This window comes from Phyllobates terribilis, unplaced genomic scaffold (genome assembly GCF_046119375.1).
Source record: "Phyllobates terribilis strain yellow unplaced genomic scaffold, ASM4611937v1 Scaffold_9__5_contigs__length_417890890, whole genome shotgun sequence".
Lineage (NCBI taxonomy): Eukaryota > Metazoa > Chordata > Amphibia > Anura > Dendrobatidae > Phyllobates > Phyllobates terribilis.
Window position 1 is genome coordinate 97,229,843 of NW_027362769.1, and position 72,089 is coordinate 97,301,931.

Below are 72,089 nucleotides of genomic sequence, written 5' to 3' on the forward strand. Positions count from 1 at the left end.
CAGCATCCAACGAGAGTATCTAATTACAAATTTTTAACTGCATCTAGCCCAGGAAATACTTTGTGCCTAGTAGCAGTGTCTGCTAGTCAGCAGATTATCCCGGCTGTTAAGCAAGCTACACCACCTGTAGTTTGGACACTTAATTTTTTCAAAGGAAATGCTTCGGGACCACGGGATACTCGGTGAAGAGCATCAGGATGCACCCCAAGGCATAGGGGCTGGGACTGGCAGTAGGATGCCTTGCGGTGGACAGCCGAGCTCGATCCTTATAAAAGCTTTTTAACTGCAGCAGCTTTAGTGGACGCTACTGGAGCTGGAATTACGCGGCTGCTGGCATGAGACTTGCCCTCCAATAGATCCTTGTAAATGGATTTAAAGTGTGTTCATTCAAATTAGAGAGACAATTTAAATTAAAAAGCTTAGAGCTGCCTCCACCACAGGGGGGCTCGCTCGACCCACCAGCGGACAGGCACCAGTATTGGGAGAGGGGGGCTGGCCGTCGGGGTTCACCGCGGCTCTGGCACAAACCCGGCGACACGGAGGTGGCACGGGCAGGAGCGGACTGAACGTGTCGGCTTCTCACTTTTTGGATTTTAGAAGGGCATGCCATGCCTATATCTGTGTCTCCCCCTCCTTTTACTCCTCCACCTCTTTTCTTTTCGCATGACTATATGTACTTGTCACTTTTCCATGTGTTAGTTGTGTCTTCTGAGCAGTTTGTCAGCTTTTGGACACCTTTGAAGGTGTTTTCTATGTGTTTCTATGTATTTTTGTTTGCCTGCCATTGGTTTTAACGGTGTTCGAAGGTGTTCGGCGAACACACGGGTGTTCGACGAACCGAACCGAACTCGAACACTACGGGGGTGGCTCAACACTATCCATAACGACTCGAACTATGAAACTGTCACACTAGTTAAACCCTTGAGTGAACACCGTAGAAAAAAAAAAACATGTTAAAAACTATGCTTTTTCATCATACCACCTAACAAAAAGTGGAATAAAACGCAATCAAAAAGGTACTACAGTGATCACCAGTGACATTATACACAGGAGCTCTGTATGTAGTATATAGTGTACATGACCAGCCCAGGGGATGGGCATGACTCGGTACCCGGGCCTTTGCCTTGGGGATGTCGCGGTGGTCGGCTCTCTGGCCCGTACCCTGGGGTCTCTCTTTAAAAGCGTTTATAGTTGTTATTTTTATTAAAGTTCGTGACGCCACCTGTGGCTTCTGGTCAGAATCACCAGCGAGGCGCAGTCCACTGAGGCCGGTGATAAGGCAGCTTGATGGTATTGCTCCCCACAGGTGGAGCTGGGCCTCAGGGCAGCGTATAAAGGGGGGATGCAGGACAGGCGAGACCCAGCCTGATCAGAGCAAGAACAGGGACAGACACGATGGTCATTTCAGTACCTTTTACTGATGGAAATTCAGGCACGTCCCGGAGCACTGTAGGGTGAAGGGTGTATGTCAGGATCCTCCCCAATGAGCGGGTGTAGGGCCTCCTGTTTCTTGCCTCTGCGTAGTAAGTTTCTGACCTGCCTGGAGCTAGGCCTAACTTTGTCTCTGTCCTGCGCTGGCTGACGTTGTGATTGGGCCTTCTCTTGGAGTGCACGCTCTCGGCCTACGGGGCCTATGTGTTTCCTGGCTCTGTTACGTATCAGCACTTTAGCGATCCTGGGACTTGTAGTTCTCCAGGGATTCCGATCATGCCTTACTGGGTCATAGAGATCCCGGTAAGCTTCGGACCCGCTGTCTGGTAAATGCTTCGGGGTGAGCTAGTTAAGCTCTTCTGCCCCATATGTACTAACTCTCCACTCTCCTTCAGCCTACTCGGGCCCTCACTAGGCTATACACACTAATGGAAGTTTGCCGTGCTTCACCGATCTTATGGTGCTGGCACACCTTAAGCTCACTATTCTGAGCTACAACTGAACTGAGCTCATCTCTGCATTCAGACCTGTACTCGCTGAACTCTCCAGAGGAACTGCTGAATCACTGAGCTCCACTGCAGACTGACCTGTTTCCGTGGCTCACTCTGCAGGAACTGAACTGCCTGGCTTCACCTTCCCTATTTATCTCCCTAACGGGCTCCCTCTGCTGGTCTGAGGTGGAAGGTGGAGATGTGTGAATATTTATGGGGGCCTCATGTGGAGGAATCCATCAATGCACTCTCTTCCAGGATCTGTGATACCAAGCGCAGCTGGGCGTCACATACAGGTAATACAGTGATCACCAGTGACATTATACACAGGAGCCCTGTATATAGTATATAGTGTCAGTGTACAGGTAACACACAGACTCCCCAGTGACTTCTCTAGTTGAAGTCCTTCATCTTCGCTTTTCTTGTTCATTCAGCACAGACAGCCATCACTTCTTCCAGCCAGGACTCGTCTCTGAAAAAAAAATAAGTTATTAGTGATAACCCCTTATCCGAGGACATTTGCTTATCCAAATATCTTCGGCGTGCTCGTATATTATGTTTGAATGTTCGAGTCCCTGTGTCTGCATGATTTGCAGCTTTTAGACAGCCTCAACACATGTGAGGATTCCCTAACAAACAGGCAATCCCTGCATGTGTTGAGACTGTTTAACCCCTTTCCAACCCTTGCCGTATTAGTACGCACATTGGCGAACCCCCGGTTCAGTGAGGGCTGCTGCGCTGAGCCCTCACTGAACCGAGCACATGTCAGCTGATTCTTACAGCTGACATGTGCCTGCAACAGCCGCGGGTGGAATCGCGATCCACCCGCGGCTGTTAACATGTTAAATGCCGCTGTCAATCTCCGACAGCGGCATTTAACGCGCTCTTTCGGGTTGCGCGTCATAAGCCCCGCACACCGGCGACCACGTCACATGATCGCGGGACACCGATGGGCGTGCATGACAACCCAGGGTCTGCAGCAGACGCCTGTGGTTGTCATGATCTCGTCGCTATGAGCGCCACCTAGTGGTCGGCGCTCATAGCACAGGACCATTTCTGCTATATGCAGGGGACCTGCTGATCCCCTGTATGTAGCAGAGACGATCAGACAACTGCTGCTTCTAGTCTCCTATGGAGACTATTGAAGCATGCAGTAAGTGAAAAAAAATAAAAATGTTTTTAAAAATATAAAAAAAGTAAAAAAAATATAAAAGTTTAAATCACCCTCCCTTTCGCCCCATTCAAAATAAAATATAAAAAAAAAAAACCCACATACACATATTTGGTATCGCCGCATTCAGAATCGCCCCATCTATCAATATAAAAAAAGAATTAATCCGAACGGTAAACGTTGTAACGAGAAAAAAATTCTAAACGCCAGAATTACGTTTTTTTGGGTCGTCGCAAAATTGCAATAAAATGCAATAACGGGTGATCAAAACATCGGCTCTACCCCAAAATGTTATCAATAAAAACGTCAGCCCGGCGCGCAAAAAAAAAGCCCTCAACCAGCCCCAGATCCCGAAAAATGGAGACGCTACAGGTCTCGGAAAATGGTGCTGTTTTTTTTTTACCAAATTTTGGAATTTTTTTTCACCACTTAAATATAAAATAACCTATACATGTTTGGTGTCTACGAACTCGTAATGACCTGTAGAATAAGAATAGCAGGTCAGTTTTAGCATTCAGTGAACATGGTAAAAAAAATAAATAAAAAACAACTGTGGTATTGCACTTTTTTTGCAATTTTACCGCACTTGGAATTTTTTTCCCGTACACGATATGGTAAAACTAGTAATGGCGATGAAAAGTACAACTTGTCCCGCAAAAGATAAGCCATCACACGGCCATATTGTCCAAAAAATAAAGACGCTATGGCTCTGGGAACAAGGGGAGCAAAAAACGAAAAAGCAAAAACGACAAAACCCAAGGTTGCGAAGGGGTTAACAGCCACAAATCATGCAGATGCAGGGGCTCGAACACGACATGCAAGCACGCCGAAAATACTCCGTTAGCACTAGTGTTGAGCCACCCCCGTAGTGTTCGAGTTCGGTTCGTCGAACACCCTCGAACACCGTTAAAACCAATGGCAGGCAAACAAAAACACACAGAAACACATAGAAAACACCTTCAAAGCTGACAAACTGCTCAGAAGACACAACTAACACATGGAAAAGTGACAAGTACATATAGTCATGCGAAAATAAAAGAGGTGGAGGAGTAAAAGGAGGGGGAGACACAGATCAAGGCATGTCATGCCCTTCTAAAACCAAAAAAGTGCGAAGCCGACACGGCCAGTCCGTTCCTGCCCGTGCGACCTCCGTGTCGCCGGGTTTGTGCCAGAGCCGCGGTGGACCCTGACGGCCAGCCCCCCTCTCCCAATGCTGGTGCCTGTCCGCCGGTGGGTCGAGCGAGCCCCACTGCGGTGGAGGCAGGACTAAGCTTTTTAATTTAAATTGTCTCTCTAATTTGAATGAATACACTTTAAATCCTTTTACAAGGATCTATTGGAGGGCAAGTCTCATGCCAGCAGCCGCGTAATTCCAGCTCCAGTAGCGTCCACTAAAGCTGCTGCAGTTAAAAAGCTTTTATAAGGATCGAGCTTGACGGTCCACCGCAAGGCGTCCTACCGCCAGTCCCAGCCCCTATGCCTTGGGGTGCCTCCCCGATGCTCTTCACTGAGTGTCCCGGGGGCCTGAACCATTTCCTTTGAAAAAATGAAGTGTCCAAACTATAGTTGGTGTAGCTTGCTTAACAGGTGGGATAATCCGCTGACTAGCAGACACTGCTACTAGGCACAAAGTATTTCCTGGGCTAGATGCAGTTAAAAATTTGTAATTAGATACTCTCGTTGGATGCTGAGAAAGCACTCCATAGAGTCTCCTGGCACGCCATATATTATTCCCTTAAAAAGCTTGGGGTAGGAGTCTAGGGGACCCTTTTATAGCCAAAATCACGGCCCTGTATCGCAATGCGTCACCTAGGCTGAAGATAAATGGAACATTTTCATTACCTTTCATAATCACCAATGGGACAAGGCAGGGATGTCCTCTGTCCCCTCTCTTATACATCCTAGTGACGGAGCACCTGCTCTCATCAATTCGCCATAACCCCAATATTAGGTCGATTGAGGTGGGAGGCACCGAGTACAAGTGCTCTCTATTTGCTGATGATGTCCTAGTATATATCACTCAATCACATATATCCATCTCTGCTGTTATGGCTGAAATAGATCACTTTGTTACATGGTTAAATTTTAAAATCGATGCAGCGAAGTCTGAGGCCCTCGATGTCCCCCTCCCCAAATCCATACAGGATTCCATCCAGTCCAACTTTCCCTTTGCCTGGCCCTCACAGGGTATCAAATACTTAGGAATTCCTATTCATAAAGACCTCTCCCGTCTATGTTATCTTAATTTTGGGCCCTTTATTGAACAACTCCATACAGACCACGGTTGGCAAGTTAGAACTGTAAGATTCACTACGTGAAGCACTGGTGTTTTGTGGAAAAGCACATGTACACTGTGCTCCAAATTATTATGCAGAAAGTGTTTAGGAGTGATAAGGGAAGAATTTGTTTGCTTGTCAGTTAAACTCATTGATGGTGATGTGTGTCAGGGCTCTTTATATCACTGTAAGCAATTGCAGACACCTGTGCTAATTAGTTTGGCAGGTGTGTCCAATGAAAAGCAAGACCACTTAAGAAGGCTGTCCCACATTATTAAGCAGTCTACATTTTCTGCCAAAATGGGAAAGAAAAAGATGTGTCGGCTGCTGAGAAGCAACAAATTGTGGAGTGTTTAGATCAAGGCATGACTACAATCAACATTGCCAAGACACTTCATCCTGATCATCGCACAATCAAGAAGTATGTAGCTGATTCACAGTACACACGTGTGCGTGCTGATAAGGGAAAATTGAGGACTCTTTCTTACAGGCAATTACGTCAGGTTAAAAGAGCAGCGGAAAAAAAGCCTTGTCATAGCAGCAGACAAGTTTTTGAAGCTGCTGGTGCCTCCAGCGTCCCCCGAACAACAAGATGCAGAGTCCTTCAGAGGTTTGCAGAAACGGCTCCAGTGGGCCAAACAATACATGAAGACTGACTTCAAAACTGTTTTGTTCACAGATGAGTGCCGTGCAACGCTCGATGGTCCAGATGGATAGTGTGGAGGATGGCTGGTTGATGGACACCCCATGCAAACACGGCTACGGCGCCAAGAAGGAGGAGGTGGAGTAATGTTTTGGGCTAGAATCATGGGGAGAGAGATTGTTGGCCCCTTTAGGATCCCTGAAGGGGTAAAGATGAAATCCATAATGTATGTGGAGTTTCTCAAACAGCACTTCCTGCCATGGTTCAAGAAGAAGAACTGTGTATTCCGCAGCAAGATAATTTTCATGCATGATAATGCACCGTCTCATGCTGCACATAACACATCTGCATCTCTGGCTGATATGGGCATAAAAGGGGACAAACTTATGGTGTGACCCCCATGCTCCCTTGACCTCAACCCCATTCAGAACCTCTGGAGCATCAGCAAAAGGAGTGTCTATGATGGCGGGAGGCAGTTCACATCTAAGCAACAGCTCTGGGAGGGTGTTCTGTCCTCATGCAAAACAATTGAAGCAGAAACCATCCAAAACCTGACAAATTCAATGGACGAGACTGTTCAGAAGCTCCTTTCGAATAAGGGGTCCTATGTGCAAATGTAACATCACCTAGAATAAAGTTTTGAGTTGAAAACTGTTTGATTTCAGTTTCTAATAACCTGCTAATGCTTATAATTTCAAAAATGACCATTTTTTTTTTCTTTATTAAAATGAAAAGGTTGATCGAAGAGTGTGGGGGATCTAAGAGTGTGGCAACCCAGTAGTCAGGATTACTTTGAATTCTGACAATATAAGGGTCATGTTGCAGGTAGTGCAGCAAGAAGGCACTTATGTGTCTTGCGCATCTAGGAGCCCCAAAATTATTTTCCGGGCTAGATGCAGCTAAAAATTATTACTATTTTGAAAGCTGGTGGAGCTTAGTATAGATGGCCTAATAGAATCAGTACTGCAAACTGCTACAAGCCAAGATACAGATAAACATGATTAGTAATTTTAAAGCTTAAAACGGTTGGTGAGGTAATTTTAACAAATCATCAAGCTTTTACTCTCCCCAGGATGACACAGGGGTAGAAAAGTCATTTCGGATCCATGATTTGTTCATCTTTATGAACGTGAGTCTGTCTACATTTTCAGTGGAGAGCCGCGTGCGCTTATCTGTCAGCACACCACCAGCAGCGCTGAACACACGTTCAGACAGAACGCTGGCTGTGGGGCATGACCAGATCTCCAAGGCGTAAGTGGCTAGCTCCGGCCATTTATCCAGATTGGAAGCCCAAAAAGAGCAAGGGTCCAGTGACACAGTCATGGCTTCAGTGTTTACTTGGAGATACTCCTGTACCATCGTCTCTAGGCGTTGACTATGTGTCAGACTTCTTGTCTCCTGTGGCCTTGCAAAGGATGGGCTGAAAAAGTGGTGAAATGATTCCGCAAAATTGATATTACCAGCAGATACTGTGTTTCTGTTACGTTTTGAGAGCTGAACACTCGACGGTCCCACAGTTGGCAAGTTGGAACTGTGAGATTCACTACGTGCACAACTAGTGTTTTAGGGAAAAGCACATGTAAGATTCTGCAACAGTCTCTGCTGATACTCCTGCATGCGTGCATCTCTTTCTATGGCAGGAATAATTTATGCAAATTTACTTTTGTACCGGGGATCTAACAGTGTGGCAACCCAGTAGTCAGGATTATTTCTAATTCTCACAATTCGAGGGTCATGTTGCAGGTAGTGCAGCAAGAAGGCACTCATGTGTGTTGCGCATCCAGGAGCACCAAGTCCCTGTTGTGTTGGTGGCGAGGTAACAATCATGCTTCCTTCCTCTGTCCTCTCCCCCCAACCTCGCACAACAGAAATGTGATCAAGGTCTCCCTCATCTGATGAGTCTTACATGCCCATCGTCAGTTCTTCATCCACTTCTTCCTGGGCTCCTGCACCTTCCTCACTAGTTTGGCTGCTACCATGCGCCCTGGTAAAACCATCTCCCCCACCCTCACATGCCTGCCGCCTTGGTGCTGCCGACCGTCTGGACCTTGCAGATGTTAGCCCTTCCGCATACAACTCCTCCTCCTCTACTTCCTCCACCTCCTCTTGTGCCACCACCTGACTCCGAATTCTGTTTAACATGTGCTCCAGCATGTAAATCACCGGAATGGTCATGCTGATAATGGCATCGTCAGCACTAAACATCTTCGTCGCCATTTCAAAACTGTGCAGAAGGGTGCATAGGTCCCTGATCTGAGACCACTCCTCCAGCGTGATTTGGCCCAGGCTATACATCAGAACGTATGGCACCAGGGCTTGTCGGTGCTGCCACAGTCGCTGCAACATGTGCAGAGTTGAATTCCACTGGGTAGGCACATCGCATTTTAGCCGGTGAAGTGGCAGGCCCAACGACTTCTGTAGAGATGTAAGTCGCTGAGCTGCGGAATGCGAACGGTGGAAGTGAGCACACAGCGACCATGCCCTCTGCAGAAGGCCATCTAGTCCGGGATAGTGGGCTAAAAATTGCTGGACAACCAGGTTCAACACGTGAGCCATACAAGGCAAGTATGCGAAGGGCCACACCCAGGTTTGCAGCATTGTCGCACACGGCCTTCCCTGGTTTCAGGTCCAGTGGAGACAACCATTCATGAAATTGGTTCTCCAGAGCTGACCACAACTCCTCAGCTGTGTGACTCATATTTCCCAGACATTTCAAAGTAAAATCCGCCTGATGACGTGGAGCCCTGCTGCCAGCATAGTAAGGAGGTGTGCAGGATCCCTTCTGCGCAGTTAGAAAGCTTGTGGCATGACCAGACAGGCTTTGGGTGCAGGTGGAGGACCGAGAGGAGGTTGAGGAGGGAGAAGCAGTGGAGGAACTTTGACATAAAGAGGATTGACGCACAACTCGTGGGGACGGCAAGACTTGGACAGCAGCCCCTTGTCCTGCTGTCACCATAGTTACCCAGTGCCCAGTCAGCGACATGTAATGCCCCTGTCCATACCTACTCGTCCAAGTGTCTGTGGTGAAATGCACCCTGTCACACACAGAATTTCTCAAAGAAGCGGTGATGCTGTGTGCGACATGCTGGTGCAGCGCAGGCACACCTTTCTTTGAGAAGTAGTGCCGACTGGGCATCTGGTACTGGGGCACTGCGACGGACATAAGGTCTCGAAAATCCTCTGTGTCCACCAGGCGGAAAGGGAGCATTTCTGTAGCCAAGAGCTTGCAGATGGTGAAATTCAACCTCTTGGCTTTCTCATGGCTAGGAGGAAATGGTCTTTTACTTGTCCACATCTGAGGGACCGAGGGCTGGCTGTTGTGCTTCGACGGGGTTGAGAAGGGTGTCCCCAGCAAACTGCCGGTCTGTGAGGAAGATGCAGGCGGACATGTTAGCACCACCTTTGGATCAAGGCAACCTATCTATGTCGGACAGCGCTCAACACCAGCTGGTGTTTCCACCTCCAAAGAAAAAGATGACCTGCCAATCACGCTGGCTGTTGCGGGTAAAGAGGTGGCAGGTCTGCGTCCCAAAACAGGTGTGACTGCTGTCCCCGCAGTCACAGAGGATGAAGAGGCCGCGGATGCACAAGATGTGGCAGACGGTGGTTGGCCCGGCCGGCTAGGCCGCATTGTAGCACAGTGAGTTTCCCACTGCAACTTATGCTTCATATCCATGTGCCGGTTCATGCATGAAGTACTCAAACTATGGATTTTTTGGCCTCTATTTAGCTTTTGCTGACAAATGTTACAGATAACACGAGTTGGGTCATCTTTATCGATCTGAAAAAATGCCCAGGCTATGCAAGGCTTAGCACCCATGCGACCTGAAGAGCCACCACGACTTGTGGTCAGAGGCAGAGTTGTGTTTGAGGATGCAGTTGTTGACGTGCTTCCAGTACTACGTCTCTGTCCAGGAAGGCGCAACCTGATCTCGTCATCACTAGCATCCTCCTCCACCTCCTCTGCTGACCTCATCTCTTGGCTGACTGTGGGTTAACAGTAAGTGGGATCTCCAACCTCGTCATCATCACCCTGTGTGTTATCACACCCGTCGTCCTCAGAACCAACCTCTTCCTGCCCTGACAAAAAGCTAAAGGTGTCGCTCCAATCAGGTATTTGAGTCTCATCATCGTCTTCCTCATTGTCTCCACCAACAGGAGTTACAGTTTGGGAACGAGGGTCTACATTATGGTCAGAAACTTCTGCGTCTGGTCCTGGATCCGACTCATAAAGATTCTGGGCATCAGTGCAGATCATTTCCTCGTCTGGATTCACAGAAGCTCTGGAGCCGACCTCTGATTCCCAGGCTATAGTATGAGTAAACAGCTCTGCAGACTCAACCATCTGTTCTACCTCATACTCAGGCGGGCAGCTGGAGACTTGGGAGCTGTGAGGAAGCAAGTGCGATTGGGGTGATGAAGTTGATGTGGAGGAGAGCCCACTTAAAGGAGCACTTGATATCCGTTGAAGCACCTGCTGTTTTTGTGCCTCATCTGGAATTTGTAGCGATTGGCGTGGCCGTAAGAAAGGGATCTTATCACATTGTCCGCTAAAAGAAGTAGACATTTTAGTTTGGCTGGAAGATGGTCTTTCTTCTGCAGATGTTACTGTTGCTTTAACACCTACCCCACGGACACAACCTTTTTTCCCCTTCCCAACACGCCTATTCCCCTTTCCACCAGCAGCAGGCCTTTTTCCACTCATTTTGGTGGTTAACTAATTCACAACTCTGGAGTTGTTTGCACAAAAAACAATGGATGGGAACCGAGCAGAGCTGAGTTGCCAAACTGTGGTATTAGCCCAAAATTATTGGCTGGGTTAGATGCAGATAAAAATTATATTGAATTTGCAACCTGATGGAGGTCAGTATAGATGGACTAATAGAATGCTGCTATGCCCAAAAGGTTTTACTTCACTAGGTGCAGTAAAAAAAATTGTATTCTATACACAGGTGGTGTAGCTTGCTACACAGATAGGCTTCTCCACTGACTATCACACACTGCAAGAGGCCAAAAAGGATTAGCTTTGCTAGATTTAGCAAAATGCTGTGAAAAAAACCTGCACAGCACTGGCACAGACCTGCCTTGCAAAAAGTGATAGGAACTGATGTAACCTAGCCCTGAAAAGGACTGCAATTACAATTGGTCTTTACTCCCAACCTATCTATTTAAGAGCACAGACCTGCCTGATAAAAGTCGTAGGAAATGATGTAACCTAGTCCTTTAAAAGGACTGCAATCGCAACTATTCACCTATTGCACCTCCCCACTGTAAATGTGGGAAAGAGAAAAAAAAATGGAGATCTTCATTATTCCTGCAGAGATCCATCCCCTGCCCCTCCCCCCGCACTGCTGTACACTCAAACTGCGTATTAACATTAATTTTCAGCATTACTGAGAAAAAATCTAGTTATGATTTTGGTGCACGAACAGTTATCGAACATAACCTCGAACAGCCGAATTTTTTTCAAATCGTTCGTGTTCGCCGAACGGCTCGAACACCGCCCAAAACAGCTCGAATTTGAGATTGGCGAACAGTTCGAGTCGAACAACGCTCATCTCTAGTTAGCACCCGAGCAGTTTCGGTTAACCCCTTATCCGAGCACGTTCGCTCATCACTGACAGGTACGTAGAGCACCACTTCCCGAGCATATTCCCCAATTTTTCCCCAACTTCTACTCTACACTAGATGAAGGAATAGAAAGTGACATGGTATCCTCAAAAATACATCACAGCAGTAATAATATCCCTTAAATAGCCCCTACAGTAATAATGTCCCACATCCTGCTCCCATATAGACCCCATATGTTGTCTCCCATATCCTGCCCCCATATTGCAGATTTACAAAAAAAAAAAAGTAGTTTCTGCTTACCTGACAGGCGTACCAGCAGCGACTTTCCTTCATTGAACTGACGCGCGGATGCCAGTCAGTCACAGGCTGGCAATGACATCATACTCAGGTGACGTACACGCTGACATCAGCTGCTGGCCTGTGATTGGCTGGTGGCTGTTAACTCTCGCATGGCAATAGGTTTCAAGTGAACGTGCGTCCGAGGACACAAGTTTAGTTCGCTGGGCCTGGTGAGCAGAGGTAGTGCGCCGTCCGGGCCCCCCTGGTCATCTGGCCTCATACGCCGGTAAGGACAATAATGGCCTGACGGCGGCACTGTCCACACCACTAGATGACAGCGGCACATAGTGTTTTTAATCTTCAATATTTTAAGACCCGCAAATTGTTACCTTCAAGGGTCTATGGGTGACTGGCTTTGCACTTTTGTGCAAAGCCTTTGAGTGTAGAAGTGCCACAATAACACTTTGTTAATATTTGAATGAGGTACTACAGTTGGTGCTTTTGAAGGGTGTATGGATGACCCTGCTTGTAATTTTTGGCAGGCTTTGCACTTAGTGCATAGCCTTCATGAGTCTACAAGTACCACTACATGACAACATGAACAGAACGTGTATGAGGCTAATATTTTAATAATATTGATGCCAACTTATTATGCAGCACTTCACATTTTAGAGGGGACTTGTACAGACAATAAAAGACATTTTACAGAGGAAGAATAATCACACAAAACAGATACAAAGAGGAGTGAGAGCCCTGCTCGTAAGCTTACAATCTGAGGAAATGGGGAGACACGAAAAGTGGGTGGTAACAATTGCTTGTATTGTACGGTCCAGCCATCAATATAATAAATATGGTGTTCAAGTAATGTTGCATGCACTGGCCACCATCCAGGATGTGTACAGTACAGACACAGAGGGCTATTAAGTGCATGTAGGGTGTGTGAACAGATGAGGGTACTGGTTTTGAAGAAATTTTTTTTCTATGGTCAAAACGGGGTTAGTTACATAAGTATGTTGAGATAATAGGCCAGTTTTTGTCTAATGCAGGGTGTATCTGGGTCCCTAATTTTTGGAACTTCTTGCTTCCTTCATAAATTACATTGAAATTTCCAATTTTTTTAATAAAATCAATTTTGGTTTACATTTATTTTTTTTAAATCCTTGTTAAATTTTGCTTTATATTAAAGTCATTATTACCAGAAAGTATGTAAAAAACAAAACAAAACAAAAAAAAGAACATTTTTTTTTTTCCTGTAAACTCCAATTTCTTGTTCATTTTGAATGTTTTATTGACAGTCCTTAAAGTGGAGTAAAAGTGACACCATTGTTCTCAACAGTGATCTTTAAGTCACAGATGCTGCCAGGGGTCTTCCCCATGCTACTTGTAGGGTCTGCTGGAAAAATGCTCAGATTTCCCATTGACTACCATTGCCATTACTCGAAATGAGCATCTGAGCACTAGGAATTACTTGGTTCGAGTAACAAGCATCCGAGCATTTTCATGCTTGCTCATCCCTAAAAACTACCAAAGTTATGTGCCCAAAAAATGTTATTAATAAAAACGTCAACTTGTCCCACAAAAAACAAGCCCTCACATGACTGTCAGCAGAAATATAGAACAAAATATTGCTCTTAAGTTTTGGCATCATCCATATTTATTTTTTTACCAAAAAAAGTGCGTGATAGCAGCCCAACCTATAAAAACCTATATAAATCTGGTATTGCTGTAATCGCACTGACCAGGAGAATAAATCTGTCTAATCACTTATACCGCATGGTGAATGGCAAAAAACTCCCCCAAAATTTAATTTTTGACCTGCTGTTGACTTCTTAATTCTGCCCCAAAAGATCACAGTAAATTTCGACGTATATTTAATCTGTGCTCTACGCCGAACAACTACATCGGAGTTTCCGTGTAAATCTCCGAAATATTTAATTCAGACGTGACCCCCAGTGGAAGATTACCAATGAGGCAGATGGAGACATTGTGGACTCTGTCTGGCCTATGATCTGGCGGTGTTTAGTCTTTTTAGGCTGTAAGGTGGCTAATGGTCGCGTAGTCGATGGGAGGCATGTGTCACAGAGATAGCTGATCTTTGTGATGTAACATGGAGTGTTTTCTCTAGTGCACATAGGCACGAAGAGGATCATTTGGTGCACCTGGGAGCCAGGTTACCGGTAATTTAGAGAGTTGGGCCGGTCTAGCTGCCCACATACCTCACCTCTGGGTGTGGTTAACAGCCTATATAATGGAGGCTGTTGTTTTGGCATGTTTGTCTAGAGGGAGAAGGGCCTCCTGTCTGCGGTTGTCTCCAGACTCTGCCGTGTACTGGATGCCTACCAGCCTGTGTGACCACAGCGCTGGCTAACCAGAGACTTTGCTAAAACGACTTTTATCTTTGTTTTTGAGTTCACGTAAGGCTGTTTGTTTGCATTTTGCTTTTGACCGGTTAATGAAGAAAATAAACCGTTCTTGACATTTAAAGGAACATGCCTCCTGTTTTGCCTCCCACCGCACCAAAGGGAGTACAATCCAAACAAGACGTACACAAAACTGTGGTCGACCGCACTTTTATGTATGTCTGGAAAGTAGAACTCAACTAAACAGAGGCCATACTGAGTCCAGAGAAACTCTGCTGTTTCATTATAGTGAATGGATCCCTCGGTGGTTTCATCTGAATCATGTTATGAAGAGATTTGGATGGAAACCTTGATGCAAGTGCTCAGTGTAGAGCACAGAATAACTTGATCAAAAATCTTATGTAAAATGTGCTCAATGAAAGTGTGTCACCCTGGCCTGGATGCCACAAATATAATAAAGCTGTGTCTGAGAGCAAGGGGGAGGTTCTCTAGTCAGGGGAACATTAGCATGCAATACCTCCTGTCACAGGCCAGTAGGGGGAGCAGGCTGCCCCTATAAAAGCTGGAACTGGGGGCAGGGTTAGTGAGAACTGGATGACCTGTCTCAGGACTGTGACTTGTCCCAGAGCAGAGCAGGGACAGAAAGTTGTATTGCACCTAAGAGGAAGTGTGGCAGGAGGAGAGCCACAAGCCAGAGACAAGAGGCGAAGTGAGCCTGTCTTGGCAGATAAAGGACTTAATTTACCAGACTTTGGTGTCTGAGGCTGGGAGGATTCCACATCCTACAGCAGATAACCAGTCCGCAGGGGACTCTATATTCCTTGGCCTAAGAAGCCTAGAGGCTCTGCCACAACAGAAGGGACAAGCAAAGCCATACCAGGCTGGGAGCAGAATGGCCTGCGACGTGGGTTCCTTACAGGCGAGAGTACATGGAAAGCTCGGAACCATGGGCTGTTAGCCAGAAGGAGCGCAGAAAGCATGGTAGGCCTACACCCTCACCCTGAACAAGGCCAATTTCCCCATTGCTCTCAGACATCCAGGTCCCCTCCTAGCCGGGACTGTTTGTGGGTCAGTTTACCTGTTCTAGTGAAGACCCTGGACTGCAACCTGTCGTCTGTGTGCTCCTTGCTCCTCCAGCACTATCAGCACTGGGACTCTCACCACCATCACTCCCACCATCCACTACACTGCCCTGGGGCCGCACTCTTCCCGTGGGGAGTCACACCATCCCAGCTGCATACATCATCAGCCCCAGCAGTCTGCCTTGCAGCGGCGGTTCCTAATGACCGCAAATCCACGGGTGGCATAGTCGGACATCACTTAAAACTTATAAAGGGACAACCACTGGTCTGACCACCCTGAGCCACGGACCCGGTCGCCACTACTACCCCCATCGTTCCCCTATTGCCCGGATCCGAGTGCCCCATGGCCCAGGGGGCGAGTCAAAAGCTTCAACTCAATACACAAAAAAAGCAAGTCCACTCTCGGGTCCATCATCTGTCAATGGAAATATAAGGGGCTTCCACGTTAATGGTAGCACAAAGGCTCTGGAAAAGTGAAATGGCTCCTCACCCCCAAAAATAAATCCAGCGAATTTCTGCACTCCCAAATCCAAATTCCCCCTCCCTTCTGAGTATCACAGTGTGCTTAAACTGCAGTTAGTATCCACATGTTTGGCGTTTTTGTAGCGATGAGATCTTGCTTAATTTATGGGGTCCATTTCTCAAGATGCACGAGCTGGGCACTACAACAGCAGATATACCATTTTCACTCAGTGACATCCTTTGCTGCTTGTTTCTGGAAAACACCCATGGAGTCAAAATAGTCAACACGCCTGTTTATAAATTCCCATAGGGGTATAATTTCCAAAATTGGGTCACTTAAGGAGGGGGATTCTTCTCTTCTGGTACTTGGAGGCTCTGTATATGGAGTCTGCACACTACTCTATGAAAATTTGCTCTCAAAGAGTCAAATAGCAATCCTTCCTTTCCAAGTCTCACCACGTGGCTAAGCAGTACTGAACAGCCACATGTGGGGTATTGCCATGTTCCGCAGAAATTGTAGCCAAGTTTGCTGCCTTTTTTTACCCATTTTCCAATGTTAAAATGTGGGGCTAAAACTAAATTTTTGTGGTTAAAATTTTTTTTTCTTCATTGCCCAATGATCTAAAATTCTGTGATACACCCATGGTGTCAATATGATCACTGAACCCTTAGATGAATTAATTGAGATGTGTAGTTTTTAAAATCTGGTCACTTAGAGTTCTGCTTCTCTGGCAGACCTCATGTGGCTGGAGTGTGTCAGCAGTTCCTGCAGGATGAAGGCATTGAAGCTATGGACTGGCCCGCCCGTTCCCCAGACCTGAATCCGATTGAGTACATCTGGGACATCCTGTCTCTCTCTATCCACCAACGTCACGTTGCACCACAGACTGTCCAGGAGTTGGCGGATGCTTTAGTCAAGGTCTGGGAGGACATCCCACAGGAGACCATCCGCAACCTCATCAGGAGCATGCCCAGGCATTGTAGGGAGGTCATACAGACACGTTGAGGCCACACACAATACTGAGCCTCATTTTGACTTGTTTTAAGGACATTACATCAAAGTTGGATCATCCTGTAGTGTTTTTCCACTTTAATTTTGGGGGTGACTCCAAATCCAGGCCTCCATTGGTTAATACATTTGATTTCCATTGATTTTTGTGTGATTGTTCTGTTCAAAGTTGAATGTGCTGACAACAAAAAGTATTCAATGAGAATATTTCATTCAGATCTAGGGTGTTATTTGATTATTTGAGTGTTCCCTTTTATTTTTTTGAGCTGTATGTATGTATGTATGTATGTATGTCACTTAACAAAGATGGTTTTGTAGAAATTGCTAATCAACTTCTAACCCTTCTTATTGTCCTAAATTTATCGCTAACAATCTCAGAATCAGTGGGATTTGTCGAAGTGTTCCAGAGTGATTACCTCATAAACTGATACTGATCAGAATTGTAAAATTTGGCCTGGTCAAGAAGGTGAAAACAGGTTGGTTGGTGAAGGGGTTAAAGTTCAGGAATTTTTTTTTTTTTTACTTTTATATCTTAGCATTTAAGAATTATATTCTTCGTGACACATTTTTCCCATGCCACAAAGTTTGGGTGATATTCCTCATCCTGATTTAATCTATAAAGACCTAATGCATAATCTGCATTTATGACGTGCACATATGTATCCCAACTAAAGATGTCCATACATCTGAGGTAAAGATAAGCCCAAACTGCCAATTTTCACATGATTAAATATCTCTTGAGCGTTCCTTTTAGGAAAATAAGGGATTGAATGTGATTGATTTCGTGTATCTGAACCTCTGTGTGCAAGTGATGGGCAGTGGCACTTTTTCTTTTTTTTTTAATACTCTCTATTCAAATATAATTTATGCTCAACCAAGCAGAAAGTGCATGTTGATCAAATGTGTTCAACCACCTGCTCTCTGAAGAGTATGTCCCACTTAATTTAATCAGACCATGCAAAATCGCCTTTTTTTTTTTTAAAAAAATTTTTTTTTTTTTTTTATACTTGGGTCATGATGATGTATATCATATCTGATATATCAAAATGAATATGAATATAGTAGATAATGAGCCTTTGTCAAATCTTTTATGGAACTTAACTGAAAAATGGCTGAATATTGTTCACTAACAGGAAGTTTGATGCCTGTCTGACTGCTATGCTAGCATTGTTTAGTGTATTATATGTGAAATAAATTCTAGAGATAAAGCCACAGTATCATGTACATAGCAATCTAGACTTTCATCAAGCCCATGCTGATGTCTGATAATGAGAATGGGTGATCGATAGCACTGCCCAGGAACCGATGCCACAAAGGAGTAATCTTGTGGCATTGGTTCCTGGGCAGTGCTAGCAATCACCCATTCCCATTATCCATCATCCAAAATTCTGCACTCCTGTTGGAACCCAGTGGGTGAAGCAGCAGCCCTCAGGGAGCATCTATTTCCTACTTGTGCAGAGTTGTGCCTGCGAGCACAACCTCACAGGGTGGGTGAGTAATTATCACCTTAAAATGTTCCATCTACCTTGTATGATTTGCACTAGGGCCGCTTCCCCTTTTTTCTTTTTAAGCCTATGCTGCAGTAATTAAGGATTGGGCAGCTCGGTGGTTAGTGTGATCATTTTGCAGCACTGGGGTCATGGGTTCAAATCTCACCAATCATGATAACATCTGCAAGGAGTTTTTATGTTCTCCCCGTGTTTGCATGGATTTCCTCCAGGCTCTCTGGTTTCCTCCCACACTCTAAAGACCTACTGATAGGGAATTTAGATTGTGATGACTTATGTAAAGAAATGCTGGAATATGTTGGCACTATATAGGTAAGGCTCCCTTCACACGTGCGCTTTAAAAAAAAAAACAAAAAACAAACCTGCATGTCAGAGGGTCCATTTTAACTATCCATGTGTTTTCTTTTTTATCGGCCGTCCGTGTGCCACGTACCAGAATAGAAATGATAGGTTTTCTAGGTCTTAAAGATGTGCAAAGATACAGATATGGGGTAAATAGATGATTAAACAGATATCTGTGAGATATATAATTAGTGCCATGCGTGTAGTTTACTGTACATTTATTAATTTTTGTCTTCATTTATTAGGTTATGTGAGGTCCCTCTTATTTTTAGTGACCAGCAAAGGTAAAGCAGACAGCTGTGAGCTGATATTATCAGGATGGGAAAGTCTATGGTAATTGGACCCTTCCCAGCCTAAAAATACCAGCCATCAGCTTCCCCGGAAGTCGAGCATCACATGAGATGCTCCATTTCTGGCACTTTGCCTTCACTCTTCCCGATTGCCCTGGTGCGTTGATAATTGTGGTAATGGGGTTTAGGGTTGATGTCAGCTGTGAATTGTCCAAAAACAAAGCTGGCATCAAGCCATGGTGTTGGTAATGGAGATGTCTATTACACCCCTATTACTAACTCTGTAATAAAAAAAAATAAACACTCTCGGACACTTTTCCTGATTCACCACTTTAATTAAAAAGAAAAAAAAATCGCACAGTTCCGCTGTAGTCCAGCAATGGAAGCCTAAAAAGAACATGCAACAAAAACACAGAGAAATAAAAGAGACACTTTCCCTCGTTCAACACTTTACTAAAAAAATTAAAAAGTTCCCACGCAGGGCTAGCATAGTCCAAGGGAATCCAGTGAGTCCATAGAATCCCCACATATAAAGCCTATGGAGCCTCGTTCTGAGGCTCCATAGTTTTTGCAAACCACCACTGCTGAGTCACACCGCGCAAGACTTGGTGGCTCTGAACAGCAGTGGCGTCATTAACGTTACTGCTCATTAGAGTCACCGGGTCATGCAGATGTGTCTGATAAACACCTCTCCATTACGAACGTCCTTTTTTCATTTATTTGGTTAATACACGCACAGTAAACTAAATAATAATGAAAAAAGGAACATTATAAAAAAGAGAAGAAAACTGCAGGAGAATAGGCCACATAAAAAAAACTGCAGGCGGCATGTCTTACATTCCTATAAGGAAACAAAGGCTACACGGAGATGATAGGATAACTGGTGATAAGGTGATGACAGTGAGTGAACAGTAATTACATATATTCAGTGTTTCTGTAGCAAAGGGAGAGGGAGAGAAAAAGGAAAATCTGCCATGCTATCAATTCTCCTGCAGTACATCTCGACAGCTACAATCAGTGAGATTATCTTCTCCGACATTAGGGCTGGAAAATGAAACGGAAGACGAATGTATCTTAGATGATAAGAATAAAGTGCTTCATAATATAAAGGTGGCAACAAGCAGAATGCAGTAATTGAGTTGGTACAATAATGGTTACATGCACCGAAATAACAGACAACGTAGAGGTGTCAATAAACATCCCGAGAAATGTCACCTAGAAAAATAGTATGTTGGTGTCTGAACATAGGGAGAAAATAATATATGTGAAATAAATGCTGCAATTGTTTGGTCCAGGTCAAAACAGGCTTGTAGTATAATCCACATAGAATGAGCTGGCTGAAATATTGGATTGTAACCAGCATAGGACCATCCAAAGTTAATTTATGTGTGTGTTACAAAACACGTTCTCGAGAAAGTTATTCCAACCACACAGTACATGTCTGCAATGTATCAGCTGTTTTGTGCAGTAAATGGGTAAATGAGGACATCCTCTCAATGTGAACTGTATTCACTGCTGTTCTGGAGCAAGAACAGTAATTTATGGGACTGAATAGAATAACAGATGGTTCCTGAAGGGATCGTAGCAAAAATAACTGGATCATAACATGAATAATTTTTTGACACTTGTTCAAAATAGACTGAAGAAAAATGATATCATTCTAGACACATTTAAGGCTGGATGTACTGGCTTGGTAATATATGAAGAGATTTTTATGTCATGCATTAAATATGGGAAGGGAAATTTATGTTGCTGAGATTGTGGAATAAGAGGGATTGTTGACACATTTACAGTAGCAATTATGCACTAGAGGTTGGGAAGTGATACATTTTACACTAAACTATACTTTTCATATATTTGTCAGTGTGTGCACAGCATATATTTATAGAGCTGTTCACATTAATTTTATTACGTTTTTAATCGGTAATACAGGAATACATTTGACACGCACTGTGAAAAGTAAGTAAAATTGAGAGAAAAAAATAAGTGGGATTATTTAATAGATGCAATCTATTAAGTTCCTGTTTTGGTGGACCCAAAAAGCCCATGTATTCCATGGTCACCATTAACCCCCTTCACGCTGATACCATTTTTTACCTTCTTAACCAGGCAAAATTTTTCAATTCTAACCAGAGTCATTTTCTGAGAACTCCAGAAGGCTTCAACATTGCCTGGTGATTCTGGGCCTTTTTTTTTTTTTTTTTTTTTTCCATGATGCATTGTACTGAGATTTTTACAATTTTTGAACTTTTTCTTTTGCCAAAAAAAAAAAAAAAAATCATACCTTACAAAATAATTAATAAATTACATTTGCCACATATCTTCTTTGTCAGCATAATGTTTTTAAACTTATTTTGCCGGGAAGTTAGAAGGGTCAAAAAATTTGTAGAAAAAAAACAAACCACACTGCTACAAAATTTGCAAATCCTATTTTTTTAGGTACCTCTTCATTTTTAAAGTGACCGAGGGTTCAATATGTCAGAAAAACCCACAAACAAGACCCCATTGTAAAAACTGCATCCTCTACTGTATTCAAAGCTGCGTTCAGGAAGTATAACCCTTCAGGTGCTTCACAAGAATAATGGCCAAGTGGAAGAAAATAATGAAAAATTACATATTTTTCACTATAATGCTTTAGTCTCAAATTTTTCATTTTTTACAAGAGTATTGGGAGAACATGGATCACCCATTTGTTGGGCATTTGCTCCGGAGTATGCTGATGCCCCATATGTGGGGGAAACTATGGTTTGGGCACACAGGAGGGCTTGGTAGTGAAAAAACACTGTTTGAGTTTTTGAGCATAGATTTAACCAGAATAAAATGCAGACGTCAGGTCACATTTGAAGAGCCCCCAAGGTGCCAAAAAGCAAAAAAAAAAAAAAAATTTTTGAGATTACAACCCTCAAGGAATTTATATAGGGGTGTGTTGAGTATCTTGAATCAACAGATGCTTTACAGAACTTTAAAATATTGGACCATGAAAATAGAAAATTACGCTTCCTCCCCCACCCCCCAAAATTGTTGCTTTAGCCAACATTTTTCTTTTTTACAAGGGAGAAAATGCACCACCCAATTTGTTGTGCAATTTCTTCAGAGTACACTGATGCCCCATATCTGGGGAGGGGGGGGGGGACTGTTTGGTCACGTGGCCGTGCTCTGAAGGGAAGTGTTGCTTTTTGACTTTTCAAGCGCAGATTTGGCAGGAATAGACTGCTGGTGCCATCTCGCATTGAAAGAGCCACTGCGGTGCCAAAACAGGAATCCCCCACACGTCACCACATTCTGGAAACTGGAATTCGTCTAGGGGTGTAGTGAACATTTTAAACCAACAGATGATTCACAGACTTGTGTATCATATGGCTGTGGATATTTTCATATTTTTTTCCCATTAAAATACTGTTTTAGCCCCAAATTTAATTTTCCAAAAGGTTATTAGGAGAAAATGGACCACATAATTTGTTATGCAATTTCTCCTGAGTACACAAACATCCTATATGTGGTCAGCAACTACTTATCAGGCACAATGCAAAGCTGAAAAAGGAAGGTGTGCTATATTAGAGTGCACATTTTGCTGGAATGATTTGCGGGTGCCATGTAACATTGACAGAGCACCTTGGGTGCCAGAAAAGCAGAAACCCCCATAAGTGACTCCATTTTACAAACTACATCCTTTAATTAATTCATCCAGGTGTGCAGTAAGCATATTGACGCTGTGTTTGTCACAGAATTTTATACTATTGGGTGGTGAAGAAAAAAATTACATTTATACCACTAAAATGTTGCTTATAGCCCCAAGTTTTTCATTTTCCAAAGGGGGAAATAAGAGAAAATGGACCACATAGTGTAACAAATTATCTCCTGACTATGCCAATGACCTATACATTGTTGTAAACTACTTTTCAGGCACCTTGCAAAGCTGAGAAGGGAAGAAGCCCCATACTGAAATGTAGATTTTGCTGGAATGGTTTGCAGGTGCCATGTCAAATTGGCAGAACAGCCGAACCCTCCACAAGTGACCCCATTTCACGAACTGCACACCTCAGTGAATACATCTAGTAATGCAGTGAGGATATTGACACCGCAGGTTTTTAACAGAATTTTATACCATTGGGTGGTGAAGAAATAAGTTATTTTTATCACTAAAATAGTGTTTTAGTCCCAGATTTTTCATTTTCACAAGTGAAAATGAGTAAAGGTCCCATAATATATTCCACAATATCTCCTGAAAGTGAAGTGGCAATACCCCATATATCGCTGTACAGTACTGTTTTTCCACATGTCAGGGCTCAGAAGGAAAGGTGGTATTTGACTTTTGCAGAGCAAATCTTTCTAAAATAGTTTGTGTATTCCTAAACAGAGCCTCTAAGTTCCAGAACAGCAGAAACCGCCCTCGAGTGACCCATTATTAGAATTTTCACCTGTCTAGAAATTCATCTATGGTTGTAGAGATGATTTTAAGTCTATGGGTGTTTTCTAGAAACAAACACGCAGTGAAAATTGCAAATATACAGTTGTAGTGCCAGTACATTGGATACAACTTGTGCTTCTAAAGCCACATACCTGTAAATTAAGTGGGCTCTCATCACTACATTAATATCATACATGTAGGCACATTGTGAGTAGTGTTGAGCCACCCCCGTAATGTTCGAGTTCGGTTCGGTTCGTCGAACACCCGTGTGTTCGCCGAACTGTTCGCCGAACTGTTCGTCGAACTGTTCGTCGAACACCTTCGAACACCGTTAAAACCAATGGCAGGCAAACAAAAACACATAGAAACACATAGGAAACACCTTCAAAGGTGTCCAAAAGCTGACAAACTGCTCAGAAGACATAACTAACACATGGAAAAGTGACAAGTACATATAGTCATGCGAAAAGAAAAGAGGTGGAGGAGTAAAAGGAGGGGGAGACACAGATATAGGCATGTCATGCCCTTCTAAAATCCAAAAAGTGAGAAGCCGACACGGCCAGTCCGCTCCTGCCCGTGCCACCTCCGTGTCGCCGGGTTTGTGCCAGAGCCGCGGTGAACCCTGATGGCCAGCCCCCCTCTCCCAATACTGGTGCCTGTCCGCTGGTGGGTCGAGCGAGCCCCCCTGTGGTGGAGGCAGCTCTAAGCTTTTTAATTTAAATTGTCTCTCTAATTTGAATGAATACACTTTAAATCCATTTACAAGGATCTATTGGAGGGCAAGTCTCATGCCAGCAGCCGTGTAATTCCAGCTCCAGTAGCGTCCACTAAAGCTGCTGCAGTTAAAAAGCTTTTATAAGGATCGAGCTCGGCTGTCCACCGCAAGGCATCCTACTGCCAGTCCCAGCCCCTATGCCTTGGGGTGCCTCCTGATGCTCTTCACTGAGTATCCCGTGGTCCCGAAGCATTTCCTTTGAAAATATGAAGTGTCCAAACTACAGGTGGTGTAGCTTGCTTAACAGGTGGGATAATCCGCTGACTAGCAGACCCTGCTACTAGGCACAAAGTATTTCCTGGGCTAGATGCAGTTAAAAATTTGTAATTAGGTACTCTCGTTGGATGCTGAGAAAGCATTCCATAGAGTCTCCTGGCACGCCATATATGATTCTCTTAAAAAGCTTGGGGTAGGGGTCTAGGGGACCCTTTTATAGCCAAAATCACGGCCCTGTATCGCAATACGTCACCTAGGCTGAAGATAAATGGAACTGTAGCACCCTGAGGGCTCGGTTGCTACAGAGGTATTGCACCTCACCCAGAGGTGTGATATCTCACTCTCAGGTAAGGATGTAGTGTGGATCAGGACCCGACACCTGCATGCATTACACCACATTGCCGTGGGGCAGGGCGACCAATATGCCCCTGAGATGGGCACGACAGTCCCTGTCCCTGGCTGGAGTGGGGGGAGGGAACACTGAGGAAGGGGAACCCTGTAGTGCAGGAGCAGGGAGGAAGCAGTTCCTGGGTGCATTGAGAAGGGAGTATAAAAGGTGGGCACCATCTTAGTTCAGTGCAGAGAAGTCTGAGCAGAAGTGGCAGGGAGCAGGGGCTCTGCATGAGCTCTGCTCCGGAGGCGGGCCTATTAACAGAGGCCCAGGCCTGGAAGAGGGAGAAGGAAGGAAGAGGAGCAGAGAAGGCTCCAGGACCGAAGGGATCTCAGGGGTGCGGACGGGCGAGTCGCCACCGCACGCCAGAATCCACCTGCGTGGAGGGGTCAGGCCAAAGGGGGAGACCGGTCCCCGAAACTAGTGGAGGCAGGAAACGACCCTCAGCTAGAAACAGGAGGCTGTGACATTTTATGTGGCGCAGCCCCTCGCTACACCCGCTAGGAAGGCACCACATAGGGTCAGGGAAACTGGCGCCAACTTTACCAAGAGGAGGCCCGAGGCAGCCGGACAGAAGGGTTGGTAAGAAAGGCCAGACAAAGGACACACAAAGGGGGTCCTGTGAAGCGCTCCAAAGTTATCTGGGAGTTGTCTGAGCCCCTCACCTGGTGAGCACAGTACGACGTGGGCAGCCGTTACCTGCAGACGTGGTCTGGATAATAAGAACTGTGAGTAAAGGCCCTGGACTGCATCACTGACTCCGTGTCATTACTGCTGCTGCCCTGCACCATCACCCCCATCCTCCGCATACACTGCCCTGAGGCTATACTCCTCCCGTGGGGAGTTATGCTACGCTCTGCTGCACCCACAACACCAGCCTCCGCGGTCTGCCCTGGAGCGGCGGTTCACTCTGACCGCAATCCACGGGTGGCGTAGTCGGACATTTAAACATCAAAACCACATAAATAGTTCCGCCACTGGTTTGACCGCCCTGAGCCACGGAACCTACAACCACCAGCATCCACCAAAAAGGGTCCGGCTCCGGGTGTCCCAAGGCCCAGGGGGCGCGTCAGAACATTTTCATCACCTTTCACAATCACCAATGGGACAAGGCAGGGATGTTCTCTGTCCCCTCTCTTATACATCCTAGTGACGGAGCACCTGCTCTCATCAATTCGCCATAACCCCAATATTAGGTGGATTGAGGTGGGAGGCACCGAGTACAAGTGCTCTCTATTTGCTGATGATGTCCTAGTATATATCACTCAATCACATATATCCATCCATGCTGTTATGGCTGAAATAGATCACTTTGTTACATGGTCAAATTTTAAAATCAATGCAGCGAAGTCTGAGGCCCTCAATGTCTCCCTCCCTAAATCCATATAGGATTCCATCCAGTCCAACTTTCCCTTTGCCTGGCCCTCACAGGGTATCAAATACTTAGGAATTCCTATTCATAGAGACCTCTCCCATCTATGTTATCTTAATTTTGGGCCCTTTATTGAACAACTCCATACAGACCACGGTTGGCAAGTTAGAACTGTAAGATTCACTACGTGAACCACTGGTGTTTTGTGGAAAAGCACATGTACACTGTGTTCCAAATTATTATGCAAAAAGTGTTTAGGAGTGATAAGGGAAGAATTTGTTTGTTTGTCAGTTAAACTCATTGATGGTGATGTGTGTCAGGGCTCTTTATATCACTGTAAGCAATTGCAGACAAAAGTGCTAATTAGTTTGGCAGGTGTGTCCAATGAAAGGCAAGACTACTTAAGAAGGCTCTCTCACATTATTCAGAAGCCTACATTTTCTGCCAAAATGGGAAAGAAAAAGGATGTGTCGGCTGCTGAGAAGCAACAAATTGTGGAGTGTTTAGGTCAAGGCATGACTACAATCAACATTGTGCGATGATCAGGATGAAGTGTCTTGGCAATCAAGAAGTATGTAGCTGATTCACAGTACACACGTGTGCGTGCTGATAAGGGCAAATTGAGGACTCTTTCCTACAGGCAATTACGTCAGGTTGAAAGAGCAGCGGCAAAAAAGCCTGGTCATAGCAGCAGACAAGTTTTTGAAGCTGCTTGTGCCTCCAACGTCCCCCGAACAACAAGATGCAGGGTCCTTCAGAGGTTTGCAGCTGTGCATACGCCATCCTGTCGACCTCCTCTATCCACTTCACACAAGCAGAAACGGCTCCAGTGGGCCAAACATTACATGAAGACTGATTTCAAAACTGTTTTGTTCACGGATGAGTGCCGTGCAGCGCTCGATGGTCCAGATGGATGGAGTGGAGGATGGCTGGTTGATGGACACCCCACGCAAACACGGCTACAGCGCCAACAAGGAGGAGGTGGAGTAATGTTTTGGGCTGGAATCATGGGGAGAGAGATTGTCGGCCCCTTTAGGATCCCTGAAGGCGCTAAAGATGAACTCCATAATGTATGTGGATTTTCTCAAACAGCACTTCCTGCCATGGTTCAAGAAGAAGAACCGTGTATTTCACAGCAAGATCATTTTTCTGCATGATAATGCACCATCTCATGCTGCACATAAAACATCTGCATCTCTGGCTGATATGGGCATAAAAGGGGACAAACTTATGGTGTGACTCCCATGCTCCCCTGACCTCTACCCCATTCAGAACCTTTGGAGCATCATTAAAAGGAGTGTCTATGATGGCGGGAGGCAGTTCACATCTAAGCAACAGCTCTGGGATGGTATTCTGTCCTCATGCAAAACAATTGAAGCAGAAACCATCCAAAACCTGACAAATTCAATGGACGAGAGCGTTCAGAAGCTCCTTTCGAACAAGGGGTCCTATGTGAAAATGTAACATTACCTAGAATAAAGTTTTGAGTTGAAAACTGTTTGATTTCAGTTTCTAACAACCTGCTAATGCTTATAATTTCAAAAATGACCATTTTTTTGGTCTTTATTAAAATGAAAAGGTTGATCGAAAAGTTTGGGGGATCTAAGAGTGTGGCAACCCAGTAGTCATGATTACTTCGAATTCTGACAATATGAGGGTCATGCTGCAGGTAGTGCAGCAAGAAGGCACTTATGTGTCTTGCGCATCTCGGAGCCCCAAAATTATTTTCCGGGCTAGATGCAGCTAAAAATTATTTTTAATTTTAAATCTGGTGGAGCTTATTATAGATGGCCTAATAGGATCAGTGCTGCACACTGCTACAAAGCCCAAATTATTTTCCAGTCAAGATACAGATAAACATGATTAGTAATTTGAAAGCTTAAAATGGTTGGTAGCGTGATTTTAAACAATCATCAAGCTTTTACTCTCCCCAGGATGACACAGGGGTAGACAAGTCGTTTCGGATCCATGATTTGTTCATCTTTATGAACGTGAGTCTGTCTACATTATCAGTGGAGAGCCGCGTGCACTTATCTGTCAGCACACCACCAGCAGCGCTGAACACACGTTCAGACAGAACGCTGGCTGCGGGGCATGACAAGATCTCCAAGGCGTAAGTGGCTAGCTCCGGCCATTTATCCAGATTGGAAGCCCAAAAAGAGCAAGGGTCCAGTGACACAGTCATGGCTTCAATGTTTACTTGGAGATACTCCTGTACCATCGTCTTTAGGCGTTGACTATGTGTCAGACTTCTTGTCTCCTGTGGCCTTGCAAAGGATGGGCTAAAAAAGTGGTGAAATGATTCCGCAAAATTGATGTTACCACCAGATACTGTGGTTCTGTTACGGTTTGAGTGCTGAACACTTGACGGTCCCACGGTTGGCAAGTTGGAACTGTGAGATTCACTACGTGCACCACTGGTGTTTTGTGGAAAAGCACATGTAAGATTCTGCAACAGTCTCTGCTGATACTCCTGCATGCGTGCATCCCTTTCTATGGCAGGAATAATTTCTGCAAATTTACTTTTGTACCGGGGATCTAACAGTGTGGCAACCCAGTAGTCAGGATTATTTCTAATTCTCCCAATTCGAGGGTCATGTTGCAGGTAGTGCAGCAAGAAGGCACTCATGTGTGTTGCGCATCCAGGAGCACCAAGTCCCTGTTGTGTTGGTGGCGAGGTAACAATCATGCTTCCTTCCTCTGTCCTCTCCCCCCAACCTCGCACAACAGAAATGTGATCAAGGTCTCCCTCATCTGATGTGTCTTCCATCAGTTCGTCCTCCACTTCTTCCTGGGCTCCTGCACCTTCCTCACTAGTTTGGCTGCTACCATGCGCCCTGGTAAAACCATCTCCCCCACCCTCACATGCCTGCCGCCTTGGTGCTGCCGACCGTCTGGACCTTGCAGATGTTAGCCCTTCCGCATACAACTCCTCCTCCTCTACTTCCTCCCCCTCCTCTTGTGCCACCACCTGACTCCGAATTCTGTTTAACATGTGCTCCAGCATGTAAATCACCGGAATAGTCATGCTGATAATGGCATCGTCAGCACTAAACATCTTCGTCGCCATTTCAAAACTGTGCAGAAGGGTGCATAGGTCCCTGATCTGAGACCACTCCTCCAGCGTGATTTGCCCCACCTCTGAATCTCGTTGGCCCAGGCTATACGTCAGAACGTATTGCACCAGGGCTTGTCGGTGCTGCCACAGTCGCTGCAACATGTGCAGAGTTGAATTCCACCGGGTAGGCACATCGCATTTTAGCCGGTGAAGTGGCAGGCCCAACGACTTCTGTAGAGATGTAAGTCGCTGAGCTGCGGGATGCGAATGGCGGAAGTGAGCACACAGCGACCGTGCCCTCTGCAGAAGGCCATCTAGTCTGGGATAGTGGGCTAAAAATTGCTGGACAACCAGGTTCAACACGTGAGCCATACAAGGCATGTGTGTGACATTGCCCCGGCGAAGGGCCGCACCCAGGTTTGCAGCATTGTCGCACACGGCCTTCCCTGGTTTCAGGTCCAGTGGAGACAACCATTCATGAAATTGGTTCTCCAGAGCTGACCACAACTCCTCAGCTGTGTGACTCACATTTCCCAGACATTTCAATGTAAAAACCGCCTGATGACGTTGAGCCCTACTGCCAGCATAGTAAGGAGGTGTGCAGGATCCCTTCTGCGCAGTTAGAAAGCTTGTGGCATGACCAGACAGGCTTTGGGTGCAGGTGGAAGACCGAGAGGAGGTTGAGGAGGCAGAAGCAGTGGAGGAACTTTGACATAAAGAGGATTGACGCACAACTCGTGGGGACGGCAAGACTTGGACAGCAGCCCCTTGTCCTGCTGTCACCATAGTTACCCAGTGCCCAGTCAGCGACATGTAACACCCCTGTCCATGCCTACTCGTCCAAGTGTCTGTGGTGAAAAAATGCACCCTGTCACACACAGAGTTTCTCAAAGAAGCGGTGATGTTGTGTGCGACATGCTGGTGGAGCGCAGGCACACCTTTCTTTGAGAAGTAGTGCCGACTGGGCATCTGGTACTGGGGCACTGCGACGGACATAAGGTCTCGAAAATCCTCTGTGTCCACCAGGCGGAAAGGCAGCATTTCTGTAGCCAAGAGCTTGTAGATGGTGAAATTCAACCTCTTAGCTTTCTCATGGCTAGGAGGAAATGGTCTTTTACTTGTCCACATCTGAGGGACCGAGGGCTGGCTATTGTGCTTAGACGGGGTTGATAAGGGTGTCCCTGGCAAACTGCCGGTCTGTGAGGAAGATGCAGGCGGACATGTTAGGTTGCCTTGATCCAAAGGTGGTGCTATCGATGTCGGACAGCGCTCAACACCAGCTGGTGTTACCACCTCCAAAGAAAATGATGACCTGCCAATCACGCTGGCTGTTGCGGGTAAAGAGGTGGCAGGTCTGCGCCCCAAAACAGGTGTGTCTGCTGTCCCCTCAGTCACAGAGGATGAAGAGGCCGCGGATGCACAAGATATGGCAGACGGTGGTTGGCCCGGCCGGCTAGGCCGCATTGTAGCACACTGAGCTTCCCACTGCAACTTATGCTTCATGTCCATGTGCCGGTTCATGCATGAAGTACTCAAACTATGTATTTTTTGGCCTCTACTTAGCTTTTGCTGACAAATGTTACAGATAACACGAGTTGGGTCATCTTTATCGATCTGAAAAAATGCCCAGGCTATGCAAGGCTTAGCACCCATGCGCCCTGAAGCGCCACCACGACTTGTGGTGAGAGGCAGAGTTGTGTTTGAGGGTGCAGTTGTTGACGTGCTTCCAGTACTACGTCTCTGTCCAGGAAGGCGCAACCTGACCTCGTCGTCACTAGCATCTTCCTCCACCTCTGCTGACCTCATCTCTTGGCTGACTGTGGGTTGACAGTAAGTGGGATCTCCAACCTCATCATCATCACCCTGTGCGTTATCACACCCGTCGTCCTCAGAGCCAACCTGTTCCTGCCCTGACAAAAAACTAAAGTTGTCGCTCCAATCAGGTATTTGAGTCTTATCATCGTCTTCCTCATTGTCTCCACCAACAGGAGTTACAGTTTGGGAATGAGGGTCTACATTGTGGTCAGAACCTTCTGCGTCTGGTCCTGGATCCGACTCATAAAGATTCTGGGCATCAGTGCAGATCATTTCCTCGTCTGGATTCACAGAAGCGCTGGAGTCGACCTCTGATTCCCAGGCTATAGTATGAGTAAACAGCTCTGCAGACTCAACCATCTGTTCTACCTCATACTCAGACGGACAGCTGGAGATTTGGGAGCTGTGAGGAAGCAAGTGCGATTTGGGTGACACCTTTGAGGACTGGAGTATTTGTGATGTTGAAGTTGATGTGGAGGAGAGCCCACTTAAAGGAGCACTTGATATCCGTTGAAGCACCTGCTGTTTTTGTGCCTCATCTGGAATTTGTAGCGATTGGCGTGGCCGTAAGAAAGGGATCTTATCACATTGTCCGCTAAAAGAAGTAGACATTTTAGTTTGGCTGGAAGATGGTCTTTCTTCTGCACCTACCCCACGGACACAACCTTTTTTCCCCTTCCCAACACGCCTATTCCCCTTTCCACCAGCAGCAGGCCTTTTTCCACTCATTTTGGTGGTTAACTAATTCACAACTCTGGAGTTGTTTGCACAAAAAAACAATGGATGGTAACCGAGCAGAGCTGAGTGGCCAAACTGTGGTATTAGGCCAAAACTATTGGCTGGGTTAGATGCAGAAAAAAATATATTCAGTTTGCAACCTGATGGAGGTCAGTATAGATGGACTAATACAACAAGTCCCACACACAGCTAGAAGCCCAAATATTTTTTCAGAGGTACTGTAGATGCAGATAAAAATTATATTCAATTTGCAACCTGATGGAGGTCAGTATAGATGGACTAATAGAATGATGCTATGCCCAAAAGATTTTACTTCACTAGGTGCAGTAAAAAAATTGGTATTCTATACACAGGTGGTATATCTTGCAACACAGATAGGCTACTCCACTGACTAACACACTCTGCAATAGGCCAAAAAGGATTAGCTTTGCTAGATTCAGCCAAAGGCTGTGAAAAAAACTTGCACAGCACTGGCACAGACCTGCCTGGCAAAAACTGATAGGAACTGATGTAACCTAGTCCTGAAAAGGACTGCAATTACAATTAGTCTTTACTCCCACAACCTATCTATTTAAGAGCACAGACCTGCTTGATAAAAGTCGTAGGAAATGCTGTAACCTAGTCCTTAAAGGGACTGCAATCACAACTATTCCCTACTCCCAAGCTATCTGTATATTTGTGCGAAAATTGGCTTGAAATTAACAAGGTATAGCGCACACAGCAACAGCGGTGCCGTCTAACACGCAGCTGCAGCAGTGAGAAAATGGTGGCGACGGGGAAAATGGCTTGGTCTTCTAGGGCAAGGACATGTGACATACACTGCCAATGACACATGCCCTTGCTTGTGTGAAAAAAAGCACTTCGCTCCGTGTGTGCGCTGCTGATAGGCTGACAGATTGCACCTCCCCACTGCAAATGCGGGAAAGAGAAAAAAAAATGGAGATCTTCATTGTTCCTGCAGAGATCCATCCCCTGCCCCTCCCCCCACCCCGCTGTACATTCAAACTGCGTATTAACATTAATTTTCATCATTACTGAGAAAAAATCCAGTTATGATTTTGGTGCACGAACAGTTATCGAACATAACCTCGAACAGCCGAATTTTTCTCAAATTGTTCGTGTTCGCCGAACGGCTCGAACACCGCCCAAAACAGCTCGAATTTGAGATTGGCGAACAGTTCGAGTAGAACAACGCTCATCTCTAATTGTGAGGCTCAGAAGGGAGGGGGTCATTTGGATTTGGGAGTGAAGATTTCACTGGATATCTTTTGGTGCCATGTCAACTTACCAGAGCCTTTGTGCTACTAGTAGCGTGAACACTCCCTTATGCTTCTGTTAACAGGTAACTGACCTGAGTGAGAAGTTTTTTTTGTGGATTGAGCTGAAGCTTTTATTGGTGGCATTTTGGGGTACAGAACATTTTGCATCAGTTCACATTTATCCTTTGCTCTACGCTGAGCACTTAAATCAGGGTTTCCATCTAAATCTCCGAAATACATGATTTTGTTGAAATCATTCACCAATGAGACAGGCAATGTTACTCAGGACTGTTATGCAGTGTTCTGGTTTACAGAGTTGCACAAAACTGTGACTGACCGTGCTCTTAGGTACACCTAAAAAGGCGGACACCGCCACATCATAGAGAGTCCAAAGTGACTCCATCTACCTCATTATAGGCAATGTTGTGTTGGGGACTTTGTGTGAATCCTGTGTTTCAGAGACTTACATGGAAAACCCAGTGTAAGCACCAGTAATTCTTTGCATCAGTATGATTATATTGATAACACATTAATATTTTATATACTGCGCCTGTGCAATCATGAAAAAAAAAAAAAGTGGGTTCCCTTCTATTTTTGATAACCAGCGAAGGTAAAGCTGACTGCTGCAAGCTGCAACCCCCAGCTGTCAGATTTTTCTTGGCTGGTTATCAAAAAATAGAGGGGTCTCCACACAGAATTTTTTAATTTTAAATAACAAACAAAAAAAGGTGCGGCGTCCACCCCTATTTTTGACAACCAGCCAAGCTAAAGCAGACAGCTGGGGGCTGTTATTCTCAGACTGGGAAGGGGCCATGGATATTGACCCTCCCCAGACTAAAAATGGCAACCCGCAACTGCACCAATTATATGTCTATTAGATGTGCTAATTCTGGCACTTTGCTTGGCTCTTCCCACTTGCCCTGGTGCAATGGTAAGTGGGCTAATAGGTTTGTGGTTGATGTCCGCTGTTTTATGTCCTCTGACATCAAGCACAAGGTTTAGTAATGGAGAGGCGTCTAAGACACCTCCAGTCCTAACCACATAGTAATTTTGTAATAAATACACAGCTAGAATAAAGTCCTTTTTAATTGAGAAAGAGACACACCTTTATTTTAAAAAGAACTCCCTGACCCTCTTTCACTCATTTTATTCACAATAAATAAAGCTATATTCCCATTTCGACTGATAATCCATTAATGGCCATGTCCCACTGTAATAGAAAAAAAATAATAAAATCCCATGTTCCTCACCTGTCCGACGATGGTCCATTAATGGCCATGTCACATGATGATCCAGATGATTTGGAGAGTGGGCACAGCAGTGATGCGACTGCTCTCTATGCCAACCAGAATACACTGAGATTAAAGCGTGGGAACGCTCCTGCAGTCTGTAGCGCTGACTTGAAAAAAAGGTCCTCGGAGTTCATAGCTGATGAACCCTGGTCACCTCACTTCTACGTGGGGAGAGAAGAGTAGTACTTTCATCAGCCTACACCTATGATCAGTGGTAACCTTTTCACTGGCCTCAGCTGCTGGCTCACATGTTGTCATTTTGACAGCATGGGAACCGCAGCTCTCTGACTGGTGGTAACTATCTTACCACCTATCAGAGCCCGTGTTTGCCATGCTGGCACGCAGATGACAGCGTGGGGAAACAACGGATGTTCGGGCCCCCAGTCCGAGTTCGAGTACCGTTCTGGTACCCTAACTGAACTTTTTTTCAATGTTTGACCGGACCCGAAAAGCCATGGGTTCGCCCATCACTAGTCATGTTGTGAAGGGGTTAATTTTTATAACTGGCATGTAATACTACATTTCCACTTTCGGGAGCCCGACCCACATCTGTTAGAGCAGTCTGCCTTTAGAAATGAAATTCTTTTCTTTAGATGACCCTTGTAATGAAGGTGTATTTTCAAAATTTTGTCTTTTATAATGTTATCCAAAGGGAAGCCCCATTAAAGGAGTGTTCCCATCATAGGAAGTTTTACGAAGATATGCTGCCATTTTAGATTGCTAGGGTTCTGACACAAAGGACACCCATCGTTCCTAAAAAATGTAGGGACTGTACAGCTGCAGGACACTAGTCCAGAGGTCGTCTCTGTAGTCCATTGCTGTCGGATCAGAGTCCAGTGAACCTGTTCCCTCCTGCTGGCATCTCTGATTAATATGCTCAGTATGACATAATTATTGCAGTGTGACACATTAATGATTTATTTGTTCCCCCATGACAGCACCACGAGAGAGGGAATCCGCCCACCAAGGACAGGAAACCTACAGGCTTAAAAGGGGGCGGTCCTCTCTCTCGCTTCAGTTTGGTTTCCTGTCCTTGATGTGATCCTTCAGGCTCACCTTCAGATGCCTTGCCTGACTGGCCGGGTTTTTTAGTGGGGATGCCTTCTCTACTCCGGCTGGTTCACCGTGTGCGCGTACCTGGAAGCAGCTCTCCCTGCCTGGGAGGTGAAACTCCAGCGCAGCCCAGCATCCCCTGCTGCCCCGGAGCTTGCTGATGCTCTCCGGACTTTCCCCCCACGTGGTGCGGCGTGGGGGGCATGGTTATGGGCCATATCACGGGTCGCCGTTCCGGGGGCGTGGCCTCGGCTGACGCACTTCCGGCTCTGCGTTCTCCTGAGCCCTCTCATGTGTCGCGGCGGCAGAATGCTGGCGAGGCGGAGCATGTCAGCAGGGGCAGAGGGGCGGGGCTTGGGTCGTGGTCACGTGACCCGGATCTCTATAGTGACCGGTATATAATAAACCGAGTTCACTGAAAGAGCGCTTCCTGTGGGTCTGCATAATGGAAGTGCAGGCAGAGCATGTGCAGCAGGAGCACGAGCCACAAGAGCAGCTTCGGCATCAGCTGCTTTCTGGGAAGCACCATGAGGGTTCGGTAAGATCCATGGCTAAGAACCGTCGCCCTCGCTCTGGCAGTCGGAGTGACCAGTCTGGAGTCATTCCTGGGGGCAGCCAGCGGAGCTCCGGAAGACGTGATGATTCGGCAGCCTCTAGGGAGGAACCCTCGGCTGCGAAAGAGCCTTCGTCCATCCCGGTACTAACCTATTGGTGGGGTAAGTGATCTTCGTGAAAGTTTACTAGGGTAATAGTGTCCCCTTCTTTTTCCTGTCTTTCAGGGGAAGAAGTGTGCCTCTAAAGTGAAACACACACACAAAGAATGCGTTTTATGTAGAGCCCCATTATAAGACGCCTACCCTAAGAGGCTCTGTCAGTCATGTATTAGAGAAATGGTGACTGAAGAGACCCCCAACCTCTCAGCGGAGTTGAAATCCCTGGTTAAATCAGATATCTCCAAGGCCCTGGTGAGCAGGAAAAGTCCGGTGGACTCCCCTTCAGGCAGTTACCCGGTTTTGGAGGGTGAAGTTAGCTCAGGGGCCTCATCTGAGTCCGAATCCTCTTCAGACAAAGGCTCAAGTCGCCATTGCTTTCCCCTGAATGAGGTGGACGTCTTAGTAAAAGCAGTCCGCTCTACAAAGGGAATTGTGGATACAAGGGTGGAGAGGTCGGTGCAGGACCTGATGTTCAGGGGTCTGGATGAAAAAAAGAGGAGATGCTTTCCATTGGTGGATAAAGTCCAGGGGTTAGTGCAGAAGGAATGGAAAAGGCCAGAAAAGAAGGGTTCCCTTCCTCCTTCGCTTAAAAGGAAGTATCCCTTCGACGAGTCATCTTCCTCTTCATGGGATAAAGCCCCAAAACAGGACGCTGCCATTGCCAAAGCCTCTAAGTCATCCTCTTTACCATTTGATGATATAGGGGCTCTAAAGGACCCACTTGATAGAAAGGCAGATGCCTTCCTCAAGGGGGCTTGGGAGACAGCAGCATGAACCCTAAGGCAGGCAGTAGCATCAACATGTACCTCCAGATCTCTTATGGTCTGGCTGCAGCAATTGAAGTCCCAGCTAAAGTCTAAGGTTTCTAGGAAGGACATTCTGTCAAATCTCCCATTAATCCAGGGCGCAGCGGCCTTCTTGGCAGATGCCTCTGCAGATGCAGTGAGGTTAGCGGCCATGTCAGCGGCCTTGTCCAACGCAGCTCGCAGGGCCTTATGACTAAAATGTTGGCCGGGGGATCTCCAAGCTAAAGCGAGACTTTTCTCCATTCCTTGTGAGGGAGGTTACCTTTTTGGTTCGTCAATGGACGAGATACTGGAGAAGGCAGGGGACACAAAGGCTTTCCGTCAGTTTCCCTACCATCGTATAAGCGTTCTTTCCGGAAGAAAAAGTTCGTCCAGAGAAAATCAACTAAAGAACAGGATGGATACGAGCCCCGCAGGGGGAAAGGTAGAGGGCTATTATTTGGTTCCTCTTCCCAAGGACCCTGGAAGAAAGGACAATGACTCATTCCCCAGGTGGGGGGGAAGGCTGTCATCCTTTCTTCCGGCCTGGGAACGTATTTCCAACAGTTGGATCCTAGGTCTAGTTAGTTCGGGGTTAAGATTGGATTTCCAATATGCACCCCCACAGAGGTTTATGGTAACCCCCTCTCGTTCCCCCCCCCCCCCCATGCAGCAATTAGCTCTGGAATCGGAAGTCCAGAAACTCATGCAGAAGTCTGTCTTGAGAGAGGATTCTTTTCCCCTCTCTTTCTGATCCCAAAGCCCTATGGTTCCTTCAGAACAATTATAAACTTGAAAGCCCTAAATAAGTATTTGAGAGTGCCTTCGTTTAAAATGGAGTCTTTAAGTTCCACAATAAAACTTCTGTTTCCTGACTGTTACATGTCGGTCCTGGACCTTAAGGATGCGTATTATCACATACCCATTCATGAGGGATATCAGAAATGCTTCAGGTGGCAGTTAAATTATAGGGGGTGGTAAGACACTTTCAGTACGCAGCCCTTCCTTTTGGTCTGGCGGTGGCTCCTAGAATTTTTACCAAGGTCATGGCTCATCTTCGAGAGAAAGATGTGCTTATCATTCCCTACCTGGACGATCTCCTGGTGGTGGGAAATTCCTTCCTGCATTGTAGTACACTTCTGGAGCAAGTAATGGTCGCTCTGAAAGACCTGGGTTGGTTACTAAACTCAGAAAAATCTAGACTTAAGCCCATGAAGACCCAGCAGTATTTGGGTGTCATGCTGGATTCAGAACTGCAGGAGTCCCGTCTTCCAGACTCAAAGATTAGTAAGATACAGCACCTGGTGGAGGCGACTATTTAGAACCCCTCCATGTCTCTCAGAAGAGCAATGTCCCTGTTGGGAACCTTAACCTCATATTTCCCAGCAGTTTTATGGGTACAGTACCATTCCAGGATTCTGCAGTGGGAAGTACTGCACAATGAGTTTGTCCTCAAGGAGCATCTGGAGGGTTTTTTGACCTTGTCCCCCTATCAGTTTTATCTCTTCTGTGATGGATGGATGTTCGGAACCTGTCCAGAGGTGTCCCTTGGGTGATATATTCATCTTGTGTAGTCACCACGGATGCAAGTCCCACAGGTTGGGGAGCCCATCTAGAGGAAGAGATAATCCAGGGTGTCAGGTCTAGGGAGGAAAAAAATCTTTTCTCTAATGTTAAAGTTGTTAGCTGTGGAATGGGCTGTAAACGGCTTCCTTGTGTCCCTGCAGGGCCAGGATGTCAAGATTTTTGTTGGACAACCGGGTTTAAGTATGCCACAGCAACCATCAAGGGGGCGCCAAATCAAAAACTTTGAAGGTTTCAGACCGGTTGCTACAGTTGGCAAAGAATCATCTCCTCTCCATTACCGCCTTGCATATAAAGGAGAAAGAGAATGCCAAGGTAGACTTTGAGTTGAAACACGCTAAAAGGAGGAGAATGGGTTCTCAATCAAAGGGTATTTTTTCAGATTACTCAGAGTTGGGGACTCCCTGTCGTGGATCTGTTCGCCACAAAGCAGAATCGGAAACTGGAAGTTTTCTGTTCCTTGAACCCGAGGGAAGATCCTCTAGTAGTAGACTCTCTCCTAATCCCCTGTGACTTCAGCATGGGTTATGCCTTCCCTTCGTTATCTCTTCTTCCAGCTGTCATCAGGAAAATCAGGGCCAACAAGGCCAGAGTGATACTGATAGCCCCCTTCTGGCCCAAGAAGACTTGGTTCTCCTGCCTGAGGGATATGTCCGTTTCAGATCTGTGGGTCCTTCCGGAGATTCCGGATCTCCTCTCTCAGGGGACGGTTTTCCATCCTCCGAATTTACACCTGACGGCATGGAATTTGAGAGGGCGTTATTGAGGAGGAGAGGTTTCTCATCAAAGTTAGTGGACACCCTCTTACATAGCAGGAAAGTTATCACCACGCGCATTTATGCGAGAACCTGGAAAAAATTCTTAACTTTCTCGGGGGCTAAGGTGGAGGATGGAGCCCCTGTGGGACAGATTCTGGAATTTCTTCAGAAAGGGCTAGAGCTGAGGTTGTCAACAAGTACCCTAAAGGTACAGGTATCAGCATTGGGAGCCTTATTTAGCTGTGATCTAGCGAAAAATTTGTGGGTTTCTCGGTTTATTAGAGCATCTTTTAGGCCCATCTCAAGTTCCAGCGTAATGCCCTGGGACTTGAATTTGGTCTTAACAGCTTTACCTGGCCCTCCCTTCGAGTGCTTAGATTCGGCCTCCCTAAGAGACATTTCATTTAAAACAGCTCTTCTGGTAGCACTGACCTTGGCTAGGAGAGTAAGTGATATCCAGAGTCTCTCCTCGGTTCCACCATACATTCAGATCCTGGAGGATAGGGTAGTCCTCAAACCAGATCTGGCGTACTTCCCTAAGGTAGCTACCTGCTTCCACAGAACCCAGGAGATTATTCTACCTTCCATTTGTTTCAATCCCCAAAATCCGGTTGAGGACAAGCTACACACCTTAGATGTTAGGAGGTGCATAATCAGATACCTGTCTGTCACTGAATGGTTTAGGAAGGAGAGATCACTCTTTGTTTGTCATCAGGGGATTAAAAAAGGTTGTAGGGCCTCGAAACTCGCCATTGCTCATTGGATCAGGGGCGCTATTGCTCTGGCCTATTCATTAAGTGGGAGGGAAGTACCAGTGGGTCTGAGGGCTCATTCTACTTGGGCCATGGTGACCTCCTGGGCGTAGAAAATGGGCGTATCCATAGAGGAAATATGTAAGGCTGCTTCCTGGCCCTCTCTAGTGTTGAGCGAGCATGCTCGACACTGCTCAGAACTCGCCCGAGCATCTCATTACTCGGGATGTTCGGCGAGCACCGAGCATTTCCGGGTTACTCGGGCGAGAGCTCGGGTCTCCGCCTTGCATGTTTGGCGCTCTTTACAGAGCCAATGAACATGCAGAGATTGCCAGCCAGTCACTGTAATGCCGCAGCCATGTTGGTTGTGGGCATTACAGTGATTGGCTGGCCGCACAGCATCACCTCGAGTATTTAAAACCGGGCGCCGCCATCTTGGACACAGTCGCTCTGGATCAGACAGTGTAGGGAGAGTGCTGCTGAGCTAGGGAAAGATGTATACTGCAAAATAGGTAGTGTAGGGTCTCTAAAGCCTGCAAAATCAAACAAACAGTCCTTCTCAGGACTAATATCCATCCCAGATATCAGGCAGGCAGGCTGTATAGGAGACGCAGTGGTTATACCAACAAAAACACTGCATTACAGTCCTGTGTGCTGCTGCTACTCAAATTGCTAGACTTAGCCCCAAAAAAAAAATATAATAATCTAGTGTGTCTGTGAGTGTTCAGACACAAATATATCTGTTTAAAAGAGTCTGGTTTCGGCCAGAGAAACAGAACTGTGGTTTTCCTCTTCCACTGTTCTAATCTCCTTTTTATTACTCTTTTGCCATTTATAGTGCGAGTTTAAGCTATTTTACTTCATTTACAATGAGCGAGGTGCGTGGAACTGGACGTTCTGGTGATGGGGCGTGCAGAGGACGGGGCCGTGGCCATGGTGAAAATGTGCCACAAGCAACAGCCACATCTTCTCGCTCCCAGTTCATGACCGAATTACTAGGGAAGCACACAACAAAACCACTATTGCAAACTGATCAGTGTGAACAGGTTATTAATTGTATAGCAGATACTTCCAGTCACCTGGGCACCACCACCTCTGGTCTGTCTTCCACACGGTCAAGTCTTAGTAGCCGTGAGTCTCGACCGCATACTCCTCCTCACCCTGATGCTCCTTCCTCCCACCATGTCGAGTGTCGTCAGACAGCAACTGATCCCACAGTTGGACACTCTGAATAGCTGTTCAATGGTCCATTTCCATATTTGGGCCCCTCGCCTGCTCCACTTGAAGTTGTGGAAGAGGAGATCCCATGTAGTGATGGCCAAATATTTGAACAGCCACGGCCACAGGAAGGCGACACTGGCAATTTGTCACAAGAGGTGGACGATGGCGAGACACAATTGCCACGAAGTGAGGAGGAGGACCGTGGTCCTGAAGTGGAAGAGGAGGAGGTGGTGGATGATCTAGTAACTGACCAAATGTGGCTGGAGGACACGCAGAGCGAGGCCAGCAGCACACAGGGGGGAGGGAGCCAGAGTACCCCAACAGGCAGGAAGAAGCAGTGTGGTGGCCGCAGACAGAAGGCGGGCAACGGTTCCCCGTAACACCAACACGAGGGACGTTGCCGGTACAACCGGTAGGTCTTCCAGAGTCTGGAATTTTTTTAAAGACTCTGTTGATAACCCCAAAAAAGGCCATTTGTACCACCGGCCAGGCCAGCATCAGCAGGGGTGACAAAACTACCAGCCTGACCACCACCAACATGATCAGGCACATGTCAGCAAAGCACCTGACTTTGTGGGGCGAACCCCAGGGTCCATGACCAGTGTCATCGGGTGTCACCACTGCTTCTTCCGCTGTTGTGCGTGCAAGGCAATCCCCTGTCCTTACTGCATGCAAAGATGCCCCCTCCTCTCAGTCTTCACTTGTTGTGGCAGTTTCTCAAGAAACTGCATCAACGTCCACGTCCCACCACAGCGTTCAATTGTCCATATCCCAGACCTTTGAACGAAAGCGCAAATTCGCAGCCAATGCCCCACAGGCCACAGTCCTAAATTCGCACATTTCACGACTGCTTGCATTGGAAATGCTGCCTTTTAGGCTGGTGGAGACGGAATCCTTCCGCAACCTTACGGCGGTGGCCGTCCCTCGATACTCGATCCCCAGCCGACACTATTTTGCCCCGTGTGCCATTCCCGCACTACACAAGCACGTGTCCCAAAACATCTGCCGTGCCCTCAACAACGCAGTTACTGGGAGAGTCCACCTGACAACGGACACGTGGACAAGTGCTTGTGGCCAGGGACGATACATTTCCCTGACGTCACACTGGGTAAACATAGTGGAAGCCGGGACCCAGTCGGACCTTGGGACGGAACACATCCTCCCCACACCGAGGATTGAGGGCCCTATGTCAGTCAGAGTTGCCCCCACAGTGTACAGCTCCTCCTCTTCCTCTTCCTCTTCCATCTCGGATATCACCACATCAGTTACAAGCTGGAAACACTGCAGTACTGCCTCCGCCAAGCGGCAACAGGCTGTGCTGAAACTCATAAGCTTAGGTGAGAAACCTCACACTGCTTGTGAGTTGTGGACAGCTGTGAAAGAGCAGGCAGATCTGTGGCTGAGACCGCTGAACCTACATCCAGGCATGGTCGTGTGTGACAATGACCGTAACCTGGTGGCGACTCTGAGGCGAGGCGAGATCACACACGTACCATGCCTGGCTCATGTGCTTAACCTCGTGGTTCAGCAGTTTCCTAAATCATACCCCAAGTTGCCAGATCTGCTTGTCAAAGTACGCCGCCTGTCAGCTTATTTTCAGCAGTCGGCTACAGCTTCCGCCGCCCTTGCTGTGTTGCAGCAGCGTTTGCAGCTTCCGGCACACCGACTGGTGTGTGATGTCCCCACACATTGGAACTCTACCCCCCACATGTTGCAAAGGATTTGTGAGCAGAAGAGAGCAGTTGTGAAGTACCAGCATGAACAAGGCCATCGATATTCAGGTCAGACTCCACACATAAGACCTCCAGGAGTGGGCCTGGATGTCTGACGTGTACCATCCTGACAAACTTTGAGGAGTCCACCAAGATGGTGAGTGGCGATGACGACATCATTAGCGTCAGCATCCCACTTGTCTGTCTTTTGCAATGCTCTCTGCAGAGAACTAAAGAGGAGGCATTGCAGCCAGAGTATGATGAGATGGATCAATAAGCCGTCGCTGGTGATTACCCACAGCCCAGCCTCCTCTCATCCCAATGTGCATTGGAGGACAATGAGGGAGAGGAGGAGGAGGAGGAGGAGGAGGAAGAACAGGAGCTGGTATCATGTGCTGTAGACTGTAGTACCTGTACAACTGTCATACAGTCGGTTCAGCGTGGGTGGCCTGAGGACAGGGGGGAGGAGGAGGAGGAGAGCATGGTCAGTTGTCATCTTGGTGAGGACTCTGTAGTCTTGCCCATTACCAGTCTGGCACGCATGGCTGACTTTGTTACGCTGCCTTAACCGTGACCCTCGCATTGTCAAAATGTTGGGTCACAGTCATTACTGGTTGGTGACACTTTCAGAACCCCGCTACAAGGAGAACTTTCACTCTTATTCCTGAGGTGGAGAGGTCTACAAAAATGGGGCAGTATCAGAAGGCCCTTGCTGCAGAACTGTTAAAAAAAAAATTCCCATCTGAACACGCTAGCGGCAGAGGTCACAGTTCATTGACCAACCAAGGCGTACAAGCGAGAGAGAGGCAACTCCAATCCAGCAGAGGCAGGGGAACACTGTCAATGTTCTGGGACAGTTTTCTGAGACCCGCCCAGCTTACAGGCCTTGAGGCGCGGGGTACTCTCACGAGGAGTGGAAAGTTTCAAAAGATGGTGAGGGAGTACCTTGCCGACCGTACCAGCGTCCTCTGTGATTCCTCTGTGCCTTTTAATTATTGGGTATCCAAGCTGGACACTTGGAATGAACTCGCTCTGTGTGCCTTGGAGGTTCTGGCCTGCCCTGCCTCTAGCGTGTTATCGGAGCGTGTTTTTAGTGCTGCTGGGGGAATTATAACTGATAAGCGCACTCGCCTGTCAACTGACAATACTGAAAAGCTGACCCTTATCAAAATGAACAAGGGCTGGATTGGGCCAGACTTCTCATCACCCCCAAATGACAGCAGAGTAACATAAAGTCAAATGCTCTGTGTTATTTCGGGAGGTGTATTCCCATGCACCGTTTCACACCCACACATGGGTATATGCTTCCTCATTTCGGCTGTTTTTTGCTCTTCTCCTTATCCTCAGCCTCCACCACCAGGGTGACCGTGGTCTGAGTTGCCAGCATTGCTAGTTCCTCCGTCCTAATTTTTGGCAGCTTTTGCTTGGAAGGCATAGGCAAAGACTATGGGAGACCCACTCCCCAATAATGGGAATAATGTTTGTAATATGCTGTACTGCATGGCTCTTGTAAGGGGCATTAAAATCATCTTAAGCTACTGTGACCTCCATGATTCTTCCAAGGGTCATTGATAGTCTTTTTAAACCACTCTGAACTCCACCCTCTTCCAAGGAGCATTGAAATATTTTTAATTACCTCTAACCTCCACGACTATTCCAGCAGGCATTGCATTTCCTCCTAATTTTAGTCAACTTTTGCATTTCAATGCATAGGCGAACACTAAGGGAGACTCACTCCCCAATAATGGGTTGAAGGTTTTTAGTACACTATAATCCACGTCTGTTTCAAGGGGCATTGCAGTTCCTCATAATTTTTGCAAAGCCTTCCATTCACTGCTTAGGCCAACAGTGTACAGGAGACCCAGTTGCTATAAATGGAAAAAACGGTTTAGTTAAGGCCCTCTGACCTCCATGTCACTTTCAAGGGGCATTGGAGTGCCTCGAAATTTTTGGTAGGCATTGCACTCACTCTATGCCCTATAACTGTGTAGCCGAACCGCTCCTTTTGGTACAGAAACATATCCTACAAGACATGTGTCTTTGACTGGCCTGATATTGATGTGAAAGGTCCCTGTTCCTCCTGCTCTTTCTCCTTTTGCCACCACCTCATCCATCATTCATCACCTGAAGCTTTGTTTTAACGGGAGTCATAGAACTGGGATAGTAGCAGGAAAACATCCAGCAATCCTCGGAGGAGGTAGGATATGCGCCAAAACGCTGACCACTTCAGGCCTAGCGGCTACTACATACATGCGCTTGCATTCCAAGCAACAGAAAGCTAAGGAGATGGATGGCCTCATGATCATGAATAATTTACTCGTTGTGTAGGAAGCCGACCACTGCTGCGCTCTACCTTTTGAACTTTGTGTTGAAGCCTGATTGATCCAGGACCCGCAATCCTCTGTCTGGAGGACGTGTTGCTTCCCAGTGTCCAACTGTGTCCCGGCTTCCACAATATTAACCCAGTGTGAAGGCGTCAGTGAGATGGACCATTTCTGGCCACATTCACTTGTCCACGTGTTTGTGGTTAGGCTGTCCTTCCCACTAAATGCCCTGGGGAGGGCACAGGTAATGTTTTGGTATGCGCGCTTGTGTATAAGGCACACCGGGACTTATAGGGGAGGCTGGGGACAGAGTGTGGACACGCGGCCACCGACGCAGCCATGACATGGTGGCCGGCGTCTGCCTCTACAAGCCTAAAAGGCCTCATTTCAAGTACAAGCAAGCTAGCAGTATGGTATTGCAGCCTGGGGGTAGGTGGGTGACAGGCTGCACACTTACGCTTGCATTCCAAGAAAACAAAGCAGATGCTAACTTTCATAATCATCATGCTTCTCACCTTGGCACTCTCAACTCCCCTGATGGAGAAGCCAGAGCCCTCCTGAGCAGTCTCTGGTTGTCTGGTGGGCTCGTCCAATGCTGCCCTAAAGCAGGCCAGGCTAAGAAAAGTGTGGGGAAGGTTCCCGGGACAAATAGTGGCGGCTTCGGACTGAGTATGGAGACCTCGCCGTCGACGCAGCCATGAGGTAGTGGCCAGCTTCTGCCTCCTCCAAGCTAAAAGGCCCCATTTCAAGTGCAAGCTAGCAGTATAGTATTGCACCCTGCGGGTGGGTGGGTGGTTGGCTGCATATTTGCACTTGCATTGCAAGGAATGGTGGAGGTACAATTGAACACTGCCCTGGGACAAAGACTTGCACGGGGATAGTTGCAAGTCTGCATCTTCTGATGCGGCAAGGATCTCTTCTGATGGGCACACTTTTAGGCAGTGACCTGGGTGTCAGATGCTTCCAGGGGTCTTCCCCATGCTGTTCCCATGTCTTTTCAGCACTGTGTCACACAGCACATGGCCAGATAAGGTTGTAAAAAGTTAAAATGACATTTCCTGGTGAATGCATTTGTTACGGTTGAAAGCAATACAAAAGTGAAAAAACGCATAAAAAATGCTACTTGTGAACATAGCCCAAGGTGTGGAGGAGTATTTTTGGTTTTGGTTATTTATTTTACCTTATGCACAAGTTTTTACCCTGGAAAGGATGTTCCTTCACATATTTCACCGGAAAACAGTTTGTTTAGTTTTTGAACGTTTTATTGTGAGCCCATAAAAGTGGCTTTATACCTCTGACCACATTGTTGACAGCAGTGACCTGGGGGTCAGAAATGCTTCCTGGGGCGATTCCCCATGCTGTCCCCATGTCATTTGAGCACTGTCACTATAGTTTTGGGCACTTTTTAGGCTTTTTACAGACTACCGGGGTTGCCACCGCAAAACTGCTAGTGTCTCCCATAGACTAACATTGGGCTCATTGCTCGGGTCGAGCACCCGAGTATCACGGTGGGCTCGGCCCGAGCTTCGAGCACCCGAGGATTTTAGTGCTCGCTCAACACCAGTCCTCTCCAAATACCTTTTTCAAACACTATAGGTTGCACATGGGTGACTCTTCCGATCTCACCTTTGGGAGAAGGGTGCTCCATGCTGTGGTCCCCCCCCCCCCCCCCCCCTAGTTTCTCCATTCTCTGTTATTCTCTCATGGTGCTGTCTTGTGGGAACGAATTAAGTCTGTTACTTACCTGTAACGTGATTTTTCGGAGCCCATAACACCCTTATATTCCCTCCCTTCACGTTTGTGGGAGCACTCCCTTTTAGTTGGAAATTCACTCACTTTTATAAGGTGTTTTGGAGTGGGTGTTTGTACGGATATATAGGTATTTGGTTGTTGCCTCTTCTTTTTTTTTTTTTTTTTTTTTGGCAATAATTTTTTTTTTTTTTTTAAGACTAGTAAGTGTCATTTTGTCCTGAATATCTTATGATGTTTTCTTAATAACTTTGGCGGTTCTCTCATGCTCTGTTAACCAAACTTAGGCGAGAGGGAGGACCGCCCCCTTTAAGCCTGTAGGTTTCCTGTCCTTGGTGGGCGGATTCCCTCTCTCATGATGCTGTCATGGGCTCCAAAAAATCACATTACCAGTAAGTAACTAAGACTTTCACAATGGCCTATTGATCGGAAGAAGCACCATAGTTAAAAGTAGGAGGAGAATTGTAAGGCTCTGATCTGAACCACCATGATAACTGAAACGGGGTCCTCAAAAACTCTTTGCTCAACTCTTGTAGCTGGAGTATGAAATTGGAAGGGATGCACTACATACTCGCCATAGAAGGGTTGGAATCAAAAGGGGCAAATTATGTTCAAAATTAGCATGGTGGTAATTCTGGATGTTTTGAGGGCAGTTTGTTTTTGGGATTTAAGTCACAAATATTTTAACTGTTAGCATGTATAGCATTAGCACAACAATTGGTGGTGTTTACCTCCAAACTCTAAACTGAAAATGTAAACATACTGTGACATACTAATATTTTTATAAATTATGTATTGGAGAATTTTAATTTGAAGGCTAAAACGATTTTCTAATTTAGTTACCTCATTTTAAAATACCCATGAAATGATTGGCTTATATAGGAGTCCTAAATCCAAAGTGGCAAGTGTTTGCGAACAATGTCTCAATCCAGCACATTTGCGCATTACATGGATAGACACCATTTAATGCTTCATTTTTTCTTGAGGTAGCACTGCATTGTAATTAAACACTTACTATAAGGTTCTTCCAGATAGACTGGAACTCAGTGGCAATCTGATATGAATTAGATATCTGTAGAGTTGCGTGAAACAGACTGAGCAAGAGGTCACATCAATACTCCACGTCAGCTGGACTAAAGCACTGACAACTTCCTACTATTTACTGGTATCCTGGGTGCCTCTTACTGGCAAGTCCTCAAGACATCATGCCGCGGTGCATGTCATGGTGTAGTTATAAGATCGTGGGTGCCAACTAGTCAGAAGATGTGCCCAGGATGTTGGTAGTTAATAAGTTCTCAGTGCCCTGGTCTAGCGGCCACAGAGTTATGATGTGGCCATTGGACTACAGTTCTGTGAATTGTTACGCCATTCTAGTAATACCTCATAAGATCAGAAGGCAATAGCAAACTTTCAAATGGTTTATCTGGTTCACATCATTGCCTTACTACAGTTAGGTTTGCCAGGATAAAGCTGATTATGACGGCTCTCACTGCTAATACCCTCAATGATCAGCATGTATTGAACTTAAAGGATTAGTAAAATCGCCTCCACATTTTTTCCCATTGAGAATTTGGAAGTTTGGCACCCCCTACATCACCAAGGTATGGCTAGTCCTTGTTCTTAGTCAGCATTTTTTTTCTCCCTATAGTATGAAAAAGCTGTGTTATACAGTGGTTGTTTTTTCCATTGTATTCAGTGTGTGTTGTGTTTGTGTTTGTGTTTGTGGTTGTGGTTGTGGTTGTGGTTGTGGTTGTGGTTGTGGTTGTGGTTGTGGTTGTGTTTGTGTTGTGTGTTTTTTTTCTTTTGTAAAGTGTCTTTTTTTTCTCTAATTCCCTCCACGACAGCACTAACAGGAGGTTGCCTCCACATCCTAATTAGGGACTGGAAACACAAGAGGTTAAATAGCCCTCCCCTTCCCTCTATCCTCAGTGTTTAACTGTCCCTAATGGAATGAAGAGGTTCCCTTCTTGGGGCTGTGGCCAGTGAGCATTTCCCCCAGCTCACATACCTTAGCCGTCCTCTACACTGCTGCTTCCGCTTCCCGACGGGACCACACCATCCTCCAGCGCTTTGGCAACGCTGGATGGTGAGGTGAAATGGCTGGGGGCCTCCCGTAGCTCCCCAGCCAGTTACAAATGTCCCCCCCCCCCTCCCTGCTACCGCTCTCCACCGCGGAGCCTCATTGGCAGAATAGAGTGCACGCAGGAAGTGACGCGTGCTGGTATTGCAATGGCCGCGTTGTCACTTCCGGTTGCATTCCACGGTAGAACCCACCGCCATTTTGGCAGGAAATTTGAAAATTAAAAAAAAAAGCGAGACTGGTTGGACCTAATGTCAGGAGACGGGGAGCCTCATCCTACTGTATGGGAAAAGGCACTGGATCTCTGTTTCCTGTACAAATAGGACCCAGATGGAAGACTCCATAAGGTAGGACTGAGGTTAAAATGATGGATGTGTCTGCCCCTAAAGCTTCTGCAGAGCCCAGCACAAACCCTGGCCCAGTGAGTATGTCTGGTAAAGGGTAGGGTCTGTCTTGGTGCAGGATCCATCCTTATGTCTTCCCCTTGTCTTTTTAGGGTGACCAAGATCCTGCACCAAAACCAAAAGAAAAACCTGCAAGTCGCAAATTTGAAGCTCCCATCTGCCCACAAAAAGGCTCTGTCAGTTTTGTACTGAAAAAATCATCCGTGAAGAGCAACCCTCCTTAATGGATTAAGTCAGAGGAATGGTATGCCTGGAGATCCAATAGTCCTTGGCCACCTTTTCACAATCCTTTTCTGGGGGTCCCTCAGTATCCAGGAAGAGGAAGTATGCCCCAGAGGAATGGTTAGAGGAAGGTGAAGTCACTCCAGGCCAGAATACTGATCAGGATGATAGGAAGTTTTTCTTCTCCTCAGAAGACCTTGAAGAACTTCTACTTGCTGTCAGAAATGCAATGAGAGTAGAAGAGGAGAAAACGCCTCGTACGGTCGAGGACGAGATGTTTGGGGAATTGAGATCAAGGACGAAAATGGTATTCCCTAGTCATGACAATGTCCAGAATTTAATTCTGGATGAATGGGAATTTTCAGAAAGGAAGCTGAATATTCCATCTGACCTAAAGGAACGCTTTCCCTTAGATGAGGATGTCTCTAAATGCTGGACAGAGATGCCTAAAGTCGACATCCAGGTGACGAGAGTGGGGAAGAAAACTACCTTATCCTTTTGAAGACTCTTCTCAGCTTAAGGATCCACTTGATCGCAAGATGGATAGTTTACTTAGGAAGTCATGGGAGACTTCAGCTGCCGCCCTGAAGACTAACGTCGCTTCCACCTGCGTCACAAGAACCCTGTTCTGCTGGTTACTTCAGATAGAGGATCATATCCAGGGTGGTACCTCAAGAGAAGATCTTCTGGCCTCCCTGCCCCTCTTACAAAAGAGATAATCAAAAGAGTTGAAATATAGGGGTAAAAATAAGCAACAAAAGTAAACCCCATAGTAGGACTTAAAAATCATGGGGACTACCGAAGTACATCATTTAAAGAACAAAGGGGGAAAAGAAAAACTTCGAAAAGCGTCCAATGGATGAAAAAGATTGTGTAAACTTTATTAGAAAAGGACATGAAACAAATGGATCACAAATACAAATATAAAAACAGAGATGGAGGGAAATACATGTAAGTACAAGGAAAAACGGCTACTAGAAATAAAAGACAATCTCATAGATATACTTATGCAAAAAATTGTATGGATAAATACACATAGTGGGGTCAATAACAACAGGTCCCAAAGCTATGGATAAAGATCTCATGTATTCTGGACAAGTACATAGCCAAAGGGACTACCCCAACCAGAGGAAACAAAAATAATAAAGATAAGTATAATTAGAGATCTATAACAGGCATAAGTAGTGTAAACACTGAAAAAATATATCATACACTAGTCATATGGTAGTCATTATAGAATGAAAAAGCTGCAAGTATGCCCACCCTAGTCAACAACCAATAACTCCCAAAAGGGGAAGGAGAAGGGGGAAAGAGTAGACAGCTATATATCAATAATGCCATAAGGTCCAGTTGCAAATGTCATAGAAAGATTACCACAGATCTATAAACATAAAACAGCTATCATGTAGCATTACATACTTGCAAAAAGAGTGTAGCCGGAGCCTAGCACGAACACGCCACCCTCAACCCAACGCGCGTTTCGGCTGGGAATGCCTTCGTCAGGGGGTGGTGAACAACGGAGGTGCAGGAGATTAAAAAGCAATGATGACCAATCACAGGTGAGGGGGTGTGTGTGAAGTACCAATCACAGCGGGTAGGCATGGTACGATGCGTGTGAGGGGCCGCCCCACCGCCGTACCCACAACAACCAATCAAAAATGGGGGTGTGTGTATGAAGCACCAATCACAGCGGGTGGGCGTGGTGTGACGCGTGTGAAGCGCCGCCCCACCGCCGCAACCACGGCAACCGCGTCATGCAGCCGGCCGGCAATGCGGTCACGTGGAAAGGCACATGGCCGCATGCCGGAAGGGCACATTAAGATACGGTCAGCGAGGAAGCGACGGCGGGCGGCGCTGAACAAGCGTACCGCCGCACACACAGGATAAGGAAGCATCCTAGGGGAAGGAGCAATATGAATACCGTATGTAATGTGTGAGAAATAACATCCATAATATACAATGTACCGCATGGAATATACAAAGACATAATAGAAGAAATCATAATAACATAAAATAGACCTGTCAACATAACAATCATCAGACAAGTATATATAAGACCATGCATAAGGTATGATAGATTTTAACCAAGGGTACATTATACAATCTCACAAAAGACAAGAAATAGTAATTCTACAAATGTAAATACATAATTAGGTATAAAAAATATACAAAAATGGGGTGAAACAATCCCTTCCCATGGAGGTCCATACAATCATAGTAGAAGCCACAGCAGATACAAGTCATGGAGATATAAATGGAGAAGAGATCTTCATCCATGGTCCAGGAAGAAAGAAAAGCAGGTTACTTCACACAAACTAAAGTAAACAAAAAAGAAGAACAATGAATAAAAAGAAACAAAACACCACATGAATCAATTTAAGAGAATAAAAACATATGTGAGGGGGTGATCAGAGAAATGGCACAAAGCTAATATTTTCATTGAGACCTAATGGATGTAAGGTCTTAAGGGTCCAAATCCATCGGCTTTCCTTTTGGGCTAATTTTTGACTAATATTCCCACCTCTAATGTTATTGGTAATTATATCAATGCCCCGGACTTTAAATTGGGTGGAATCACAGCCATGATGTAACTTAAAGTGTTTGGGAATTGTTTTTAATGTAGAGACGTCTGTTTCTATAGCCGCAGCTTGGATACCCAATGTGTGTTCACGTACTCTAACCTTAAGCTGTCGTGTTGTTAGCCCAATATAGATCTTAGGACAGGGGCAGGTGGCATAATATATTACCGCTTTAGAGGTACAGGTAATTTGTTTCCTAATCGAATAGATAATAGATCCATCCGAATTACAAAAAGAATTGGACCGTTCTATATTGTTACAGGCCAAACATCTACCACAAGGCGAGCAGCCATTACTTGGTCTCGAACTACTAAGAAAATGTGAAGGGATAATACCCTGATAGTGGCTTTTGGTTAGATGGTTGCTCAGATTCTTGGCTTTTCTAAAGGAGATTTGTGGCTTGGTAGACAAATAAGTAGAGAGGATAGGGTCTGCCAACAATATTGGCCAAGATTTAGTGAGGGCCTTCCGAACATTGTCGGCCCCTGAATTGAATGTAGTGATGAAACGTAAAACATCCCTAGTATCATTAGGTTTGGTAGCATACAGGGAATCATGGCGTTTAGTGTACTTGGCCCGGTGAAAGGCCCTCTTTAGGGTCCGATGACTATACCCTCTTTCTCTAAACCTGGTCATAAGGATATCAGATTGAGACTTGAATTCAGTCTCTGAAGAGCACAACCTTCTTAGCCTCAAAAATTGCCCAGTAGGGACAGCTTTAAGCACATGGCGAGGATGAGCAGATGAAGCATGTAATAACGAATTCACCGATGAAGGTTTACGATAGATTGTACTCTGGAGGACATCATGCTCGTCACGTGTAACCTTTACATCAAGGAACTCAATGGAAGAAGAACTGGATATAGAGGTAAGATGAATATTAAAGTTATTCTCATTGAGTTCCCCGATGAAGGATTGTAAGGACTCATGAGAGCCCTGCCAGACAAGAAAGATGTTGTCTATGTACCGCGTCCAGAAAAGGACGCGGTCCATAGCCAACAATCGATCAGACTGGAAGAGGTCCCTTTCCCACAGCCCCAGGAACAGGTTAGCGTACGATGGGGCAAAAGGAGCCCCCATAGCTGTTCCCTGGAGCTGTAGAAAAAAGGACCCCTTAAAGACAAAGAAGTTATGAGAGAGACTGAATTCAAGTAACTCAAGGATGAAAGAAATCATCTCTTGTGAATGGTTAGCCGTCTGAAGAAAAAACCGACAGGCTCGAATTCCGTCAGAATGACGTATATTCGTATAGAGCGACTCAACGTCGCAAGTGACCAGTAGTGTATCCGATCCTATATAGAGTCCGTCGATTTTCCTAAGAAAATCTCCGGTATCTCTAATAAAGGACGGAAGACATTCCACAAGTGGCTGTAGTTTGACATCTATGAATTTCCCCGCATTTTCTAAAAAATTACCACATCCTGAGACAATGGGTCTTCCAGGCGGGCTATTTCTATTTTTGTGTATTTTTGGTAATAGATACAATGTTGGAACGGTAGGTTCCAATATTTTAAGGGAAAGACCCAATTTGGGTGAAATTACCCCTGAATCTTGAGAACGTTGGAGGAGTTTGTCATATTTAATACTGAAGCTAGATAGTGGATTATAAGTAAGTTTTTTATAATTACATGCAACATTTAGCTGACGGAAGGCCTCCTTCTCATAATCTACTTTAGGCCATATTACCACATTACCTCCCTTGTCTGCCTGCTTGATCTCAATGTCATTAAGAGATTTTAATTTACTCAATGCAATTCTTTCTTGTCTGGTAAGGTTATCATATGTAAATTTTTTGGGGAGTTTTTCAAGATCTTTAGAGACTAACTGCACAAAGAGATCAATATTAGCGCAGGCAGACAGAGGAGGGAATTTTTTGGATTTAGGCAAGATACAAGAAGGAATAATATTACCTTCCCCTAATTCATTTTCTTTTCCAAGATCCTCCAAATCTCTCAATGCTTTACGTTCGATATCTGTAGGAAACATTGAATGTAATGATTCATTATGAAAATACTTTTTAAATTGTAATTTGCGTGCGAAGATATTAAGATCCTTGATAGCAGTGAAGGTATCAAAGGTAGCACAAGGTGCAAATGTTAGACCTTTCTCAAGGACACTGAGGTCTGTATTAGAAAGAGAATGAGTACTAAGATTAATTACCTTAAAATTTCTTTTAACCGATTCCGGGGAAAATTCAAAATGTCGTTTATGTGAATGTTGACGTGTTGGATAATTATGTCTGTGACGTCCACCACGTCTCGATACAGACGGAATAGATGAAATTGAATCCTCACTGTGGGAGGTAGCAGATGACACAGAAAAAGATCTACTGGATCTAGGATGTATGTTGGATTTCTTCCATCTGTAGACTGTCTTGGTGTTAATATCCTTAAGGTCTCTATTAAATTTGACCAGGTGATTATCTTGGATGGTTTTGGCCAATGATTCCACCTGTTTCTCCATACCCTTAATTAAGGATTGAAAACCCTCGAGGGAAAGAGTGGTTTTCGCCTTTTCATATAATTCGTCAAGCTCTTACAAAAGGCAGCAGGATTCCTGGTGGACGCCTCCGCTGAATCCATCCGGATTGCAGAAAGAACTTCGGTTCTCTCCAATACCGCAAGAATGGCACTGTGGTTAAAGATGTGGAGCGGTGACATCCTATCTAAAACCAAATTATGCTCCATACCCTTCAATGGGGAATACGTCTTTGGTCCGACACTGGATGATTTATTGGACAAAGTATCCAATAAAAAGTCTCTCCCAGAACCAAAAATGGCCAAAAAGAGGCCATTTTGTCCTCCTCAGACACAAAATCCCTCATACAGAGGAAAGGGTAAATCGACTCGCTGGAGCTACCCCAAAGGAGGAAGAGGTAGAAGCATTTTTCAATCCCAATGTTTTGATAGGCAATGACGACAGACAGGCGGGAGGCAGAATCTTGGGATCCTTCAGGCAATGGCGGAGAATAACATCAAACCGCAAGATCCTAGACTGTTACGTCAGGAATAAAAATAGAATTTTCCTCCTTCCTCCCTCAGAGACTGGAAGTAACCTCTCTCCCATAAGCAAAACTCCAGAAGGTTCTAACATCAGAACTTCAGCAGATGCTATCTTCAGCAGTAATTGTTCCCGTGCCAGAAGCAGAACAGGGCAAGGGCCATTACTCAAGATTATTCCTGGTAAAAAAAACAAATGGATCCCATCAGGTTATCATCAACCTGAAGCTGCTAAATCAATACATTCTTTACCAAATATTCAAAATGGAGTCAGTAAAAACCACGGTCCCACTGATCGGAAAAAACTTTGTCATGGCTACCGTAGACCTAAAAGACTCATATTACCATGTGCCCATTCACCCAGATTACCAGCGATATCTGAGGTTTGCAGTCTCACTAAATCAGACGGTATGCCATTTCCAGTTCAGAGTCCTTTCCTTTTGGCATCTCCTCAGCGCCCTGGACCTTTACAAAAATTATTGCGGAAGTAGTCGCATACATCAGGGGGAAAAAAAAAAAATCTGCAACGTACCTTACCTAGACAACTTCCTCGTCACGGCTCCTTCTACTCCTGTCCTCAAAGAGCAACTTCAATTAGTCTTACAGACCCTGGAATCCTTGGGCTGGACCATAGATCGGGAATAATCAGACCTTACCCCATCAACACAAAAGGTCTTCTTAGGAATCCTCTTAGATTCTCAAGATCAGAGGTCCTTGCTACCAACATCTCAACAATTAAATGTGAGATCAAGGGTCCAGATACTAAAGAACCAAAAGATTGTATCCATAAGGTTCACCATGTCTGTTCTAGGATCAATGACAGCATGCATCCAGGCGGTCCCCTGGGCTGGGCCCAGGCTCACACAATTCTTCAGAACTTTGTCCTCTCTCGCTGGGACAAATCTCCAGAGATGCTCAACTCCAAAAATATCTCTTCCCTAGCATGTGAAAGTATCTCTCAACTGGTGGCTCAACCCGGAAAATTTGACCAAGGGTATTTCGTGGATTCGGCACCCAATCTCTTTAACAGACACCAGCAAAAGAGGTTGGGAGCAGTCATATCCTGGAAGATCTTCCAGGGCATATGGTCCAAAGAGATGGACGACCAATCCTCAAATTTCAGAGAACTGAGAGTGGTAGAGGAGGCACTGAAGGCAGAAGTTCCGACAACATGACAACGGTGGCCCATCTTCGTCACCAGGGCAGTGGAAGGTTCAGAAGCCTACGAGAAGTCTCGGCAAGAATTTTCTTCTGGGCAGAACATCCTCTCCTGTCTCTCAGCCCTTCATCTGATAGGAGCCGACAATATTCAGGCAGACTTCCTAAGCAGGACGCAAATAAATCCTGGAGAATGGAGCCTTAGTTCAAAGATGTTTCGGCTAATAACCAGATAATGGGGTCACGCAGATGTAGACCTGTTTTCAAGTCGACAGAATACAAAGGTGAATCAATATTTCTCCATAGACCCCAGAAAGACCCATTCAAGGATAGATGCGTTCTCTCACCCATGGAACTTCGGGTTGGCCTATGCATTCCCTCCATTTCCATTGCTACCCAGGACCTTACAAAAAAATCAGAATTGACAGGGTCAGGACCATTCTGATTGCCCCTCTATGGCCAAAGAGAAGTTGTTTTGGGGCCCTGAACCTCCTAAACCCAAAGGGCCCTCTTATCCTGCCTCCGGACCGCGATCTACTCCGTCAAGGTCCAATATTTCATCCAGCTCCCCACAGCTTATGCTTGGCAGCCTGGCTTCTGAGGCCTTAATCCTGAAGGCCAAAGGTCTCTTGGATGTTGTAATAGACACCCTACAAAAAAGCAGGAAGCAGGTCACTAATTCCATTTATTTAAAAATATGGAAGACCTTCTCCACATGGTATGGATCTACTCCCATTGATCCCTTTCATCCTGATATTGCCAGGATATTGGACTTTTTACAGGATGGTCTATCTAAAGGATTAAAACCCAGCACCCTGAAAGTCCAGGTCTCTGCTCTAAGCTCATTCTTTGACCAAAACCTGGCTGACCACCGATGGATAAAGAGGTTCATGACAGGAGCCTCTAGAATATATCCAAGAAAGCCCATCATGGTTCCAACCTAGGACCCGAATAAAGTCCTACAGGGTCTAACTATCCCGCCCTTCGAACCTATGCCTCAAACTCAGATGGACAAATTATCTTGGAAGGCAGCTCTATTAGTAGCCATCACAACAGCAAGAAGAGTCGTCAAGATCCAGGCCCTTTCCCTCAGGGATCCTTAGCTGAGAATCATGGATGACAGAATAATCCTCCGCCTAGACCCTTCTTTTCTGCCAAAGGTATCTTCTCATTCTCAGGACATAATTCTACCATAGTTTTGTCAGAATCCAAAAGACAACAGAGAATCTGAATTCCATTCTCTTAATGTCCGAAGAATCATCCTTTACTACCTACAACAGACGGAGCCTTGGAGAAATGATCAGAACATTTTTGTCCAAACAAAGGGAAGAAAGCCTCCAAGAGCTCTATAGCTAACTGGATCAAAAAAGCAATCACAGAGGCATATAAATATCAAGACTTTCCACCTCTGGTGTCTCTAAAAGCTCATTCCACCAAAGCCATGTCAGCCTCATGGGCCGAAAGGGCCAGCGCTTCCATTGAGCAGATCTGCAAAGCTGCCACCTGGTCCTCGGGCCATACCTTTACCAAGCATTACAGATTAGATTTGATGTCTGTAAAAGATTTAGCCTTTGGCAGAAAAGTTCTGCAGGCTATAGTCCCTCCCTAACGATATTCTTTGGCATTACTCCTGTTGGTGCTGTCGTGGAGGGGATTAGAGAAAATAGAATCAGACTTACTGGTAATTTGGTTTCTAAGACCCTCCACAACAGCACGGGTAATCCCCCCCCCCCCCCGAATCTTTATGTTCATTTAAAATTCCATGGTGCTACTAAATATTTCAAGCATTTGACTCGCCCCCTGGGCCGTGGGGCACCCGGAACCGGGCTTCTATACAATGCTGGGGATAGTAGTGGCAACCCGATCCCGTGGCTCAGGGTGGTCAGACCAAATTGTGGCAGTCTATTTATCAGTGTTTTGAATGTCCCACTATGCCACCCGTGGATTGCGGTCAGGGATGACCGCCGCTGTGAGGCAGACCACTGAGGCTGATGTTGGTGTGCAGCACAGGGGTAGGACAACTCTCCACGGGAAGAGTGTAGCCTCAGGGTAGTGTAGGTGAATGCTGGGGGTGATAGTGCAGGCCGCAATAGTAAGAGTTCAGAGTCCGCTTCAAACAGTCCAGGGTCTTTATTGCAGATGTTATTACTGACCCAACAGGAGTACCGGTTAGGAGTGGGCCTGGGTATCTGAGAGCATTCGGGCGAGCCCCACTGGTCAGGGTGAGTGTGCAGGCCTACCGTTCACTATATGCTCTTTCTGACTATCCCCCTCTTCGTGGTGTAATAGCCCACGTCCCTGAGCTGGCCGTGTACTTTGCCTGTATGGCTTGCGACTCAGGCCTTAGGTACCTTTTGCTTTCTCCTGTTGTACTGGTCCCTCTGTGTGGCAGAGCCTCCAGGCTTCTTAGGCCAAGGGACCAGAAATCCCTCGCGGGTTGGTTCTCTGCTGCTGGGCTTGCAACCCTAACAGCCTCGGACCCCAATGTCCGGTGGTGATTCTCTCAGCCAGGACCGGTTCTCGTCGCCTCTGTCCCTGGCTCGCAGTCTCTCCTCTGCCTCACGGACTCCTCAGCTGCTGCTGACCTGTCCCTTCCTCTAAGGACCCCTTCTGGTCACTTCAGAAATGGGTTCTGGTCTCCCTAACCCTGCCCCAGTTCCAGCTTTTATAGGGGCAGCCTGCTCCCCCTACTGGCCTGTGACAGAAGGTGCTGCATGCTAATGGTCCCTGACCAGGGAACCTCCCTCCTGCTCTCAGACACAGCCTTTAATATTTGTGGCATCCAGGCCTGGGGTGACACACATTCATACTGTGTGGTTCTTGGAAAACACTGAGGATAGAGGGAAGGGGAGGGCTATTTAATCTCTTGTGTTTCCTATCCCTAATTAGGATGGGGAGGCAACCTCCTTTTGGTGCTGTCGTGGAGGGTCTTAGAAACCGAATTACCGGTAAGTCTAATTCTATTTTTTTAATATGTGAACTGTTTTTCTGTACTATGATTTCAGATTCTGACAAAATTAAGCATCAGTTGCTTTAAAATATCCTTGATGGCAGTGAGATCACTACAATTATTCCTTTGTGAGCTATGATCTCGGACTAGGAATTTATCCAGTTTTTCCTGATAGACGACTGTTTAATTATGAATTTGGAATGATCTTTATGATTTTAAAGCATTTAGCAGGATGCTTTATTCTTTCTTGTTTCAAAAGTGTTATGATATAAAATATATTTTTCTATTTTATCTACAATTAGCAGTTAAATATTGGATTTGGAAAGCCAGCGGACAATCCGTCTTATAACCTCACTGGTATTATTTCTCGGATAACTTCTGCTATTTTATATTGCACAGACATTAGTATTTATTACAAATATTGAATTTTTAACCTCCTTGTACACAGCAGAATTATATATTCAGTACAACAGCGTCGCCTTTTTAATGCACGGTTATGTTTCTCGCTATTTATGTTCATGGTTAAAAACCTAACTATAAAACAAATGGATTTGAAAAACATTGTGCGGTAATTGCTAATTTTTTTTACCCTCAGGAAGAGATGAAAAGCAATTTAGAACAATGACTGAGCATTACACCAAACAAAATTACATGCTTAAATCTCGTTCTTCCTGCATTAGGCTTGAGCCTGAAATATGCTCATGTTAAGTCTTTTCTTGATAAATTGCTGTGTTCTAAACTATGAATGGAATGGCAGGCTATAGGCTTACATGATAAATGTATTGTAATCTGATTTCTTATGGTTCTATCAGTGCTTCATCTAGTTTATTACTATTATTGTTAAACCATTTTTTCAGTAATAGTAATGTAAACTATGCAAGTTATAATTACCAATAATATTATAATTTTATCATTTTTCTAACCAGTAAAGCTTAGTGCTGTGAAGGAAAGCTCACTCTTAAGGTAAATTAAAAAGCTAATTCCATCTGGGCCTTTTGTGACAGTGAAGAGAACTGGTTTTAGTTCTTTGCCACTAGGGGCAGAGTTATGAAAACAGCCAAGTGCTTAACACCCATGGGCATTAATAGGAGTTAAGGAAATAATGTTGCACAGCGAGCTATACTGTTTCAACAACTTGGAGTTACAAGAACAGGGAAATCAAATTTCTCTCCCTGTTTCCTTAAAGGGGTTATCTACTACTTGGACAATCCCTTCTCAATCCTCATGTTTGGAGCCATTAAAATAAAAATGCCTATATTCACTTCCTATGCCAGCGCCGTTCCAGCGGGGTCAGCACTCGTGTTCCTGGTGCTCACGTGAGGTTGATAAGCCACGCGAGCCCTGTGCCAAATCAGCGCCAGCGTCACCATCCTTTCCTTCGGACATATTGAACATCAACAGGAAGTCAGGGCTGCGGCTGCTCTCTGACTTTAATCTTGAGGTTCGATTTGTCCTAAGGCAAGGACAAAACCTAAGATAGAAACAAAATGAACATATACTCTCCAGTAAGTATTTATATGCACTATAGCTATTTTTATTTAAAGTACTGTGTAAGCATCATTTTTGATTAAAAAAAAAGTGTAAAAGCCATCCCACCAGCGTCAAGGTGTACCCAAATTCGGGATGGTCCTAACTAAGGCGGGGACAGTGATACCAGCCCTGATGGGGCGCGAGGCTCACACTACAACCTCACATGATCTCCGGCGTGCAAATGTTAACACAGCTGGAACAGTGCCAGAGGCAAGTATAGGTGTTTTTATTTTAACTGGGCCAAATATGAAGGATGAGAAGGGGTTTTCCTAGTAGTGGGCAACCCCTTTACCTGCCAATTGTTCCTTGAAGAATTATGCAAATGGCTACTACTCTGGTGGCTGGGACCTAGAAACACTTATTTTTCTCTTGGCTGAGATGGAAATTATTCTTTAATTGTTGGTTGTCAAGGAGTCCAAAAATTACCTTATAGGAGGAAATGTGAAGTAAAATTGAAAAAAAAAAAGAAACACCCTGTGTGTAAACCACTCCACCCCCTTCAGCCTCTAATGCCAATGCTTTGGTGGTCTGCTCCAGTCCTTGTTTATTTTCAAGCAGTGTGCGTACACCCACATGATCACTGCACCCAATTCCTAGCATCAGCGATCTTGTTCTGTTCAAGCTAACATGAGCCACGAAGCCGCAGATTGTATTCTTTGGTCACTTAGCTGTATGACACTGCAGGAATATAAACTAAGGCCATGGTGGCCACCACAGAGTTCTCTCTGGTAAAAAATGTAACACAGGATTCATAGTTGATATTTCTTTTAACTTTACTTGAACCATAGAAGAAATGTTTTAAGTGCTACATGCCAAAAAATCAATAATCAAAGGGTATCAAATTTAACTAAAGGTGGATCAGTATTCTGACATTCACTTTGCCATAGTTATGCACATGCTAAGGCGCATTTCACACCTTAGGTTCTCAAGCAATGTACTGATTACAAACAGGTCATGTCTGTTGGAGAATCCATCCCATCCCCATCCACTCCTGGCACTTCAATTAAGAGTCCACCTGTCATATGCCCACAAATGCTCTATATTTAACTTCTTCCCAACAGGGCCAATTTCCATTTTTTTACTTTTTTCCTCCCTTTCTTCCAAGAGCCATAACTTTTGTTTGTTTGGTGTCCAAATAGACGAATGAGGGATTGCTTTTTGTGTGACGCTTTGAACTTTTCAATGACTCCATGCATTTTACCAAATAGTGTATACTGGAAAACTGAAAAATTTCAAAGTGCAATTCCGACATTGATTATTGGGAATTCTTTAAACAGTGTATGCTAAAAATGACCTGACAATATGACTCTCCTAATCTGTACGATTTGCAGCAATACCAAATGTGTACCTTTTTTTTTCTGCTATTATTTGAGACCCCTAACGTTTTCTCATAGATACACATGACATCTAGTAAGTTCAGCTCTGCTGCATTACGTCCTCCACTCTGTGCTGCTAACATTTACCTATGGCTTAGAGAATCCATCTCTCTAGGTGTCCCCATAACAGAAACACAATAAATGATCACAGCCTTTGAGATACTTTGCTATGATATATTTGTAGTACGTCCATTCCTTTTATCAGTTATGCTGTCAGTCAGATTTTACGTAAATATATTTAACTAAGAAATGTGAAATTCTTCTAAACTGGTTATGAAAATCTTTGATTGAATATATAATGTACCTTACCTTCATGTTAATTTTAAGGATTTTGTGGATTTTCTCTCGCTTAGACTTATGCATCTAAGGCATGTTTGTACTTTTTTGCTTCTTTAACACAGCTGACATCTCATTCACAAGACGGATTGGTTAGCGCTGAAATGTTGGTCTAGTGTTACCTTTGGGAAAATAATTTTTTTCTTACCTAATAAATTGAGTAATATATCTTATTGTTGCTTTCCATGAAGACTATTTGTAATTTCCTGCATGCTACACTTATCGACAGAAGTCTATTTACAAGTGCTTCTCACTAAATTAGTGTCGCAGAGTGCATCTTCTTACATTCACCACTGTACTTACGAGAGCTTCAATCGGCAAGATATCTTGAGTAAACACTATTTACTTCATACTGGTTAAACATGAGATACAATTCAGTGTCACACAGTCCATGTGCTGCTGACATAACACATTCAGGGAAAAAAGAAAAACACAGGAAGTAAAAACAACCAACAATTGAGAGCTTTCCTCCCACATTTACAGCAAGCATATCGCCATCTGCTGTCTGGTTAGTATAAAGTCCTCCTTTCACTTATAATAAGTCCTGATCTGTTGCATATGCCAACACCCTTTCTCAACAGTAAGGACTTATTCAATCAAACCCAACTTTTTTATTAGTCTCTGGTGTTTATCAGTATTCAACGCCTTCATGAAGATGTCTGCTGTCATTTCTTCAGTAGGACAATACTCTAATTTCCAGACTCCTTGTTCCTGATGATCTCTCAAGAAATGATATTTCACATCAATATGCTTGGTTCTTGGATTGACTCTTTCCATCTGAGCAAGAACAAGACATCCTTGATTGTCCTCTTTCAGTTTTGTCGGTTCTAACTGTGGTTGTCCTAATTCTTTCAACAATTGTCTTAACCACAGTACTTCTTGACTCGCATGTGCTGCGGCAACATATTCTGCTTCTGTTGAAGACAGTGTCACAATTGACTGTTTCTTACTTGTCCAACTTATTGGTCCACCCGATAGAAAAAAAATGTCCACTGGTAGATCTTCTGTCAGTTGGATCTCCAGCCCAATCTGCATCAACATATCCTGTTTAAAATGCAATTATCATTTGTGGGTAATTTCAGCTTAACATTGCTAGTTCCTTTCAAATAACTCATTACTCTCTTCATGGCATTCCAATCAGCTTTATTTGCTTTTGATACCTTTCTACTCAGGATTCCTACTGCTGCTGCGATGTCTGGTCTTGTAACGGTTGCTAGATACAGTAGTTTTCCTATTGCTGTTCTGTATTATTCATTATTTGGTAGAATATTTTTTTCACTGTTCATCTCTTTGAGATAATTAGTTTCCATTGGAGACTTTACTGTTTTTGCATCCTTTAATCCAAATTTTTCTGTTATGTCTTGAATGATGTGATTTTGATTCAGTAGGAAACTTACGTCTTCTTCTCTTTCTACCTTTATTCCTAGGTACCGTTTTAAATTTCCCAAGTCTTTGATTTCGAAATGTTGCTTCAGGATTTTTAGAATGTTTTCTTTATCCCTTTCTTGTTTAAAACAAATCAAAATGTCGTCTACATATGAGTACATAAATCCATCTATTAATCAACCTTTTTGTGTGCAAGCATGGATCAGCTTTGCTTCTTTGAAATTTTTCATTTGTAAGTACTTCCGTGATTTTGTCATTCCACGCTTTAGCTGCTTGCTTTAAACCATATATGCTTTTCTGTAGTTTGCAAACTTTGTTTGGATTTATTTCATCTTTGAATCCTGGAGGTTGTTCCATGTAAAGGTCTAATGTTAAATCTCCATTCAAAAAAGCTGTCTTTACATCCAGATGTCTCAGTTCCATCTGTTTCATTGCTGATACTGTAAGTAAAGTTCTTATTGTAGTGTGTTTGACAACTGGAGCAAATGTCTCATCATAGTCTTCTCCATATTTTTGAGAATACCCTTTAGCTACGAGTCTTGCTCGGTATCTTTCAGCTGTGCCATCTGTTTGGTATTTTAGTTTAAAAATCCAGTTACATCCTATGGCTTTTCTTCCTTCTGGCAAATCTGTTAGTGTCCATGTATTTGAATCATGCATGGATTTAATTTCTGTTGCTTCTATCCATTTAATAGCTTCTTCTTCAGGAAGTTTAGATATGTCTTCCCAAGAGGTAGGCTCATAGATTATTCTTATGCTTGTCTTGTATGAGAGACATTTTGGTGGTTTTCCTTTGTTCTCTCTCATTGAACGTCTTGGTTCTGTGTCTGTTTGTAGTTGTGATTCTTCACTTTCAGTATTTTGTTCTTCATTGATTTCTACTTCTTTCTCATCAGATATTTCTTCAGTTATGTCACTATTGTTTTTCTCATATTTTGTTTCAACTGAAATTATTATGTCTTCATTTAAATCTTCAATGAATGTCACACTGTTACTCACCGTAACTCTGTCTGTTTGGGGATCTAGGATTCTATATCCTTTGCAATTTTCACTATATCCAACGAATATTCCTTCCATGGATCTGTTTTGAAGTTTGGAACGTTTTTCTGTTGGAATGAATATAAAAACTTTACATCCAAAAACTTTTAAATGATTGACACTTGGTTTCATACCTTGCCACAGTTCATAAGGAGTTTTCGTCAGTTTTCTGGAAAAAAAGTCGGTTCTGTAAATATGTAGCTGTCATTGCTGCCTCGCCCCAATATTTCTCTGGTAGTTTGGAATCCGTCAGCATACATCTTTTCATTTCTGTTGGAGTAGCAGAAAGGAAAAACAGAACTCTATTTTGTTCAGGTGCGTATGGAACAGTTTTCTGGTGTTCTATTCCATTTTGTCTTAAGTAGTCTTCTATTCTGTGACCTATAAATTCACCTCCATTATCACTTCTGATGACAATTGGCTTCCTTTGAAATTTGTTACTTGATCTTGTTACATAGACTACAAGTTTATCAAAAACTTCACTTTAGTTCTTAATTAAGTATGTGACTGTGTATCTTGACTAGTCGTCTATAAAAGTCAACATGTATCTATTGCCTCCTGATGTAGTCACTTTCATGGGTCCACATACGTCAGTATGCACCAAATCAAGTGGTCTTTCACTTTTCATCTCACTTTCTTTTGGAATAGATATCCTTGTGGCTTTGGATTTTGCACAACATTCACATCTTATGGTAATTGAGCAATCTGATATCTTTAAATCTTTGGTCAGTTCTTTTCTCTGTAGTTCCCTTATACTGTCAGGGTGTCTATGTCCTAGACATCTATGCCACATGGGAATTCAGTTTTTGCGATCATGTGTACATACCTTCATCTGTTCCTTTGGTGTGTCAAAATGATATAATCGTTCATCTGCCTTGACTTTGGTGATCACCTTGTTTCCTGCAATAATTGCACACTCATTGTCTTTTGAATTTTACTGTAGGTCCTTTTGCTGTTAAACATTTCACAGATAATAATCCGCCTTCCAATTTTAGAACATACAAAACATCCTGTACAAGTATCTTTTGAATCTTGTCCGAACTTGTTTGAACAATTTAGCATACCTTGTCCGATACCTTCTGCGGTTATTTTGCTTCCATCTGCAAGATAAATGGCTTCTTTCTTATCTAAATCAAGATCAGTAAAGAAATTCTTGTCACTTGTCATATGACTCGTTGCTCCTGAATCCATAAACCAACCAAGTGATGATTTCTTGTCTGTTACTTTAAATGTGCCATTCCAATTATTCTCACATGAATCGGAAATTGTGTTTTTTACGTTCTTTGTATGCTTTTTATGTTGTAATTTTTGTTGTTCTGCTTTCCATATGGTACAGTCTTTCTTTAAATGACCTTTTTTCTTACATCTGAAGCATTCTCTTGTCTCTTTATTATAGGGTTTTTTCAATTCTGTAGCTTTAAGAGCGTTTTCACTGTCCTTTTCAGTAGAAGAATCATTTCTTTGTTCTTTTCTTCTCTGATATTCATCTATTAGTCTTGTTTTCACAAAATCTAATGTAATGTCAGTTTCTGGTCTCGTCTCAAGAGCATTTATCAAGGCTGTATACGAATCTGGTAAACTGCACAATAATATAGCTGCTACATGACTATCTTTAATGTCTTCACCGATAGATCTTAGCTGTGATATCACTTCCATCATTGAGAATATGTGCTTCTGCATGTCGTCATTTGCACTCAATCTCATACTGTAAAGCTTTCTTAATAAAAATAACTTGTGATTCAAGCTAGGTCTTTCATACTGTTTTCTTAATTCTTCCCACATTTCTTTAGCTGTTTCTTCATTTCTTATATGTATTAATTGAGCATCATCCACTAATAAGCTAATGGCGGCTCTCGCTTGTCTATTCTTCTTAGACCAGATCAAGATAATCAGACATGGGATTTCTGTAACAATTACTTCCCATAAATCATCCTTAGATAACAACATCTCTACTTTGAATTTCCATAACTGATAATTTTCACTATTCAGTTTAGCTACTGTGAATTTCAGTTCTGTGTTACTCATCGTCTTTATATAGTCTTACTTGTTTAGAGAATTGTACTGAAGATATTCTCCTGTTTTTTCTTCTTGCTGATCCTGGGATCATGAATTCCTCTGTCACTCTGTATCTGGATTTATTTCCTTCTGTTTACAGAGCTTATTTGTGTGATCCGTTATCTGGGGTTATAAACCAGGATCCTCTTGTAGTGCGGGCCTGTCGTGTCTGGGCTTTAGTGTCTGGGTTTCGGCCTGGGCCCATAACCTGTCGCACAGTGCATCTTCTTACAATCACCACTGTAATTATGAGAGCTTCAATCAGCAAGATATGTTGAGTAAACAGTATTTACTTCATACTGGTTAAACATGAGTAGAGATGAGCGGTGTTCGACTCGAACTATAAGCCAATCTCAAATTTGAGCTGTTTTGGGCGGTGTTCGAGCCGTTTGGCGAACACGAACAATTTGAAAAAAATTCGGCTGTTCGAGGTTATGTTCGATAACTGTTCGTGCACCAAAATCATAATTGGATTTTTTCTCAGTAATGCTGAAAATTAATGTTAATACGCAGTTTGAGTGTTCAGTGGGGCTGGGGGAGGGGCAGGGGATGGATCTCTGCAGAAATAATGAAGATCTCCATTTTTTTTTCTCTTTCCCGCATTTAAAGTGGGGAGGTGCAATCTGTCAGCCTATCAGCAGCGCACATACGGAGCGAACTGCTTTTTTTCACACAAGCAAGGGCATGTGTCATTGGCAGTGTATGTCACATGTCTTTGCCCTATAAGACCCAGCCATTTTCCCCGTCGCCACCATTTTCTCACTGCTGCAGCTGCATGTTAGACGGCACCGCTGTTGCTGTGTGCGCTATAATTTGTTAATTTGAAGCCAATTTTCGCACAAGTCTACAGATAGCTTGGGAGTAGGGAAGAGTTGTGATTGCAGTCCTTTTCAGGGCTAGGTTACATCAGTTCCTATCACTTTTTGCCAGGCAGGTCTGTGCCAGTGCTGTGCAAGTTTTTTTTCACAGCATTTGGCTAAATCTAGCAAAGCAAATCCTTTTTGTCCTCTTGCAGTGTGTGTTAGTCAGTGGAGAAGCCGATCTGTGTTGCAAGCTACACCACCTGTGTATAGAACACAAATTTTTTTACTGCAACTAGTGAAGTAAAACCTTTTGTGCATAGCATCATTCTATTAGTCCATCTATACTAACCTCCAGCAGGTTGCAAATTCAATATAATATTTTTCTGCATCTCGCTCTGAAAAATATTTAGGCTTGTAGCAGTGTGTGGGACTTGTTCTATTAGTCCATCTATACTAACCTCCACCAGGTTGCAAATTCAATATAATTTTTATCTGCATCTAACCCAGCCAATACTTTTGGGCTAATACCACAATTTGGCCACTCAGCTCTGCTCGGTTCCCATCCATTGTTTTTTGTGCAAACAACTCCAGAGTTGTGAATTAGTTAACCACCAAAATGAGTGGAAAAAGGCCTGCTGCTGGTGGAAATGGGAATAGGCGTGTTGGGAAGGGAAAAAAAGGTTGTGTCCGTGGGGTAGGTGTTAAAGCAACAGTAACATCTGCAGAAGAAAGACCATCTTCCAGCCAAACTAAAATGTCTACTTCTTTTAGCGGACAATGTGATAAGATCCCTTTCTTACGGCCACGCCAACCCCTACAAATTCCAGATGCGGCACAAAAACAGCAGGTGCTTCAACGAATATCAAGTGCTCCTTTAAGTGGGCTCTCCTCCACCTCAACTTCAACATCACAAATACTCCAGTCCTCAGAGGTGTCGCCCAAATTGCACTTGCTTCCTCACAGCTCCCAAGTCTCCAGCTGCCCGTCTGAGTATGGGGTAGAACAGATGGTTGAGTCTGCAGAGCTGTTTACTCATACTATAGCCTGGGAATCAGAGGTCGGCTCCAGAGCTTCTGTGAATCCAGACGAGGAAATGATCTGCACTGATGCCCAGAATCTTTGATTTGGATCCAGGACCAGACGCAGAAGGTTCTGACCATAATGTAGACCCTCGTTCCCAAACAGTAACTCCTGTTGGTGGAGACAATGATGAAGACGATGATGAGACTCAAATACCTGATCGGAGCGACAACTTGACTTTTCGGTCAGGGCAGGAAGAGGTTGGCTTTGAGGACGACGGGTGTGATAACACACAGGGTGATGATGACGAGGTTGGAGATCCCACTTACTGTCAAGCCACAGTCAGCCAAGAGATGAGGTCAGCTGAGGAGGTGGAGGAGGATGCTAGTGACGACAAGGTCAGGTTGTGCCTTCCTGGACAGAGACGTAGTACTGGAAGCACGTCAACAACTGCATCCTCAAACACAACTCTGCCTCTCACCACAAGTCGTGGTGGCTCTTCAAGTCGCATGGGTGCTAAGCCTTGCATAGCCTGAGCATTTTTTCAGATCGATAAAGATGACCCAACTCGTGTTATCTGTAACATTTGTCAGCAAAAGCTAAGTAGAGGCCAAAAAATCCATAGTTTGAGTACTTCATGCATGAACCGGCACATGGCTATGAAGCATAAGTTGCAGTGGGAAGCTCACTGTGCTACAATGTGGCCTAGCCGGCCGGGCCAACCACAGTTGGCCATATCTTGTGCATCCGCGGCCTCTTCAACCTCTGTGACTGGGAGGACAGCAGTCACACCTGTTTTGGGACGCAGACCTGCCACCTCTTTACCCGCAACAGCCAGCGTGATTGACAGGTCATCATTTTCTTTGGAGGTGGTAACACCAGCTGGTCTTGAGCGCTGTCCGACATCGATAGCACCACCTTTGGATCAAGGCAACCTAACATGTCCGCCTGCATCTTCCTCACAGACCGGCAGTTTGCCGGGGACACCCTTCTCAACCCCGTCTAAGCACAACAGCCAGCCCTCGGTCCCTCCAGATGTGGACAAGTTAAAGACCATTTCCTCCTAGCCATGACAAAGCTAAGAGGTTGAATTTCACCATCTGCAAGCTCTTGGCTACAGAAATGATTCCTTTCCGCCTGGTGGACACAGAGGATTTTCGAGACCTTATGTCCGTCGCAGTGCCCCAGTAACAGATGCCCAGTCGGCACTACTTCTCAAAGAAAGGTGTGCCTGCGCTCCACCAGCATGTCGCACACAACATCTCTGCTTCTTTGAGAAACTCTGTGTGTGACAGGGTGCATTTCACCACAGACACTTGGACGAGTAGGCATGGACAGGGGCGTTACATGTCGCTGACTGGGCACAGGGTAACTATGGTGACAGCAGGACAAGGGGCTGCTGTCCAAGTCTTGCTGTCCCCACGAGTTGTGTGTCAATCCTCTTTATCTCGAAGTTCCTCCACTGCTTCTGCCTCCTCAACCTCCTCTCGGTCCTCCACCTGCACCTAAAGCCTGTCCGGTCATGCCACAAGCTTTCTAACTGCACAGAAGGGATCCTGCACACCTCCTTATTATGCTGGCAGCAGGGCTCAACGTCATCAGGCAGTTTTTACTTTGAAATGTCTGGGAAATGTGAGTCACACAGCTGAGGAGTTGTGGTCAGCTCTGGAGAACCAGTTTCATGAATGGTTGTCTCCACTGGATCTGAAACGAGGGAAAGCCGTGTGTGACAAAGCTGCAAACTTGGGTGCGGCCCTTCGCCAGGGCAATGTCACACACGTGCCTTGTATGGCTCACATGTTGAACCTGGTTGTCCAGCAATTTTTAGCCCACTATCCCGGACTAGATGGCCTTCTGCAGAGGGCACGGTCACTGTGTGCTCACTTCCGCCGTTCGCATCCCGCAGCTCAGCGACTTACATCTCTACAGAAGTCGTTGGGCCTGCCACTTCACCGGCTAAAATGCGATGTGCCTACCCGGTGGAATTTATCTCTGCACATGTTGCAGCGACTGTGGCAGCACCGACAAGCCCTGGTGCAATACGTTGTGACGGATAGCCTGGGTCAACGAGATCCAGAGGTGGGGCAAATCACGCTGGAGGAGTGGTCTCAGATCAGGGACCTATGCACCCTTCTGCACAGTTTTGAAATGGCGACGAAGATGTTTAGTGCTGACGATGCCATTATCAGCATGACTATTCCGGTGATTTACATGCTGGAGCACATGTTAAACAGAATTCGGAGTCAGGTGGTGGCACAAGAGGAGGTGGAGGAAGTAGAGGAGGAGGAGTTGTATGCGGAAGGGCTAACATCTGCAAGGTCCAGACTGTCGGCAGCACGAAGGCAGTAGGCATGTGAGGGTGGGGGAGATGGTTTTACCAGGGCGCATGGTTGCAGCCAAACTAGTGAGGAAGGTGCAGGAGCCCAGGAAGAAGTGGAGGACGAACTGATGGAAGACTCATCAGATGAGGGAGACCTTGATCACATTTCTGTTGTGCGAGGTTGGGGGGAGAGGGCAGAGGAAGGAAGCATGATTGTTACCTCGCCACCAACACAACAGGGACTTGGTGCTCCTGGATGCGCAACACACATGAGTGCCTTCTTGCTGCACTACCTGCAACATGACCCTCGAATTGTGAGAATTAGAAATAATCCTGACTACTGGGTTGCCACACTGTTAGATCCCCGGTACAAAAGTAAATTTGCAGAAATTATTCCTGCCATAGAAAGGGATGCACGCATGCAGGAGTATCAGCAGAGACTGTTGCAGAATCTTGCATGTGGTTTTCCCCAAAACACTAGTTGTGCACGTAATGAATCTCACAGTTCCAACTTGCCAATCGTGGGACTGTCGACTGTTCAGCATTCAAACCGTAACATAAACACAGTATCTGCTGGTAACATCAATTTTGCGGAATCATTTCACCACTTTTTTAGCCCATCCTTTGCAAGGCCACAGTAGACAAGAAGTCTGACACATAGTCAACGCCTAGAGACGATGGTACAGGAGTATCTCCAAGTAAACATTGAAGGCATGACTGTGTCACTGGTCCCTTGCTCTTTTTGGGCTTCCAATCTGGATAAATGTCCGGAGCTTGCCACTTACGCCTTGGAGATCTTGTCATGCCCCGCAGCCAGCGTTCTGTCTGAACGTGTGTTCAGTGCTGCTGGTGGTGTGCTGACAGATAAGCGCACGCGGCTCTCCACTGATAATGTAGACAGACTCGCGTTCATAAAGATGAACAAATCATGGATCCGAAGCGA